The 60948-nt window shown below is 41.6% G+C and overlaps 1 protein-coding gene across 2 annotated transcripts; it reads right to left on the reverse strand.

The window, feature by feature from the left end:
* Nucleotides 1-17233: 17233 nt before the first annotated feature.
* LACC1 (laccase domain containing 1) lies at nucleotides 17234-58477 on the reverse strand. 2 transcript variants are annotated; one of them, XM_056560453.1, is made up of 6 exons: nucleotides 58445-58477; nucleotides 52521-53131; nucleotides 39152-39333; nucleotides 38199-38364; nucleotides 33588-33813; nucleotides 17234-17465 (listed from the first exon to the last, which is right to left on the reverse strand). In XM_056560453.1, exons 2-6 carry the CDS (start codon nucleotides 53113-53115, stop codon nucleotides 17294-17296), a joined length of 1341 nt encoding a protein of 446 aa, XP_056416428.1. In that variant the 5' UTR covers nucleotides 53116-53131; nucleotides 58445-58477; the 3' UTR covers nucleotides 17234-17293. The 2 variants fall into 2 exon arrangements, with proteins under 2 accessions (XP_056416428.1, XP_056416429.1); XM_056560454.1 differs by lacking the exon at nucleotides 58445-58477 and adding an exon at nucleotides 56710-56751.
* Nucleotides 58478-60948: the final 2471 nt, after the last annotated feature.

Raw genomic sequence — 60948 nt, forward strand, 5'->3', positions numbered from 1 at the left:
CTCCTCTCTCCTCTGGTCCTCTGCAATCTGTTCCTGTGCTTCCCGCCGCGGAGGCTATGCAAGTTGACCGGTCTTGCTTGACACCTCAAGAGAGGACACGACGCCGCATGGAGAATCTTTGCCTGTACTATGCCGGTACCGAACACTTCCTGAAGGATTGTCCTATCCGTCCTCCCCGCCTGGAAAGACGTACGCTGACTCCGCACAAAGGTGACACAGTTCTTGATGTCAACTCTGCTTCTCCACGCCTTACTGTGCCTGTGCGGATATCTGCCTCTACCTTCTCCTTCTCTACTATGCTCTTCTTGGATTCCGGATCTGCAGGAAAAATTTTTTTGGCCTCTCTCATCAACAGGTTCTACGTTCCTGTGACCAGTCTCGCCAGACCCCTCTACATCTATTGTTTTTACAATAAAAGATTGGACTGTCTCGTACGTTTCCACACAGAACCCCTCCTAATTTGCATCGGACCTCATCACGGAAAAATTGAGTTTTTTTTCCTCAGGTTCTTTGGCCCCAAGAAGAGGGGGAGACCCAAGGGGGGGGGTACTGTTACGCCTAGCGCTCCGGGTCCCCGCTCCTCCCCGGAGCGCTCACGGCGTCTTTCTTCCTGCAGCTCCCCGGTCACTCCCGCTGACCGGGAGCGCTGCTCTGTCATGGCCGTTGGGGATGCGATTCGCACAGCGGGACGCACCCGCTCGCGAATCGCATCCCAGGTCTCTTACCTGACTCGCTCTCCCTCGGTCCTGTCCCGGCGCGCGCGGCCCCGCTCCCTAGGGCGCGCGCGCGCCGGGTCTCTGCGATTTAAAGGGCCAGTGCACCAATGATGGTGCCTGGCCCAATCTTCCCAATTAGCTTAATTGGCTCCCACCTGTGCACTCCCCTATATCTAGTCACTTCCCCTGCACTCCCTGGCCGGATCTTGTTGCACTTGTGCCTAGTGAAAGCGTTCCCTTGCCTGTTCCTAGTCCGTGTTCCTGACCTCCTGCCGTTGCCCCTGACTACGATCCTTGCCGCCTGCCCCCGACCTTCTGCTACGTCCGACCTTGCTTCTGCCTACTCCCTTGTACCGCGCCTATCTTCAGCATCTTCAGCAGCCAGAGAGGTGAGCCGTTGCTAGTGGATACGACCTGGTCACTACCGCCGCAGCAAGACCATCCCGCTTTGCGGCGGGCTCTGGTGAAAACCTGTAGTGGCTTAGAACCGGTCCACTAGCGCGGTCCTCTCCATCCCTCTCTGGCACAGAGGATCCACTACCTGCCAGCCGGCATCGTGACATCAACACTATTCTTGCATCACAAACTTTATTCCAGTCCCACCACAATTAAATGCACGCCATCACCCCAGTTAGCCACCACACTATGCTCTAAGCCTTTCTTCACTTAAATTATGCTGACTCCTCTTATTGATTGTCTGACAGGGCTTGCCTGCCTGCAGTGGCCCTAACTAGTTGACCCGTACATGCCCCGCCAATGTGTATTATGATGCAGGAGCGGTGAGTCTGAACCTCTTTAACTCACTGTGTGTACATTGTAATAGCTAGACACAAACAGTGGTGTAGTTGCCCATAGCAACAGATTGCTTCTTTCCTTTTTCACAGGTTTCTTTAAAAATGAAGTCTTTCTCTACTCAGGTTTTGATAAATCTCCCCAATGACCCTTAATGAACTGTCTCCCTGCGTATACTCACTTGTCCCTGCTCCTCTGGCCAGATTATTCGTGCCCACATCAAACAATACAATCTGAGTGGCAGGACAAGGAGCCAAGGACCTTATAAGAATGCTGATACAATTGATTAATTGATATGAGATATATAGGCAAGCTTCTGCCAACCATTTTCCTAATCTACCTGCCCTATTAACAGCTGATTTAGGAGAACATAGGGGGAAATTTATCAAAACCTGTGCAGAGAAAAAGTTGACCAGTTGCCCATAACAAACAATCAGATTGATTCTTTCATTTTTCAGATGCCTTTTTAAAAAATGAAAGAAGCGATCTGATTGGTTGCTGCGTGCAACTTGTCAACTTTTCCTTTGCTCAGGTTTTGATAAATCTTCCCCATAGACTGCAGGTTTAGCGTTGCCTGTGGACTTCCCTACCTTGGGGTCCTGGTAACAATTGCGACCCCGATTGTTATACCAATGTTAAAAAAAACATCTAATTCTCTTTCGCTGGTTCTGGCTTCAAAAACTGCAAGAAAACTTATGTTCTTGCAGTTTTTTATATTCAAAAACTTTTATGGAGCATTATTGACACGACTTCTGCCACGTGATGTATTTTTGAGTATAAATCTTCTCTGCTGACTTTGTTTGTCTGAAATGCAAAACCACTAATAAAAACATCCACATCACAGTGATTCAGCAGTCTATATTGCTGTGAACTCAAGGATTACTTTACTACAAAAGTATATCTGTGACCATAGATGATATCGCATAGAACTCCAGAGAAATAGGGAAAAAAAGTTATTCAATGCCAAAAGTGAATTGTTAGAAATAATCAAATTCAAAGTCAGATGATGTCTAGTCTAAACAAGCAGCCATAATAACAATTTCACTAACAAAGCATAAAAACTATTTTTTGCACCACTTATGTTTTCTTGTGTAACATAGGGAAGTGGGCTTTTTGACCCTAAAAAAAAAAAAAAAGAAATTTAAAAATAAAAATGTATTCAACAATTAGTACAGTCATTAAACAAACTTTAATTAAATTATTCAGCCCCAGCTTTGTCAGGTTACATAATGACTGACGGTGAAAGCACATGGGTGGCAGGCCACATATGGCCAAAATTCAGTAGCCAATGATCTCATCATTTTGCTGGAAAATCATTTAACCTTCGGTTGCAAAATGTAGTCCTCCTGTGGTGCCCCTCGAGTGGCTTTACCCTTAGTGGACAGCTATCCTCCACTCCGGCCTTTAATTCTTACATCTTGTTGGGTTTATGGTTAGTCAGAACTCAAGTCATACAGTTGTTTTGCAGAATACAGCAGATTTCCCACCAAGATTCCCTGTAATTTGCTGCATACAATTTACTATTTACGGTAGCTGTACAAACCTTACAGGGATGGCTGTAATATCTTCCTGACATTATGGTGCTGCTGATCACCATCACTACCTTTGGGGTGTTCTAATTTTTTGGTGAGTGCTTTTAGTCTATAAAAAAAACAATGTTTATTGTATACTGGAAATGTAATTTTTTTTTTGCTTCAATAAACTCTTTTTCTTAAATGGTTTCAGTTTCTATTTGCCACTTTTCCTAAAAGCTGTAAAGGAGAAGTGCAAGCACCACAGTCAGTCATAGGTAATTTTACCTGGCACAGGTCTTTTAACCATCTCTATTAGTAGTTTGCTTGCATAGTGATCCATGGAACATTTAGTAGCTTTACATTTTTTTCAGTCCATCCTTAAATGGGTACTCCGTCACGAGATATCTTATCCCCTAAACAAAGGATAGAGGATAAGATGTCTGATCACGGGGTGCCCATCTCTGGGGACCCCCGCGATCTCCCTGCTGCACCTGGCATTCGTTTAGAGCGTCAGGTGCAGCGCCAGAGGCTCGTAATGTCATGGCCAACCCCCGCTCGTGATGTCACAGCCACAGTCCTTCAATGCAAATCTATGGGAGGGGGCGTGGCCATGACATCATGAGTGGGGCATGGCTGTGACGTCACGAGCCCCCACCCTGCATCGGTAGTCATCCGGCAGTCATTAGTAACTAGAGCTTTTAGATGAAAGAGTATTTCTACATTTATTTCTTAGAATACCTAGACTACACATGATATGGCTCTTTTCACATGTTATCAATGGGAACATTGGAAGGATGTATTTGGACATCACAGGATTTTATGGGACAAACTTGACTTTTATTGCAAAACAAAATATATTAGTTTTTTGGCATATCTTCAACTTGTAACCATCTAGTATATTCTGTTTTGCAATTAAAGTAATTAAAGTTGCATATGTATTTACATACATGTTAATAGAACAAAACATATTTCTCAACTGCATGGCCATAAATGTGGTATGAAAGGGACCTTATCTGTATTAGATCAATAAGATAATTTTTTTACCTATCTATTGCAATGATGATTTAGGTGTGTCATAGTAAAGAGGTAATCATTACAAACTCAGTTAGTGTTTCAATAACTTGATAAATGCCGATGACATTGACATTAAACATTCCTTGTCTGTTCATGAGTCAATGTTGTTATATCATTACACATGAAAAAGTCCAAGTGGGGAAAAAAAGCAAAAAAGTAACCTAAATGGTGAGGTTGAAAAAGACCTTTAAGTTCAACCGATTTTCGTGTAGAAGAAATCAGAATATAACACAGTAAAACAGTAAAGCATATGAAGCTTATTGCCTTACTGACTACAAATATTGAAACCAAAATAAATCCTTGAATCAATATCCCATTTCTAGTAATCTAATACATAGAAGTCGTAATATTTTTTCTTTCATGAAGATCATCCGGGCCTCTTAAATGTTTTTAGATAAATTAACTAAAGTTGTTATTCAACAATGTTTCTTTGTTTGTTTTAAATGTTTTGTTTGTTATGTTAGGGGGAAATAGAGGTTTCAACAGTCACCAGATTCCCAATGATCACCATTTCCTAAACCCAAGAAAATGCCTGCCAGCCAATCACTGGCTAGGGCGGGTGACCACTGTGGCCAATGATTGGCTGTGTGGGCTTTTCTATTGGGGGTTGAAACAGGAAGAGGAATTGGTGATCTAGGCGGCCCAATGAGCAGTGAAATGAAGCTGCTGGGGATTGGGAGTTTGTTTTTAAAAAGATTTCCAAAAATATATATACTGAACAATCCCTTTAACCATGACAACTTCTTCAAGCAGTAAAACAGACAATTAAAAAGGAAGACATTTTCTCCAAAGCCAGGCGCTTCTCCCAATAAAAAGTTATTTTTATTCCGTCAGGAAAGACATAAAAAAGTTGGTATAAAAAGCACTTTCAACGCGTTTCCACCTCGGACTGAGCTCTTTATCAAGACGTGCACGTCTTGATAAAGAGCTCAGTCCGAGCTAGAAACGCGTTGAAAGTGCTTTTTATCCCAACTTTTTATGTCTTTCCTGACGGAATAAAGATACCTTTTTATTGGGAGAAGCGCCTGGCTTTGGAGAAAATGTCTTCCTTTTTAATTGTCTGTTTTACTACTGCCTGCCGACCTCCTTGGATGATCAGGTTCTCGTGGGCTGCTGACCCACTATTGATGCCCTGTTGTAGATGATATGCTCTGAGCATAACCAACTCTGGTGAGCACATATGTGTTGAACACTTTGCTTTTAATGTTTTTGATAATACACTAGGATCGCGCTCCTCTGTTCTTTTTGTCTCTTCAGTAAACTTCTTCAAGGTTCATTCTGCTCTGGCAGTAAAGAATTCCCTATCTATGATGACAATGATGTCATATCTTCTCTAAATAGTGAACTCCCCATGTTACTGCATGTTAATAGACCAACCTATGAAAAGATCATTGCACAGATTTGTATGGTGTAAACTGATATATTTACATATAGTTATTAGATTGTCCAGAGACACCCTTATATGTATTAATAATGTTTATAGACAATGTATGTCATGTTTCATATTTAAATACAAATATAACAGAAATGATCAATATTTATCCTTCTACAGAACGGCATCAATATGGAAACAAGAATTCCAGGAGTAACTTTGAAATTAGGTTAGTACAGTAATCCACATAGACGGCCCATACACTAGAAATCTCCTTGTTATCTGATATGCCTGGCAGTGTGGTACCTGCTCTGTTAACATCGGTTATAATGTTACTAAGTAATCCACCCTCTTTTATTGCTCCATTTAACAAAGGTTATTTTGCTGTGCTTACGTGCTGTCTGGAATGTAGTAAGGACTGCTTTATGATGCATTAAGTAAAACTAGAACAATAAAGGATAAGGTAAAATGTGCCAACAAACCGTTCATCTCTATAACCACAATCAGTGATACATAGGGAAGACAATTGGCAGATGTCTGTAACACAACATTTGCACAAGATAAAAGGTTCCTTCCATACTAAGATGTTCTAATTCCAATAGCGCCACCTAAGGGTTGATAAAACATTATTTTGTAAACACATCTATAATAAATGTTCTTTATTCATTCTTTTCTTTTCTGCAAGAAAATGAAAACTTTTATGCATCAAACAACCATAATAGAAAAAAATATAGTTGAGGAGATAAGGCAGAGGGAAGAAAGAAAGAGTGGTTGAGAAAAGATCAAAGGTTGCAAGATCCAACATTGTCAAATCCTCTCAAATACAAGGTAAGTTAGGCTAAGTTCACACCACCATTCAGCTTTGTGCAGGGGAGCTCCGTCATAGGGACACAAGCGGGTCCCCCTGGATTCCATTGACTTGAATAAGGTCCCTCTGGTTTTCTACTGGTTGTTCATTGTTTTTGAGGAGGTGAAAGGAGAAATAAACAGACTCGTTGAGACTGAGTTGAGAGAGTGATACATCAAGCTGAATATCTCCCCTTGTGGGAAACTTCTGCCCAGCCAAGTCCTCCAGGAGAGATCACAGGGGTACTTTGGAAAGGGGGATAAGATGTCTAGGGGCGGAGTACCCTTTTAAGGGATACACACATAGGTACAGAGAGAGCAAGGAAATAGTCACAGACAAGTCTAAGCATCAGAACCAATATCTAATTCAAGGAATATTGCAAACAAAAATCTGTGGAGATCAACATAGACCGGAAACCTTACCGAGGATACTATGATATATATATATAAGGAAATTTAAGGCAATTAGCAAGAAACCCCACCAATAAGGGAGTGGTTCTGAAGGTGGTGACCACAGACTACTTCTCAGTTCCTATGCTTCCAAGCTGATGTTTTGGTCACTTTTGAATGCTGGCGGTGCTTTCACTCTAGTGGCCGCATGAGATGGAGTCAACAACCAACACAAGTGGCTCCGGTAGTGCAGCTCATCCAGGATGGCACATCAATGCAAACTGTGGCAAGAAGGTTTTCTGTGTCTGTCAGCGTAGTGTCCAGAGCATGGAGGTGCTACCAGGAGACAGGCCAGTACATCAGGACTAGAAAAAACAATGGAGACATGGAGAAGGCCATATGAGGGCAACAACCCAGCAGCAGGACCGCTACCACCGCCTTTGTGCAAGGAGGAACAGGAGGAGCACTGCAAGAGTGGACAGAGTGGACACTGTGCATGTGTCCACTCAGAGGTCAGAAACAGACTCCATGAGGGTAGTGTGAGGGCCTGACATTGCAGGATGTAAAGCATTTGCCAGAAAACACCAAGATAAAATAACACCAAGGCAAATTCCCCACTGGCGCACTGTGCTCTTCACAGATGAAAGCAGGTTCACCGGGAGCACATGTGACAGAGTCTGGAAACGCTGTGGAGAACGTTCTGTTGCCTGCAACATCCTCCAGAATGACCGATTTGGTGGTGGGTCAGTAATGGTGTGGGGTGGCATTTCTTTGGGGGGCCGCACAGCTTTCTATGTGCTTGCCAGGTGTGCTAAATTCTGGTGCACGACCCAACAAAACATGTCAGGTTTACAAAAGTAAATCAGGGCAATATATTTTGTAATAGCGTTGCTTCCTTCAGAATATATATGACTTATATATTATGTATCCTATAGGTAAAATAGTTTAGATTTATTCCTGTGGTAGATGGAGAGAAGATACTGGTCCTGATTTACTATTGTAAACCTGACCTGTTTAGTCGGGTTGTGCACCAGAATTTGTGTCTGCACCAGAATGTGTGCCACAATTTCTGTCTGAGCCAGAATTTGCGGCAAAAAGTAAAAAAACCTGACCAACTCTCTATTTTACTGAGAAAACCCGAAAAAGGAGGCATATCCCCAACATTTTCAAAAAACCCAACATATTTACTAAAATTTTCACAGAAAATGTGGTGGATTTGATCTGGAAAACCCCACAGCTCAGAGCAAGTGTAAAAAAAGCAAAAAGTAGGAAAAAGTGCAAAATGTAAGGAAACATTAGTAAAAACCATGGTAAAATATCTATTGGGTATAAAAACCCTAGAAAGAAATCTATAGGGGGGGGCCATTTATATGGATACACCTTAATAAAATGGGAATGGTTGGCGATATTAACTTCCTGTTTGTGGCACATTAGTATATGTGAGGGGGGAAACTTTTCAAGATGGATGGTGACCATGGCGGCCATTTTGAAGTCGGACATTTTTAATCCAACTTTTGTTTTTTCAATAGGAAGAGGGTCATGTGATGGTGCACCACCACATTATGGGTGTCAAGTCCGAGCATTCCTAGATGAACAGTTTCCTGGAAAGTGGATTAGTCGTCATGGGCCAGTTGAATAGCCCCCAAGGTCTCCCGATCTGACCCCCTTAGACTTTTATCTTTGGGGTCATCTGAAGGCAATTGTCTATGCTGTGAAGATACAAGATGTGCTGCACCTGAAACTACGGATACTAGAAGCCTGTGCTAGCATTTCTCCTGCGGTGTTGCTATCAGTGTGTGAAGAGTGGGAGAAGAGGGTTGCATTGACATTCCAACACAATGGGCAGCACATTGAACACATTTTATAAGTGGACAGAAACTTGTAAATAACTCATGAAAGAATAAAGTTACATTAAAACTAAGCACATCATTGTTTTTCTTGTGAAATTCCCAATAAGTTTGATGTGTCACATGACCCTCTTCCTATTGAAAAAACAAAAGTTGGGTTCAAAATGGCCGACTTCAAAATGGCTGCCATGGTCACCACCCATCTTGAAAAGTTTCCCCCCTCACATATACTAATGTGCCACAAACAGGAAGTTATTATCACCAACCATTCCCATTTTATTAAGGTGTATCCATATAAATGGCCCACCCTGTACACTCCACTCTTAGTAAATCAGGGCCACTCTGTATCATGGGAAAGGGAACACAGTCTTTCATACGGTTGTTGGTTCCTGCAGAATAAAGCTGGATAGAATGCTGTGTATCATAAAATAATGTCTGCTTTAGGATCGTTGACTCCTGAAAAATTAGTGCTATGCACTACTCATCCAGCGTCCGCTCGCTAGCAGACTTGAACATTAGCGGCTGGCTCACGCTCTATCAACTGTGCTTGGTAAATGCCTGCTAGCATGCCAGTTACATAGGAGAGCTATGGAAGAGGTGTGACTGGGTTCTGGTGAGATCCGTGTAAGCCTTGATGAGCACGTCCTTTTGCTGACTTGCCGACTCTAATGGTACACGAAAGACAATATATGTGAGGACTTCATTGGCACTCTGCAGATGGCTTGGGTAAAATGGGGGTATTCTCGATGCATTTCGAGGAACCTGGTCCGGTTTCAATAGCAGAGAAATAAAATGAATCCAAGTTAAAGCCATAAGAATTCAAAATCAAAGTGACACACTCTAGCAAAACCTCTCCTTTACATGCATCTTGGTGACTCTTTTACCAGAGGTCAGTTGAGAGTGAGAACTGTTTGTACTGTTTACCTGCTGCCACTCATGAAGTAAAACCTGTTGCACCTTCTCCTTGTGTCAGGTTTTCTCCACTTACACTATTTTGGGACCCCATCTTCTATCTGCCAGTACAGTAGTGGACCTAGGTCACCATACCACCAATACCATACCACACTCCCCCTCCCCCCCCCCCCCCCCCCCCCCCCGTTTTTCTGGACTTGATTTATTGTGAGCAGCATATAAAAGAGAATTCTAAGAGAAATAAAGGGCGCATACTCATAAAAATTATATGTACATGATCAGGATGAAGTGCTGAGCAACATTTGAGCAGTTTTAATTTTTTTGGAGATCTGGCAGGTACGCTTTAAGGTGAAAAGGGATTTGTAAATAACTTCCAATAAAAAAATCTTAATCCTTCCAGTACTTATTATCTGCTGAATGCTACAGGGGAAATTCTTTTCTTTTTGGAACACAGAGCTCTCTGCTGACATCACAAGCACAGTGCTCTCTGCTGACATCTCTGTCCATTTTAACAAATGTCCAGAGTAGGAGAAGATCCCAATAGCAAACATATGCTGCTCTGGTCAGTTCCTAAAATGGTGTCAGCAGAGAGCACTGTGCTTGTGATGTCAGCAGAGAGCACTGTGTTCCAAAAAGAAAATAATTTCCTCTGTAGCATTCAGCAGCTAATAAGTACTGGAAGGATTAAGATTTTTTTAATAGAAGTCATTTACAAATCTGTTTAACTTTCTGGTATCAGTTGATTAAAAAAACAAAAGTTTCCCACCGGAGTACTTAACCCCTTAACCCCTTAACCACGCAGGGTTTTTCCGTTTTTGCATTTTAATTTCTTCCTCATCACCTTCTAAAAATCATAACGCTTTCAATTTTGCACATAAAATTCCATATGACAGCTTATTTTTTGCGGTACCAATTCTACTTTGCAGTGACATTAGTCATTTTACCCAAAAATCCATGGTAAAACAAAAAAAATAATCATTGTGTGACAAAAGTGAAGAAAAAATGTCATTTTGTAACTTTTGGGGGCTTCCGCTTCTACGCAGTGTATTTTTCGGTAAAAATATCACCTTATCTTTATTCTGTAGGTCCATACGATTAAAATGATACCCTACTTATATAGGTTGGATATTGTCGTACTTTGGAAAACAATCATAACTACATGCAGGAAAATTTATATGTTAAAAATTCTCATCTTCTAACCCCTATAACTTTTTTATTTTTCTGCGTACAGGCCGGTATGAGGAATGATTTTTTGCGCCGTGTTTTGAAGTTTATATCGGTACCATTTTTGTATTGATCGGACTTTTTGATTGCTTTTTATTAATTTTTTCATGATATAAAAAGTAACCAAAAATACGCTATTTTGGACTTTGGAATTTTTTTGCGTGTACGCCATTGACCGTGCGATTTAATTAACAATATATTTTTATAGTTCGGACATTTCCGCATGCGGCAATACCACATATGTTTACTTTTATTTACACTGTTTTTTTATGGGAAAAGGGGGGTGGATTCAAACTTGTATTAGGGAAGGGGTTAAATGACCTTTGTTAACTTTTTTTTAACTTTTTAGCTTTGCATGGATCAGCGATATAGGGGCTCGATTGCTCAAGCCTGTAGCTCAGGCTTGGAGCAATCAAACCCAGATCGGACCCGGCGGAGACAGGTAACCTCGGCTCGCGTCCTACCTTATGGGGACATCGCGATTTTATCGCAATGTCCCAATCAGCCCGACTGAGCTGCCGGGAAGTGTTTACTTTCACTTTCAGACACGGCGGTCAACATTGATCGTCATGTCTGAAGGGTTAATAGCGTGCGGCACAACGATCGGTGCCGCGCACTGTTAGCCCAGGGTCCCGGCTATGAATAGCAGCCGTGACTGACCCGGTGTGATGCGGGGTCATGGTGTGTACCTGTACGTCCTACGCCCTTAAGAGGTTAAGGATGCAGGGTTTTTCAGTTTTTGCATTATAATTTTTTCCTTATCACCTTCTAAAAATCATAACGCTCTCAATTTTGCACATAAAATTCAATATGATGGCTTATTTTTTGTGCCACCAATTCTACTTTGCATTGACAGTAATTTTACCAAAAAATCCACGGCAAAACGGAAAAAAATTCATTGTGCGACAAAATTGCAGTCCATTTTTCGGTAAAAATGACACCTTATCTTTATTCTGTAGGTCCATACGATTAAAATGATATCCTACTTACATAGGTTTGATTTTGTCGTACTTCTGAAAAAAATCATAACTACATGCAGGAAAATTTATACGTTAAAAATTGTCATCTTCTGACACCTATAACAATATATTTTTATAATTCAGACATTTCCACACGCAGCGATACCACATATGTTTATTAAAAATTTTATTTACACTGTTTGCTTTTTTTAAATGGGAAAAGGGGGGGGTGATTCAAACTTTTATTAGGGAAGGGGTTAAATGACCTTTATTTAAAAAAAATCCACTTTTTTTTGCAGTGTTATAGCTCCGTAGGGGGCTATAACACTGCACACACTGATCTTTTACACTGATCCCGGCAAATCCATAGCTTTCCATTGATCAGTGTTAAAGGCGATCGATTGCTCAGGCCTGAATATCAGGCTTGAAGCAATCAATCGCCGATTGGATGCGACGGAGGCAGGTAAGGGGACCTTCGCTCATGTCCTAGCTGATCGGGACATTGCGATTTTATCGCAATGATTCCGATCAGCCCGACTGAGCTGCCAGGAAGCTTTCACTTTCATTTTAGACGCGGCGATCAACTTTGATCGCTGCATGTAAAGGGTTAATGGTGCGGCACAACGATCGGTGCCACACGCTTTTAGCCCAGGGTTCCAGCTATCATTAGCCACCGTGACCGACCCGTTATGACGTGGGATCACGACGTGACCCTGCGTTATATACCGGGATCGGGCGCAAGGCGTACATGTACGCCCTGAATCCTTAAGAGGTTAATGGAGGGGACCTACCTACTCTTCTCCAAACCACTTATCTACCAAACAAGGGGATATTATTACTGTATGGAACACTATAGGTGCTGAAAAGTGTGAAACCCTAATTGTTTTTCTGGCAGGTTCTGTGGAGACGAGTTGTGGCTGAAAGAAATCATCATGATGGTCTGGATGGAGAAGAAAAAGAACAACACTGATCAGAGAAGATGTCACCTGTAACTTTATGCAATCACTTATATGGTCTGCAGAGCTGGTGTAGAGCCAGGTCACCACTATATGGGCACTGTATGAGGGGAGTATTTCCTCCTTGTATACTGGTATTATGGGTAAAATTGGTCTCATTAAACAGGATTTGGTCAGTAACAGTATGATGGTAATATGTTTAGTGATAATGTTTCTCCTTGTATACTGGTTTTATTGGTAATATTGGTCTCAGTATACAGGATTTGGTCAGTAACAGTATGATGGTAATGTATATGGTGATAATATTTCCTCCTTAAATCCTTGTGTTATTTGGTAACTATGGGGGAGATTTATCAAAATCTGTGTAAAGGAAAAGTTGCCCAGTTGCCCATAGCAACCAATCAGATTGCTTCTTTCATTTTTCAGAGGCCTTTTAAAAACAAAAGAAGCAATCTGATTGGTTTCCATGGGCAACTGGTCAATTTTTCCTCTGCACTGGTTTTGATCAATTTCCCCCACTGGACAGTGTGCAGTGATGGTGCTCCCGAGCGATCATGTCTGTCTGCATGAAAGGAATACTGCTTTCAGCGGCAGTGCTGTGCTCCTCCAAGGCAGACAGCCTTGATCACTAAGGTCCTGTGGCCACTGCCTCATGACATCACAACTGCGTCACCGCCCCTCCATCACTAGTGCGTCACCCCAGTAGTATGCTAATTACATGAGGAGGGGGGCTTGTTACAGTGTGTCACCTTAGCAGTAAGGTGGGGCATGTCAAAGGTTAGGCCAATGGGCGGAGATAAAGGGGGCGGCAAAATTAGCTTTTGCCTAGGGTAGCAAAATTCCTTGCACCAGCCCTGCTGATACGTATATAGTAGATAGAAGTTGGTCACCCCACCAGCAACAGAAATGAAGAATGGCCAAAAGGGGGGGGGGGGGGGAGAGGGTAACTATAAAAATACAGTTTGTTTCTTTGTTAACATTTACAATTCTGTTTTTTGTTTGTATTATACAGTTTGCTTGGCAATGAAAGAAAAGCAGAAATGGAAAAAACTGCACAATTACTGTCTATAAAGCTGCATTGTGCTGTCCTATGTTTTATTAGCTTACACCTTTTGTTTTCATATGATGTGTGTATTACATGCTTATAATACAGTGCAAAAACTACAGGTTGTATAGCATAATCATAATAAGACATTTAAAATGTTCCATGTTATTTCCTTAGAATCGTCACAAAAAGTGTGTCAAAGCATGGTGTGGGCATTAACATTACTATAAAGACATTTTAAATGTGTCTGCAGAATAGTTGTTCTTCAAGCAATCACAATCATTACTTCATTGTTTAGTAATAATAAAGTTTTAGGTACTTACGTGGCACATTCAATTATCGATTCTTATACACTGCTCAAAAAATCTTAAACAACACAATGTAACTCCAGGTCAATGACACTTCTGTGAAATAACACTGTCCACTCAGGAAGCAACACTGATTGACAATCAATTTCACATGCTGTTGTGCAAATGGAACAGACAACAGGTGAAAATTATAGGCAATTAGCAAGACACCCCCAATAAAGGAGTGGTTCTGCATATGGTGACCACAGACCACTTCTCAGTTCCTATGCTTCCTGGCTGATGTTTTGGTCACTTTTGAATGCTGCCGGTGCTTTCACTCTAGTGGTAGCATAAGACGAAGTCTACAACCCACACAAGTGGCTCAGGTATTGCAGCCCATACAGGATGGCATATCAATGCGAGCTGTGGCAAGAAGGTTTGCTGTGTATGTCAGCATAGTGTCCAGAGCATGGAGGCACTACCAGCAGACAGGCCAGTACATCTGGAGACAAGGAGGAGGCCGGAGGAGGGCAACAATCCAGGAGCAGGACCACTACCTCCGCCTTTGTGCAAGGAGGAGCACTGCCAGAGCCCTGCAAAATGACCTCCAGAAGGCCACAAATGTACATGTGTCCACTCAAACGGTCAGAAACAGACTCCATGAGGATGATATGAGGGCCGACGTCCACAGGTGGGGGTTGTGCTTACAGCCCAACACCATGCAGGATGTTTGGCATTTGCTAGAGAACACCAAGATTTGGCAAATTCGCCACTGGCGCCCTGTGCTCTTCACAGATGAAAGCAGGTACACACAGAGCACATGTGACAGATGTGACCGAGTATGGAGATGCCTTGGAGAACGTTCTGTTGCCTTCAACATCCTCCAGCATGACAGGTTTGGCGGTGGGTCAGTAATGGTGCGGGGTGGCCTTTCTTTGGGGGGCCGCACAGCCATCCATGTGCTTGCCAGAGGTAGCCTGACTGCCATTAGGTACCGAGATGAGATCCTCAGACCCCTTCTGAGACCTGGTGTGGTTGGCCCTGGGTTCCTCCTACTGCAAGACAATGCTAGACCTCATGTGGTTGGAGTGTGTCAGCAGTTCCTGCAGGAGAAAGGCATTGATGCTATGGACTGGCCCACCCATTCCCCAGACTTGAATCCGATTGAGCACATCTGGGACATCATGGCTGCCCGGGCTTGCTGGGAGTTGTAGTTTTGAAACCTCCGGAGGTCCGCAGGTTGAAGACCACTGCGGCCTTCGACATCATCCAGCCCCCTCTCACCCCCTTTAGTTCTGAGTACTCACCTCCGCTCGGCGCTGGTCCGGTCCTGCAGGGCTGTCCGGAGAGGAGGTGGTCCGGTGGGATAGTGGTTTCGGGCTGCTATCTTCACCAGGGGCGCCTCTTCTCCGCGCTTCCGGCCCGGAATAGAGGCGTTGCCTTGACAATGACGCAGAAGTACGTTGGCAATGAACGCACCTCTGCATCGTTGTCAAGGCAACGTGACTATTCTGAGGCCGGGCCCGAAGCGCTTAGAAGAGGCCTCCCCGGTGAAGATAGCAGCCCGGAACCACTATCCCACCGGACGACCTCCTCACCGGACAGACCTGCAGGACCGGACCAACGCCGAGCGGAGCTAAGTACTGTATAGAACTAAAGGGGGGTGAGAGGGGGCTGGATGATGTCGAAGGCCGCAGTGGTCTTCAACCTGCGGACCTCCGGAGGTTGAAGACCACTGCGGGTGGGGGAGTTCACTCGAGTATAAGCCGAGGGGGGTGTTTTCAGCACGAAAAATCGTGCTGAAAAACTCGGCTTATACTCGAGTATATACGGCATGTGGTGCAGAACTGAGTTTACACAGAAATGCTATTAAAATCGCTATTACAATTGTATTTGTGACATTGAGGTTACATGGGGTAAGGTCACTAAATGTAGGATTCACCTCTCTCCTGCCATCAGTGAATTATAATTTACTACCATCTGGGGAGATCTAGCAACTAATGTATTCACAGTAACAAGGTTTTATCTTAAGACAACAATGGATGTTCTGAGGAAGGGCGTCGTGGACTGTACATACTGCAGTAATAAACTGGTTCCTGTGAGCGCATTTATGTTTTGTGGATTGTTTTTGAAGTCATAACACTATTGCCGAGCCCAAAAAATGTAAGTAAGTAAAAAGAAGATGCACAAAGAATCATACAGAAATTTCTTTATTTTAAATAATATTTTTTATTGTTATTTTTTTCTATAGCGCCGTCAGCTTCCATAGTAAACATAGCAAAATATTTATTGAAAATATTGTCAATTACTAAAGACCATGTGGCACAAACTAGTGAACAAATGTATATTAGATACATAGATAGGAACCCTGCCCATACAGGATTACAATTTAGAATGAATAGGAGATAGGCCTGAGAATGAACTAAGCAGCTCTAGAAATGTCAGGTGGAGTAGATAGTGGAATAAAAGTTGGAGCCTGTGGGCCAGATTATATGCTTGTGAGAAGTATATAAGAGAGAATTCCAGAAGAGAAGGGAGGCACACGTGAAGTTTTATATCTGTAAGGGTCTATTCACACTGCGGAATTTCCGTCAGTGGAATCCGCCGGCGGAATTCCGCCTGAAATGAAAGCCCAATACTCTTCTATGGGATTCCACACTCCAGTTGACACTTCAGAAATCCCTCTTGTGGAATAGAAGTGTATTGAGCTTTCATTTCAGGCAGAATTCCGCAGTGTGAATAGACCCTAAGACTACGAATACACACAACTTTTTTTTCCATCTATGATACAGGGTTTTTTTCCCCCTAAAAAATAGTGTGTATTAGTATACTGTAGGTGTTCTTCATTTGCTGTTTTATCTCCTGTATTTTCTTATTACAAGTTGTGATTTTTTCATCATGTGAATCAAGAATTGGTGAAAAAATATCACAAAAGACAGTAGCATACATGGACACATGGCATTTTTTCTAGTGTTCTTTCCACCTGTATCAACACTATAGAAACACTACTAAAGGGTAAAAAAGATATGTAGAAATGGCACTTCATATTTCCATATTCTAATAGCTAATATCTGGCTGTAGCCTGAATGGAAAATTGTGATTAGAATTGTGTTGAAATTAAAAATGTCAACATTGGTTAGCTTATATGCAATCAATTTAACTATATATATATATATATATATATATATATATACATATATATACATACATACACATATATATATATATATAGAGAGAGAGAGAGAGAGAGAGAGAGAGAGAGAGAGAGAGAGAGAGAGAGAGAGAGGCATTGAGCTTACAATAGTATTTGAAAGCATTTTTTAAGTCCCTGAGACAGTGCATGTTTATTTTAAAGCTTATTACTTAATAGATATAAAACATATTTGTGTACCAAAATTGTTCCCATCCCGGACATGAGAAAAAAATTTGTCAGGGTGGCAGGAGGTACATAGTGTAATATTTTGACTCTTGTCCATTGTGGTATTATCTTGAATATTCTGTGGCAAAATGCCACCACGTTCCAGAAGAATCCTTTAAAAAGAGAGAGCAAACTACATCAGAAGACCATGATCATTCAAAGCAAAACTCATAGAAAATCAGTATCAGTGCTCTGTATGCATTGTGAAGACTGCACATACAACCCTATACATATTACTGATTTAGAGATTTTATGAGGATCACCAGATCTAGCAGATGTGTTTTGACTCATTAAAGTTGGTCTCCTAGAGTCAGATTTCTATTTTCTGATTAGACATTTTTTATTACATGTTTTTTGTACATTATTATAATTGTAGCCATACTGTGGGGATCAAAGTTTGGGCACCCCAGGTAAAATTTTGTATCAATGTGCAGAAAGAAGCCAAGGAAAGATTGAAAAATCTCCAAAAGGCATCAAATTACAGATTAATCTAAAATAAGGAGAAAAAAGAGGCGCGCTCCTAGTGTAATATTGTCGGTGTGCAAGCGATCAAGCGCAGGTTATTGCACCTTACCGTTGTGTGTTGCGCTGAGGGCACAACACCTTTGTGGGCTTGTCAGATCGCTTGGCGGCGGTGGAATCCGAATGGTAGATTCTCAGATTGGTGGTGCAAGGTAGCTGCCCCTACATCCTTTACAGAGACTGGCAGGTCCCGTGAATAACAGGAGTAATAGAGATAAAAAGTCGGACGAGGACGGTGCCTTCATTTGGATAAAAACTAAATCAAAACTAGCCCAGGTTTGGATTAAAAGCATAAAAATTCAGTTTTTATGGTTTTAATCCAAACCTTGTCTAGTTTTCATTTCGATTTTATCCGAAGGAAGGCGCCGTCCTCGTCCGACTTTTGATCTCTATTACTCAAATTACAGATTAAACATTCTTATATATCAACAAAAGTGAGATTTTATTTCCAATCATTTACATTTTCAAAAGAACAGAAAACAAAAAAATGGCATCTGCAAAAGTTTGGGTACCCTGCAGAGTTAATATCTTGTACTGTCCCCTTTGGCAAGTATCACAGCTTGTAAACACTTTTTATAGCCAGCCAAGAGTCTTTCAATTCTTGTTTGAGGTATCTTTGCCCATTCTTCCTTATAAAAGTCTTCCAGTTCTTTGAGATTTCTGAGCTGTCTGTCACGCACTGCTCTTTTAAGGTCTATCTATAGATTTTCCATTATGTTGAGGTCAGGAGATTGTGAAGGCCATGGCAAAACCTTCAGTTTACGCCTCTTGATGTAATCCCCTGTGGATTTCGAGGTGTATTTAGGATCATTATCCATTTGTAGAAGCCATCCTCTCTTTAACTTCGGCTTTTTCACAGATGGCATCAAGTTAGCATCCAAAATTTGCTGAAATTGTATTGAATACATTTTTCCTTCTACTCGTGAGATGTTCCCTGTGCCACTGGCTGCAATACAACCCCAAAGCATGATTGATCCACCCCATGCTTAACAGTTGGACAGAGGTTCTTTTCATTAAATTCTGTTCCCCTTCTTCTCCAATCGTGCCTTTGCTCATTCCGGCCAAAAAGTTAAATTTTAACCTTATCGGTCCACAGAACTTGTTTCCAAAATGCATCAGGCTTGTCTATATGTTCATTTGCAAAGTTCAAACGCTGATTTTTGTGGTGAGGACGTAGAAGAGGTTTTCTTCTGATGACTCTTCCATGAAGACCATATTTGTACAAATATCTCTTTATAATGGAATAGTGTACCACAACTCCAGTGTCCGCCAGATCTTTTTGGAGGGATTGTGCAGTCAAACGTGGGTTTTGAATTGTTTTTCTCACAATCCTGTGAGCTGTTCTGTCTGATATTTTTCTTGGTCTTCCAGATCTTGCTTTAACTTCCACTGTTCCTGATGACTGCCATTTCTTAATTACATTGCGAACAGAGGATATTGACATCTGAAAACGTTTTGCTATCTTCTTATTGCCTTCTCCAGCTTTGTGAGCGTCAACTATTTTCAGTTTCAGATTTCTAGACAACTGCTTAGAAGAACCCATGGTGCTGATTGTTGGGGCAAGGTCAGATGAGTCTGGGCATTTAAAACCTTTGAGATTGACATCACCTGGTCTTCCCAGATGATGATGGAGAACAATCCATGACACTGGCAGGTCTCAGCTTTGGGAGCAGTGCATGCCATAAATTCTGCAGGGTGCCCAAACTTTTGCAGATGCCATTTTTTGTTTTCTGTTATTTTGAAAGTGTAAATGATGGAAATAAAATCTAACTTTTGTTGACATATTATAAGACTGTCTAACCTGTAATTTGATGCCTTTTGGAGATTTTTCCATCTTTCCTTGGCTTCTTTTTTTCAAATTTTGCTTAAATGGTTTTTGGGGGGCATGTCGCACTTAGGAAGCCCCCATGGTGCCAGAACAGCAAAAGAAAACACATGACACACAATTTGGCAAAGTACACCCCTGAAGGAACGTAACAAAGGGTATAGTGAGCCTCAACACCCTACAGGTGATTGATGGACTTTCGTTAAAGTTGGACATGAAAATGAAAAATGTTATTTTTTTTCAATAAAATGCTGGTGTTTCCCCAAAATGTTTCATTTTCACAAGGAGTAATAGGTAAAAATGTCCCCCAAAATTTGTAACCCTATTTCTCTTGAGTAAGGAAATACCTCAAATGTGGATGTAAAGTGATCTGTGGGTGCATTAGAGGGCTCAGAAGGGAAGGAGTGACATTGGGCTTTTGGAGAGCGAATTTTGTTGAAATGGTTTTTGGGGGGCATGTCTCATTTAGGAAGCCACTATGGTGCCAGAACAGCAAAAAAAAAAAAACATGGGAAACTACACCTCAAGGAATGTAACAAGGGGTACAGTGAGCCTTTACACCCCACAGGTGTTTGATAAATTTGACAATAGTTTGTAACCCCATGGAGTATGGAAATACCCCATATGTGGATGTAAAGTGCTCTGCAGGTGCACTACAAGGTTCAGAAGGGAAAGAACACCATTGGGCTTTTGGATAGAGAATTTGGTTGGAATAGAAGTCGGGGGCCATGTGCATTTACAAAGCCCCTGTGCTGCTTGAACAGAGGACCCCCCCTCCACATGTGACCCCATTTGGAAACTACACCCCTCACGGAATGTAATAAGGGGTGCAGTAAGCATTTACACCCTACTGGCGTTTGACAGATCTTTGGAACAGTGGGCTGTGCAAATGGAAATTTTAATTTTTTTATTTTCACGCACCACTTTTCAAAAAATCTGTCAGACACCTATGGGGTGAAAATGCTCACTGCAGCCCTTATAACATTCCGTGAGGGGTGTAGTTTCCAAAATGGGGTCACATGTGGGGGGATCCTCTGTTCTGGCACCACAGGGGGCTTTGTAAACGCACATGGCCATCAATTCCAGTCAAATTCTCTCTCCAAAAGCCCAATGGCGCTCCTTCCCTTCTGAGCCCTGTAGTTCGCCCACAGAGCACTTTACATCCACATATGGGGTATTTCCATACTCAGAAGAAATGTGTTACAAATTTTGGGTGGCTTATTCTCCTATTACCCCTTGTGAAAATGAAAACTTTGGGGTAACACCAGCATTTTAGTGAAAAAAAATCTAATTTTTCATTTTCACGTCCAACTTTAACAAAAATTTGTCAAACACCTGTGGGGTGTTAAGGCTCACTATACCCCTTGTTACATTCTGTGAGGGGTGTAGCTTCCAAAATGGGGTCAAATGTGTTTTTTTTGCGTTTATGTCACAACCGCTCTAACTATCAGCCACCCTTGTACATGGTGCGCTCTCACTCGCCCTTTACATCCACATATGGGGCATTTCCGTACGAGAAATTGCATTGCAAATTTTTGGGGTCTTTTTTTCCTTTTACCTCTTGTGAAAATGAAAATTATGGGGCAACACCAGCATGTTAGTGTAAAAATTTTATTTTTTTATACTAACATGCTGGTGTAAACCCCAACTTTACCTTTTCATAAAGGGTAAAAGGAGAAAAAGTCCCCCAAAATTTGTAACACAATTTCTCCCGAGTATGGAAATACCTCATTTGTGGCCCTAAACTATTGCCTTGAAATACGACAGGGCTCCGAAGTGAGCGAGCGCCATGTGTATTTGAGGCCTAAATTCGGGATTTGCATAGGGACGGACACGGCAGTGTTCCTCAAACAGGGTGCCTCCAGCTGTTACAGCCCTTTGGCTCTGCATAATGGGAGTTGTTGCTAAGCAAAAGCAGGAGGCACACAGGCCTCAACTCCTGCTGCTGCTGGATCCCGCCACCACCGCCGCTCCGGCATCCTGGTCTGATCACCTTGTCCAGAGACATGGTGATCAAGGAATGAGGTGCCGTAAATGTATGGCGCTGTGCGCTAAGTACCTCTTAGCAGCACCATGAATTTACGGTGCTCGTCCTTAAGGGGTTAAGTGTGCAGAGAGGGGAGAGGGTGAGGATAAATAACCTGATCAAGTCTTATCTATACACTGCTATCAACTTTTCCTGTGGTAATATGATAAGTAGGACACTGGTGAAAAGTTTTCTCTACAGAACAGGAAGTGTCAGTTTATTATTAGGCTTGGTGGCCAGTCTAAAAAACTGCAAGATACCAGGATTTTAGGTAATAGATAGTAAAATGAAAAATTATGGATTTTTTTTTAACATATATTTAATATGTTTAATGTGTTACCACCCATAACATAGCTAATATATTTACAATATAGATATACACAATTACTCATCGTTGTGTTACCTGAAATAGTAAATTGGATACATACATTTGTCAGAAGCTGTAGTGCATGAAACAGGCGCCTATTCTAGAGAGTTGGGGTAAATACTGTTATTGTTTAAAAAGACTTTGTCACCTAGTAACAGGGACACTAAGTAAAATAAAAGTGTTTTTCTTTTTCTTTGTAGATGCCAAAAAATTTATAAAATTCCTGTTAAACACTGCAGACTATTTAGAGAGTATACATGAGTAGATTCCCTTTTAATATATTTTGAAATACTTTTTTAAAAACTACAAAGCCCTGTGCACATGGTATAGGATGTCAGCTACTGTAAGCCAATGAGAACAGATCTGTCACACTTGACATGGTTCTCTGAAAGTTTTTTTTTGGATAGACCATCAATATTTCATCACTGGGGGTCCAAATAGTGGTGCCTCTGCCCATGAGCACAATGAAGGGTGCCACATCACCTTTACCATTACAAAGGCAGTTTGTCTGTAATGCAGAATATTTTATCCACAGCTGGTCATCCTGTAGTGGACACAGTGGAACTAGATGAAAAATTTATAAACCACTTAAAAAAAAATTCAGAAATAACTTCATAGACAAAGTAAACAGTGCAGCAATAGACACACTAATGTAAAACATGAACATAGTAACATAGTTCATAAGGTTGATAAAAGACCAGAGTCCATCAAGTTCAACCTATAACCCTAATGAGTCCCTACTGAGTTGATCCAGAGGAAGCCTAAAAAAAAACTCATACTAGAGGTAAAAATTTCTAAATATGGCATCCGAATAAATCCCTGGATCAACGTTCTGTCCCTATAGATCTAGAATCCATAACCTGTAATGTTATTATTCTCCAAAAATGCATCCAGACCCCTTTTAAATTCTTTTACAGAGTTCACCATGACCACCTCCTCAGGCAGAGAATTCCACAGTCTCACTGCTCTTACAGTAAAGAACCCCATGGTGTAGAAACTTTCTTTCCTCTAGACGTAGAGGATGCCCCCTTGTTATAGATACAGTCCTGGGTTTAAATAGATCATGGGAGAGAGCTCTGTATGGTCCCCTGATATATCAATACATAGTTATCAGGTCTCCCCTAAGCCTCCTTTTTTCTAAACTAAATAACCCTAATTCTGATAATCTTTCTGGGTACTGTAATCCTCCAATTCCCTTTATTACCATGGTTGCCTGTCTTTGAACCCTCTCCAGCTCCACTATATCTTTCTTGTACGCTGGTGCCCAGTACTGTACACAGTATTCCATGTATGGTCTGACTAATGATTTGTACAGCGGTAGAAATATTTCCTTGTCGTGGGCATCTATGCCCCTATTGATGCATCCCATGATTTTATTTGCTTTGGAAGCAGCTGCCCGACACTGGTCACTACAGCTAAATTTACTATTAACAAAGACTCCAAAGTCCTTTTCTATGTTAGTCGTCCCAAGTGTTCTCCCATTTAATACATAATTCCAGCCCGGATTTTTACTCCCCATGTGCATTACCTTACATTTATCAGTGTTGAACCTCATCTGACTCTTCTCAGCCCAAACCTCCAACCTATCCAGATCCATTTGTAACAGTTCGCTGTCTTCTATTGTGTTTACCGCTTTACAGAGTTTAGTATCATCTGCAAAGATTGCTACTTTACTATTCAACCCCTCTACAAGGTCATTAATAAATATATTAAATAGAACAGGACCCAAGACTGACCCCTGTAATACCCCACTAGTAACAGTCATCCTATCAGAATAAGTACCATTAATAACCACCCTTTGTTTCCTATCACTGAGCCAGTTATACCCACTTGCACACATATTTCCCCAGCCCCATCCTTCTCATTTTATGCACCAACCTTTTATGTGGCACAGTATCAAATGATTTGGAAAAATCCAGATATACGACATCCAGCTATTCCCCCTGGTCCAGTCTGGAGGTCACCTCCTCTTAAAAGCTGATCAGGTTAGTTTGACAGGACCGATCCCTCAGAAAGCCATGCTGATATGGGGTCATACATTTATTTTTATCAAGATATTCCAAAATAGAATCCCTTAGAAAACCCTCAAACAATTTATCTACAACGGAGGTTAAACTAACAGGCCTATAATTCCCGGGGTCACCTTTTGACCCCTTTTTAAATATTTGCACCACATTTGCCATGCGCCAGTCCTGGTGAACAGACCCTGTCACTATAGAGTTCTTGAATATTAAAAATAGGGGTCTGTCTATTACATTATTTATTTCCTTTAGAACACGGTGAATGCCATCTGGACCTGGTGATTTGTCTATATAGATTTTTTGTGGGAGGCACTGTACTTCTTCCTGGGTTAGACAGGTGACCTGTACTGGGGATCTTGCTGTATTTCACCTGGCATTTCATTTTCCTCGGTGAATACAGTGGAGAAGAATTTAAAAATTAGCTTTTTCCTGATCCCCGTTTATAATTTCTTCCTCATAATTATATAAAGGGCTACACTTTCATTTTTAACCTTTTTGCTATTTATTTAGTTAAAAATATTTTGAGGTTAGTTTTACTCTTTTTGGCAATGAGTCTTTTTGTCTCTATTCTTGTGGCTTTTATTTGTTTTTTTACATATTTAAAATTTTTCTCTATAGCTTTTTAATGCTTCCTCACTGCCATCCTGTTTTAGTAGTTTAAATGCTTTATTTTTGTCATTTATTGCCCCCTTAACATTTTTATTCATCCACATTGTTTTTTTTTTTTTTATTTCTGACCCTTTTATTCCCATAAGGTATATACATCTTACAGTGAGAATTTAAGATATTTTTTAAAGTCTCCCATTTAATGACAGTATTCTTGTTCTTGAGGACATTATCCCATTTTATATTGTTAAGGGCTTCTCTGAGTTGATCAAACTTTGCCTTCCTAAACTTCATTGTTTTTGTGGCCTCTCGAGAGATTCCCTTCTTGCAGAACAAGTTATAATGTATCAGATTATGATCACTATTTCCTAGGTGTCCTTCTACCTGCACATTAGTTACTCTGTCAGGTCTGTTGGTTAATATTAAGTCCAGTAGGGCGCCCCATCTGGTCGGGCCCTGCACCATTTGGGACAAATAATTGTCTTTATCTATAGTCAGAAAACTGTTTTCTTTATGAGATTGACAGGTCTCAGTCTCCCAGTTCATATCAGGATAGTTAAAGTCCCCCATTATTATCACCTCATTCTGATTTTCTGCCTTGTTTCTTTGCCTCAGAAATTGATCATGTGCCTTTTCCATTTTGTTTGGTGGCTTATAGCAAACCCCTATCAGAATTTTTTTTATTTTTATCTCCATATATTTCTACCCATAATGACTCCACAATAGTATTTCCCTCCCATATATCCTCCCGCAGTGCAGCCTTCAGACTGGACTTTACATAAAGACAAACTCCTCCCCCTCCGTTTTGTCCGATCCTTTCTGAATAGACTATAACCCTGTATGTTGACCGCCCAGTCACAGCTATCATACAACCAAGTCTCTGTTATACCCACTATGTCATAATTTTCCTCAAACATCAGCCACTCAAGTTCCTCTGTTTTATTGGTGAGACTTCTGGCATTAGTCAACATGCAATTCAAAGGTGTATGTTTTTCTTCCTATGAAGCCTATCCCTATGAACTATTCTAACCCCTCCCTCCGCTCCACCCCCAGGTACATTAATAAATCCAGTCTCTCTATCTGCACTATCTCCCCCCTCTACGTTGTAGGTTCCCTCACCCAGTCCCTAGTTTAAACACTCCTCCACCCTTCTAGCCATCTTCTCCCCAAGCACAGCTGCAACCTCCCCATTGAGGTGCAGCCCGTCCCTATGGTAGAGCCGGTATCCGACAGTTAAGTCGTCCCACTACTTCATGAACCCAAACCCCTCCTTCCTACACCAGCTTCTGAGCCACTTGTTTATCTCCCTAATCTCCTGCTGCCTCTCTGGTGTGGCTCGTGGTACAGGTGATATTTCAGAAAATAGAAAATTGGAGGTCCTTGACTTAAGCTTGCGGCCTAAGTCCCTGAAATCCCTTTTAACCTCTTAAGGACCCAGGATGTATGGGTACTTCCTGGGTACCGGTCCTGCAATATAACGCGGGGTCACACGGTGACCCCGCATCATATCGCGGCGGGCCCGGCGTCATAGTGAAGCCGGGACCCGCCTCTAATAGCGCGCGGCACTGATCGTGGTGCCGCGTGCTATTAACCCTTTTGCCGCGCGCTCAAAGCTGAGCCGCGTGGCTGAAAACGAAAGTAAAAGTGCCCGGCTAGCTCAGGGAGCTGTTCGGGATCGCCGCGGTATAATCGTGGCATCCCGAACAGTTGTAGCACATGAGGTCTTCTTACCTTTTCCTGCGCTGTCCGATCGCTGAATGAATGCTTCAAGCCTGAGATCCAGGCTTGAGCATTCAATTGCCAAAAACACTGATTGATCCATTCCTATGGAGATAGATCAATCAGTGTAAAAGATCAGTTAATGCAATGTTATAGCCCCCTATAGGAGCATAATAAACATATGTGGTATCGCCGCGTGCGGAAATGTCTGAATTATAAAAATATACCACTTTTTAAACCACACGTTCAATGGCGTATGCTCAAAAAAATTCCAAAGACCAAAATAGCGCATTTTTGATCACATTTTATACCACAAAAAAGTGAATAAAAAGTGATCAAAAAGTCTGATCAGAGCAAAAATGGTACAGCAAAAAATGAGCCCACATAGTGCCCTGAACACAGAAAAATAAAGAAGTTATAGGGTCAGAAGATGACCATTTTAAACGTATACATTTTCCTGCATGTATTCATGATTTTTTTCTGAAGTGATACAAAATCAAATCTATACAAGTAGGGTATCATTTTAACCGTATGGACCTACAGAATAATGATAAGGTATCATTTTTGCCTAAAAATGTACTGCGTAAAAACGGAAGCCCCCAAAACGTACTAAATAGTGTTTTTTCATCAATTTTGTCGCACATTGATTTTTTTTCCCGTTTCACCGTAGATTTTTGGGTAAAATGACTAATGGCATTACAAAGTAGCGTTAGTGATACAAAAAAATAAGCCATCACATAGAATTTTAGGTGAAAATTTTAAAGAGTTATGATTTTTAAAAGTTAAGGAGGAAAAATGTAAAATGAAAAAATGGAAAAAGCCCGGGTCCTTAAGGGGTTAAAGACACTCCACCTACCTCTTACTTTGTCATTGGTGCCAATATGTTCCATGACTGCTGGGTCCTCTCCAGCCCCACCCAGCAACCTGTCAACCCGATCCGCGATGTGCCAAACTCGAGCGCCATGAGGACAACACACTGTTCGGCAATCCCGGTCTTTGTGACAGATTGCCCTGTCTGTCCCCCTAATAATTGAGTCCCCCAGTACCTGTCTGGCCTGCACTGCACTCCTCCCTCTCTCCTTACTAGAGCAGACACCCCCCTGGTTGTCAGAGGCAGAGTCCTGCTGCAGTACTGCTAGCTCTGAAATGGCATCCCCCTCATCTGCCAACCGGGCAAACTTGTTGGGGTGTGCCAGATCAGGACTAGCCTTCCTGCTACTTTTCCCTCTACCCCGTTTTCTAACTTTAACCCAGCTAGCTGCCTGACTGTCCTGCATCTCTGTCCCACTTTCCTCCCCCACCTCTACCCCAGAGAGTACTTGCTCAGTGAGCAGGAGACTCCTGTCCAAGTTGCCAATGCATCTCAGTGTTGCCAGTTGCTCCTCTAGATCCAGGATCTGGGCTTCCAAATGAACAACTCGCACACATCTCGCACAACAATATGCACCCTCAAACTGCTGTTCAAGGATCGCATACATTGTGCAAGATGCACACTGGACTGCATTTTCCAACATGAAGGCCATACTAGATTTGGGGATTGCAAAAATTAACAGTAAAAAATCAAATCAAAAAATCTAATTAAACTCCCTGAATTTTAAGTCCCTCTCACTTTTATACTTACACTCACTTGTATACTTCACACTCTTGTATACAGACAAACAATCACTAGCTCAGACAATCGCTTAGTATACTTTCTTTTATAGTTACCAGACACCACCTCTCTCTTCCACTGCCTAGAAGTGCATGCAAATATTTTTAGCACAAAATGTTCTCCTAGCTAAATAAAACATTTTTCTCTGGCGAATTTGTCATGAATTATTGATACAACCTAACAATATATGGGGACATTTATCATCGTTGCTTTGGTAAGCGAGTTCTGTAGGCATTTTTTTTTTTTTGCTTTCGGTTTTCTTATGTGTGACATATTTATCATGCTATCACAGGGGGTTGATAAATTTGACTCACATAACCAAAAACCAATAAATCACTTTGGAATACCATTTTCTTAGCACACATGTATGCAAAAATGTTTGTGTGTTTATTACATTTTTTTACCACTTTTTTCCCCCTAAATGTACTAACCCATATTTTGTTTGTTTTTATTCTTTTCATTTCAGATCCGTCTGTCCTGTGGGCTACTTCAGATTCAGTGGACTACGATGACCAGCATTTTTTTGTTTAATATTAACAACATTTTGTAAGGAGGGCTTGTGGGGGAGTGTTTTTTGGATAAATAGTTTTTTAAATGTGTTTTTTATTTATTTATTTAATTTACGGGCTTAGTAGTGGAAGTAGTGGAGTTCATTAAGCCGGGGCTTAGCATTAGCCCCAAAAACAGCTAGCGATAACCCCCCAATTATTGCAGGCAGACCCTGGTGTCGGGAAGAGCCGCTACCGACAGGCCCGGAGCATCAAAAATGGCGCCCCTGGGCCTAGGTGGTAACAGGCTGGCTTTGTTTAGGCTGGGGAGGGCCAGTAACAATGGTCCTTGCCCACCCTGGTAACATCAGGCTGTTGCTGTTTGGTTGGTATGTGGCTGAGAATAAAAATACAGGGAACCCTATGCATTTTTCTTTTATTATTTAATTATTTATGAAAAAAAATAATGCATAGGGTTCCCCATATTTTCATTCTCAGCCAAATCCGATACACGAATCTGAAATGAGAAGGAAAAAAAACAAGGAAAATAAGTTAGTACACTTGTTGTAACCCACCCGCACATTTCCCACCCGCACCGCACCGCATGATTATAACTCCCAGCATGCCCTTACAGTAAGGACATAATGGGAGTTGTAGTCATGCAGCAGGGCTGGGGGGGAGATGTGCAAGCGGGTGACAAGCTTGTCACCTGTCCCCACTGAATGACGACAACTCCCAGCATGCCCTTACAGTAGGGACATGCTGGGAGTTGTAGTCATGCTGTGCGGCGGGTGACAAGCTTGTCATCCATCCGCCCATCTAACACTCTCCCCCCGTGCCACACAACTACAATTCCCAGCATGTCTTTACAGTAAGGACATGCTGGGAGTTGTAGTAGTGTTGCGTGGAAGATGTGCAGGCAGGTGACAAGCTTGTCACCCTCATGTACATCTCCTACCCACTCGTCCCACCATGCCTGTGAAAATGAAAGTTAAAAAAAGTCGCTAAAAAAGTCTCTCCGGGACTTTTTGTACGACTTTTTGAAAATGCTGTCATAGGCAAGTTTGTAAGCCAAGTCTGACCTTGCTTACACTTGCGATTTTGTGAAGGGGGTTTGAGACTTTTATTTGCTTACGTGCGACTTTCGCAATGATATATCCTGGACCACTGCAAAGTAAAAACTGAAAATTGCTTAGGTCGGGCAGATAGGTATTTTTTGCTTACCCACAAAAGTCACACAAAAAATTGCTTAGGCGCACGTGCAAATTTTTGTGCAACTTTTGTAAGCAAAAAAAGCTGCTTAAATCCCTTGATAAATCTCCCTAATTTTTTACACTCTGAAATAATCTGTCACAAAATGTGTTTAATCCTGTAGAATGCATATGTGGTGTCCTGGTACCGTATTGCATACCGTACCTGTTACGCCGAGCGCTCCGGGTCTCTGCTCCTCCCCGGGGCGCTCGTGGCGTTCTCCTTTCTGCAGCGCCCCGGTCAGACCCGCTGACCGGGAGCACTGCACTGACATTCACGATGGGGATGCGATTCGCATAACGGGACGCGCCAGCTCGCGAATCGCATCCCAAGCCACTTACCCGTCCCGGTCCCCGGCTGTCATGTTCTGGCGCGCGCGGCTCCGCTCTCTAGGGCGCGCGCGCCAGCTCTCTAAGATTTAAAGGGCCAGTGCACCAGTGATTGGTGCCTGGCCCAATCAGTCTAATTAGCTTCCACCTGCTCCCTGTGTATATAACCTCACTTCCCCTTTCCTTCCTTGCCGGATCTTGTTGCCTTGTGCAAGAGAAAGCGTTTAGTGTTGTCCAAAGCCTGTGTTTCCAGACCTTCTGCTATTGCTATTGACTACGAACCTTGCCGCCCGCCCCGACCTTCTGCTACGTCTGACCTTGCCTCTGCCTAGTCCTTCTGTCCCACGCCTTCTCAGCAGTCAGCGAGGTTGAGCCGTTGCCGGTGGATACGACCTGGTTGCTACCGCCACAGCAAGACCATCCCGCTTTGCGACAGGCTCTGGTGAAAACCAGTAGCAACCTAGAACCGGTCCACCGACACGGTCCACGCCAATCCCTCGCTGACACAGAGGATCCACATCCAGCTAGCCGAATCCTAACAGTACCTAGTGTGGTGGTCCCCAAAGTCAGGGTAACTATGCTCAGGTAGGGTCCCCAGGTGGGACAGCCCCTAGTCGCCTCTTCTCTACTCTAATTCTACAGTCTTAATATATGTATATATTTAATATAATGTATAGTACTTACCTTGTTTAGCGTCGCAGGACCTTTGGTCACGTGACCATGTTAATATTCTCTTTGGCTTGTTGGAGGACCTTTGGAGGTCCTTGGGTCACGTGTTGCCCATAATCCTTTGTAATGGTGATTGACACAAGTATTGGACCAATTAACACTGGTCCAGCCCCTGCCCATATAAGGGAGCTGTAGCCAATTATCGCTCTCTTGGGTTGCTGCTCTCATGGATGCCGGACTAGCAGGACGGATCTGCGCAACTTGCAAAGACAAGCTAGGCCTGAAAACCTACCGGTCCCAGTAGAACTTAAACCGTGAGTTCTAAACTACCCCCGCTAAAGCTAGCATGACTACTGGACCGCAACTAAATCCCCTAAATCCAGTGGAACAGTGCATATTATCCTAAAGACTCTAAACTGCTAAAGTCCCAACCTTTGTCAATCTCCAAAGAAAGCTTGCATGTATAGCAACTGTTCCGGTTATGAAGTTTGCATAAAATCTTCAGTAAAAGTTACAACTGTTTCAGCAAACTCTCCGGTTGTGGACATTCCATTATTATCTACCTCCCTATCGCTCTTCGAAAGGGTGGCGGTAGGACAAGCATTACTGAGGAGCCCCCACCCTGGCATCACGAATAGCAAGGGTTAACAAGCACCCTTAAGTCACTGCACAGCTACACTCCCCATACCCTACTCCCCCAGGCTATCACACATATTGGACATGTTTTATGTATTTCATACTAATGTAGCTATCTGCATCAAACAGGCACAAACCTTTGTGGTGCCCCAGCACAAATGGCTGTACCCTGGTTGAGGACTTACTCGGGTAGCCTGGCTCACTGACGTTCTTTTATAGTATAACTAATGTCTATAATGTAATATAAGATAATATATTTTTCTTAAATTAATTTTCTTGTTATTTTATGTATGTAAGTTTAATGTATCACTGTGCCTTTAAAAATTGTGAGCAGCAACCCCATGTGTCCATGTGCGCCAATGAGACCCCAAAAGCTTTCTCTGTATAGTGAGGTACAGGGGAGGAGTTAGTTAGTTCACTCTAGAGTCTAGTTTCAGCAAGACTCCTGAGCACAGCTAAGCTCAGGTGTGCGGTGTGTTGTGTTTCCTAAACTGAGGCCTACTTTAGTTTGACACCTTGTCATCCTACAAGTGTCACTCGCGGGAGGACTACAGGTCCCTGCAGAATCAGTTACAGTGCCTTGGAAGGACTCTAGCTACCAGAACCTCAAATCCTACAATTCCGTCCGATGAAAAGCCCCACAAGTCTCAAAACGGCAACAAGGCTCGCAAGGGGTATGCTGCACTCTCACGCTAAGGCCAGCTGTTTGTGTTTAACTTCACAAGCTCAGTAAAAGCAGTTAACTGTAACCTTATGTTGGTGTGTTTATTGACTCATCGTGTCTGGCGCAGGAAAACTGCTTCATTCCTTTGGACCGTGGTTTGGCTAAACCGGGCCCTGGCGTCACAAAGTTTTTTAGGTACGTCCTACTAACATCAAACGGCCGCCACACCTTCCCTTTTGTACAAGCACCAGTTAGGTAGGTATCCAAACGCCATTTTGGGCATGGTGACTCAGTGGTTAGCACTGTTGTCTTGTCTCCCACCAAGGGCAACATCTGTAAGGAGTTTGTATGTTCTCCCCATGTTTGTGTGGGATTCCTCCAACACTCCAAAAACATAATGAAAGGGGAATTTTGGAATTTAGATTGTGAGCCCCAATGGGGACAGGGACTAATTTCAGTGCACTGCAGAATATGTTGGTTCTATATTAATAAAGTTTGGCTGTACCTCTCAGTTGTACTTCAAAACACCATCATAGTGTGGCCATATGTGACTATGGTCTGCTTTATACTGTTATTCAAGGAATACTGTTATTATAGAGGGATAAGCATAGTCTCAAGTAGCCTATATTTGGCCTATCAAAGCTTATGGCAAGGCTAGAATTATGCCGCAGTATACCTCAGAATGCCTTTTTTAATGGTATTCTAATATTTACCCAAGATGTACAACCAAAATGTAATGTGAATTTTCTCTTAAAGTATACACAGAAAAAGTAGTGGCTCACCACAAGAATAACCCAAGGTTGATCTTGGGATCAGAAAAATAGAGACTGGTTAAAATTAGCACCATCCTTATTTTGACATTGAAAACACGTGTAAACCTCTATTGGGTGTAAGCTAACATCCACCTTATCAAACAAGGGAGACGAAAGCCTGAGTAGATCACACAGTGCTTCTTTCAAACAAGAGTTAAAAAGGAGGTATTGGAAAGTATGGAAGGATATTATAAGGGCATGAGACAGCACACGTGTTGGGCCCCTATTGTGATCTTGCTATGCTACCTTTCTTTGATGTTCTCATCAATGTGGTTATTTTTACTAATATACACATGATATATTATAACATTTTCACTAATATATGCATTGCTTTAGAACATTTGATGAAGTTTACCTACAGTCATACCTAATAATCTTATATCAAAATCTGAATTATTTCATAAATACATAGTTCACACAGATTTACCTATACATTCATATTTACTTAAGACTTTACCTGGGAAAGTAAAGTAATACATGAAATGCAACTGGCAACATTAGAGACTGTTCTTACATACAAAGAATTGCAACTGTATTTTCCATAACTGCCCCTGTAGGGCCGTTTTTTCCATATACCTCTGATTTCATACCGTGGTATAGAAAAAATATAAATTAAAAGTATAATGCATTCCAACAAGGACTGGCTTACCGTGTTGCTCTTCTGATATCAACATATGGATTAGGGGACTCGAATTGACGGACACACTGTTGGTCGATGTCATAAAAGGCTTTGGCTTCCTCCCGAGTTAATGTGAAGCAGCACGGTCCCACTGATGGGCCCAGGACTACTAGTATGTCCTTCACATCACTACCGTATTCTGATATCATGGCGTTCACTGTGGCCATCGAGATTCCTAGCAAGGTGCCTTTCCAGCCTAATAAAAATATACAGACATTTTGGTTGTAGTTACACAAAGAAAAAATTTAACAATCACTATGCCCTCTACTACATTGTTAATGGGCAAACCTATATAGAAAAGAAACTGTGGCAAGCAATAACGTAAATGCAAATAATGTTTATTGATTAAAATTACAATAAAAGCAGGATTGGCGTCTGACAAACATAAAAACATCTCTCATGTGGAAGCTGCTAGAAATGCCAACATAGCACCTCAAGGTATTAAATATCTATATATAGCAGCCTAACAAAGGTTAAATGCTGGATGCAGATACAGTGCATCATTGTATATACATAAAGTGCTAAAGTACAATACAAGCGCAGGATCACAGAAGCAAGATACCTACATGTGCAAGCAGAAAGTACAACAGAGAGACGTCCACCCCTACGTCCGTTTCGGACTTGCGTCCTTCTTCCGGGAGTGGTCTAATCATGATGGTGGTACATATTTATACTGACTCATACCCAATCACCCTATAGTATTATAATAGCAGATACAGAACAGCTGTGTTACCTGGGGAGTGGCGTGGCGCAGTGTGTTCGTCATCGGGCTGGGCCCGGACATACAGACGCGCGATCTCCGGCGTGTCACGTCGGGAACACGTGACCGCAATATCCGGAACCAGCCAACGAGAAAACACACTGCGTCCATAAACAAGGCTTCCGGTAGGCGCTACGTATGGGAGCGTGGCCATGTGACCAGCCGTCGCCAAGCAACAGCGGCCACATGACCAAGGATCCCATGACGTGCGCCAAAACACACACAACGCCATCTATTGGGCTAATATGCAATAACATGTTAACAATAACAGTACAGTGCTCTAGACTTTGTGAGACAATAAGAATAGTGAAGGAGGGGGAGTGAGGATGTGCACAAAGTGTGATATAGACAAGTGTGAGACACAGTAGATTTAAGCATTATAAATTGATAATATAAATAATTCATCAAAAATACAAGCTAGAAAAATAAAAATAATTATGTGTATATAAATGATTAAATATAAAAATAAAAAAATATGAAAACATAAATAAATATATAAATATGTAAATAAAAAAATATATAAATGAATTGTATTGTAGTATTGCAACTAATAGGGTCTAATAACCCAGACAAGACTTGTTGTTTGTGAAATATACAAAACATGTATATTATGTGTATAATATCTGGTGCTAGATGAATTGAGCAAAGGAAAGTGAAAATGTGTGGAGAATGATCAGATTGTGTAGTCATTGAAATGTGAGGAAAAAAGTACAAAAAAATTTGTATATATATATATATATATATATATATATATATATATATATGGGAATTGATGTTGCTGTGTGAGAGTTTGTGTGATGTAGAAACAACTGTGGTATGTGAATGTGTGAATGAGATGTGTGACATGAAAAGAAATGAAAACGAAAGAAAAAAGAAAAAAGAAGAAAAAAGAAAAGAGTTGTTTCTACATCACACACACTCTCACACAGCAACATCACTTCCCATATATATATATACACATTTTTTTGTACTTTTTTCCTCACATTTTAATGACTACACAATCTGATCATTCTCCACACATTTTCACTTTCCTTTGCTCAATTCATCTAGCACCATATATTATACACATAATATACATGTTTTGTATATTTCACATACAAGTCTTGTCTGGGTTATTAGACCCTATTAGTTGCAATACTACAATACAATTCATTTATATATTTTTTTATTTACATATTTATATATTTATTTATGTTTTCATATTTTTTATTTTTATATTTAATCATTTATATACATATAATTATTTAAATTTTTCTAGCTTGTATTTTTGATGAATTATTTATATTATCAATTTATAATGCTTAAATCTACTGTGTTTCACACTTGTCTATATCACACTTTGTGCACATCCTCACTCCCCCTCCTTCACTATTCTTATTGTCTCACAAAGTCTGTATATATACATGTCATTGGTACCAATAGAGAGCGCTGTACTGTTATTGTTAACATGTTATTGCATATTAGCCCAATAGATGGCGTTGTGTGTGTTTTGGCACACGTCATGGGATCCTTGGTCATGTGGCCGCTGTTGCTTGGCGACGGCTGGTCACATGGCCACGCTCCCATACGTAGCGCCTACCGGAAGCCTTGTTTATGGACGCAGTGTGTTTTCTCTTCGGCTGGTTCCGGATATTGCGGTCACGTGTTCCCGACGTGACACGCCGGGGATCGCGCGTCTGTATGTCCGGGCCCAGCCCGATGACGAACACACTGCGCCACGCCACTCCCCAGGTAACACAGCTGTTCTGTATCTGCTATTATAATACTATAGGGTGATTGGGTATGAGTCAGTATAAATATGTACCACCATCATGATTAGACCACTCCCGGAAGAAGGACGCAAGTCCGAAACGGACGTAGGGGTGGACGTCTCTCTGTTGTACTTTCTGCTTGCACATGTAGGTATCTTGCTTCTGTGATCCTGCGCTTGTATTGTACTTTAGCACTTTATGTATATACAATGATGCACTGTATCTGCATCCAGCATTTAACCTTTGTTAGGCTGCTATATATAGATATTTAATACCTTGAGGTGCTATGTTTGCATTTCTAGCAGCTTCCACATGAGAGATGTTCCATGTTTGTCAGACGCCAATCCTGCTTTTATTGTAATTTTAATCAATAAACATTATTTGCATTTACGTTATTGCTTGCCACAGTTTCTTTTCTATATAGGTTTGTGTATTCGTGTTTCCTGTATTGGCAGCATAGATATGTCCATATACATATAGCCTTAGGAGTACCGTAGGGACGCATTATAGTTCCCCCCTATACTAGGCTGTTTACTGTGCTTTGTTGGTGTACTTACATTGTTAATGGGGTTTATTGGCAATGCCCAACAAATAATTAACACTATAGTTATGTGCTATAGCTAGAAAGCAAAAATTATCTATCTAGCATTGACAGAAGGGAGTAAGTATCATAGTGACAAACCATGTGACATCTATGGGATCCTTGAAAAGAGGGGAACCTTGTTTTGGTTGGTCCAATTCCTTTATTTTTCTATTGGTAAGAAACTGTGCAGAAGTACTCTCTCAAGAAAACTGCAGTGTCAGCAAATTAATAGAGGGGAGAATTAAGCAATAGGTCATGGAAAATAAGATGAAATAAACACCAGACCCTTTTGTTCTGGGGACCAATACATAAAGCTTAAAGTACAGTATAATACACTTTATAAATCAGCTAAGATTGGCCATACACCTAAGAAATTATGGATCATGACATACTGAGCACACGCTACTGTGGGTCTTAATAAAAAAAAAAAAAAAAAAACAATGATTTTCCAGTTTAGTCTGGCATGTTTTTGTCCCAATCATTTGAACTTTTTGTTAAACATAGCTTTTACACTTTTATGGTCAAAAATGATAATAACAAAGTGACTATTTAACAGTAGCTAATGTACAATGGGGATGTAAGCTTCAGGTGCCTAGGCCAACAGGATCAGATAGGCTTTATTGAGATATTTGATAATACAGAACAAAACATTTGCTTCCTACCCCTTCCACCCTCACCTTGTATCCAGCTGGTAAAGAGTATCTATTTGCCAGTTAATTAGATTCCAGCAATGTAAGATCATCTATGTTACCCCTGTGTAACCCCAATCACCTACTATCAGGGTCACAGATAAAACTGTTTGAAAATGTCAGGGTTCTCTTCCTTTCCCTATCCACTAACTGCTTCTCACTACACCTCAGCTGATATTACCGAGCAGCTTCTCATTTCCCTGGTCCCCTTTTGATCATTCAGTCCCTTCACTGCTGGGTCCTGGCTATTTAACCTGTTACATTTCAGACTACCTCTGTCCCTGTCTGCCCTTGCATGGTCTCTGATCTCCAAGCACATTTCTATTATTCCCGATTGTGATTTTGCCTATGACCCTGGCCTGCCTGACATCCACTCTGGTTCTTAAACAAGTTCTGACTTTCTGGCTATTCCTGTCTACCTGCTTTAGCTCCTGATCTGGACTTTGCTATTGTTTGTGCCCAGGTACTATAAAATCCAACATGTTTATGCAATAAGAGACGAAGTTATGGTAAAGCTTCCTAATTTATATCAGGGAAAATAGTACAGAATAGCACAGAGTTGATGAATCTGTTAGCAGCAAGTGATAGCAAACAGTTCACATTTGAGAAGTGTGTATCTACAGCACCATCTACTGTATTACTAGAAAATACACACTTAGAAATACTGAGTATTTTACACCATGTTATGTAGGTTAGCTGTAACATTACTCATCAAAATTTTGGTGGGGTTTTAATCCTTCTTGATTCAGAGTTCATTATTGTTGTAGAATAGCAGGGGAATACAGAAAAGGGGCCTACCAGAATGGGCCGCTCCACAAGCCTTTTTAACTGGATCGCAGAATAGGATTGGTATACAGTCTGCACCAGGGGCAGCTATAGTCACGCCCTTTTGGTTGGTTACAATCCCATCATAGTAGGAAGGCGCTGGTTTTCCCATTATCCAAACATTCTCAGCATGATCAACCTGCAAAAAGAAGTGTAAACTGACAACGTTGTCATACCAGGTGTAATCATTTCCTATTACCTTTATACTTCCAACATATCCTACACTTCAAGGCTCAATTATATGGTGAAAAGTAATATTGCTGCATTTTCTGTTGCCAGCTTTGCAAAAAATGTAATAAAAAATATGAAACGGCTTTCTACTTTCAGATTAAAGTTACTTTGTGGTCATTCATAACCAGTATTGTGAAGGAGGTCTGATTTATGACTCATTAGATAAGGCAGCAGAAGCACATATTCAGTCAAGGGAGACAAAACAGCTGATATACATTATAGAAGTAAGTTGCTTTATTATACATTTTGACACCATTTACAGTTTTTTTTTTTCACTGGACAACACCTTTAAGGCATGTTTACGCAGCCAAAAACCTCATGGTTATTGACACAAAAAACAGTGCTGCCTCAGTTTAACTTAAAAACGATCTCCTGCGTCATATTTTTGCCACACAGAAAAAGAAGTGACATGTTACTTCTTCTATGCTATCCTGCTTTGATCAATGGGAGTTTACATAAAAGCAGCTCTAAAAAAAAAAACAACATGAACAAGCACCAAAATTCACATGGCAGATTCCGCACAGCTTTTGATGTGAATTTTTTTAGCATAGTTTTTGGCTGTCCAGGCATGCTGGGAGTTGTCGTTTTGCAACAGCTGGAGGCACCCCGGTTGGGAAACACTGCCATCTTGTGTCTTATTTACAGAAAGCATAATACAATGTTATAACTGGAACTAAAAACAAAACTGATGTTACCTTTATAGGAAAATATGTCCGAGGATCGAATCCTGCAACATTTCCAAGACGCCGGAAGTTCTCTACAACAACCGCCTTTGGGTCTCTTCTTTTTGAGCTGCAGAAAAGATTTAAGGAGCTGAGGGTGGGTATAGATGATATTCCACCACATCGTGTAGTAAACCCATGAAGAAAGAGATCCTCTGTAAACAGATAAGTATTGTGTGAGAAATTAATCTATAAACAATTATAATGAAGATGCAACAAAAAGTGACATTTTTATGTATTGAAGAAGGTTTTCTTGGTTACTGTAGATAAAGCTCCCTTAATGGATGACAACTGGTGCCAGAAAGTTAAACAGATTAGTAAATGACTTCTATTAAAAAATCTCAATCCTTCCAGTACTTAGCAGATGCTATATTCTCCATAGGAAGTTCTTTTCTTTTTGAATTTCCTTTCTGTCTGACCAGAGTGCTCTCTGCTGAAACCTCTGTCTATTTTAGGAACTGTCCAGAGCAGGAGAGGTTTGCTATGGATTTTCTTGTACTCTGAACAGTTCCTAAAATGGACAGAGGTGTCAGCAGAGAGCATTGTGGTCAGACAGAAAAGAAATTCAAAAATAGCTTTCTCTGTAGTATACAGCAGCTGATAAGTACTGGAAAGATTAAGATTTTTAAATAAAAGTAATTTACAAATCTGTTTAACTTTCTGGCACCAGTTGATTTAAATTTTTTTTTTTTCCAGTGGAGTACCCCTTTAACATATAGTAGACTGTAGGATTCCTAGACAGAGTATCTTGGCAGATTTGCCCTACTTGTGAATGCTACTCTTGATAATGTGCCTCTTAAGACATACTTGATAAAAGGACATTCTCTATGTAACCAGGCCAATTGCCAAAGTAATATTTATTATGGATATAATCATATTCTGCTACTCAGGTAGGACTTTCATTCCTCCAGTATGCTGGATTTCACAGTCATTTGCCATAATTTTATTCGCCGTGTGGATAATATGACCATAAAGAACGATTATTTTAATCACTAAATACAAATATATACTAAACCTTTACAGCTGTATGAACCATGGTCTAGACTCTATAGAAATGTAAAACAGTTAAAATCATCTACAGTTAAACAGCACCATCTACAGGATGCTAAGAAGAATGCCGCTAACAACTCAAAAGCTTAGAACAAATTGGGGAGATAAATAAAAACTATACTTAGTCAGTGCAACCTTAGCCTAGACAAGTGGTTCCCAACTTATATGACTCCAGATGTTGCAAAACTACAACGCCAAGCATGCACGGACAGGCTTCGGCTGTCTGGGCATACTGGGAGTTGTAGCTTTGCAACAGTTTGAGGCACCCTTGTTAAGAAACACTGTCCTAGACAGTGCAATGCACTTGATGTATTACAGTCACTCAGGCTGTTTGAAAATGTGCCACATGTTAAGACTGTCTAGTCTAGGTCTAGACCACCTGAAAGGAGTAGTCTACTGCAGACTATTGCTCCTCCGTTGGGCCCGGGCTGAAAAAATAAATTAAATTAACTTTCACTCACCTTCCTGTGTTCCCCCGGAGCACCACTACAGCTGATCGGTCCTCCGGTCTGGTCTTCTTCCTGTGCACGGATCATCACATGGCGCTTAGCCTATCACCGGCCGCAGCAATGTCCAGCCTCGGCCGTTGATAGGCTAAGCACCACGTGACGATCTGTGCACAATAAGTAGGATGAAGACAGGACCAGAGGACCGATCAGCTGTAGTGGTGCTCCGGGGGAATGTAGGAAGGTGTGTGAAAGTTTATTTTCACTTTTTTATCAGCCCAGGCACAAAGGAGTAAACTACTGCAGTAAACTACTCCTTTAAAGGATTACTTTGCTCCTCTCCGCTCCCCAGCGTCCGGAACATTGAGTTCCTTACGCTGTGTGAGGACTTCGGTGTGCACGCCCTCCCCCTTGTGACGTCACGGCCTGCCCCCTCAATGAAAGTCTATGGGAAGGGGGCGCAATGGGTGTCATGCCCCCTCCCATAGACTTGCATTGAGGGGGCGGGGCGTGATGTCACAGGACGGGGCGTGTAGTCATGAGGGGGCGGGCGTGTACACGGAAGCCCGCACACAGCGTTAGGAAAACAATGTTCCAGACCCTGGGTAGCGGAGTAACCCTTTAAAGGAAACCAATCAGATTTTACGATATTCAACAAATGGCAAAGTGTTCTATATGGTGAAATCTTCATCCTCACCATCCCCAGGGGATGTTCCTGCCCGCAGGGGTGGTGAGGATATGAAGTTTGTAAGTCTCCTCCCCAAAAGTAGTCTTCTGGACAGGGAGCTATACTTACCTAGTCCTGTCTGCTGTGCTGTAATCACGCTCTCTCACTAAGAAGACATAGCAGAGCAATGACACAGGCTGTAAATCACACAAAATGGACATAATCACAGCACAGCCGACGAGACTAGGTAAATACAACTCCCGCCCAGGGAACTACTTATGGTGGTGGTGGCAGAGACTTACAAACTTCATATCCTTACCCTCCTTGTGGGCACGAACGTCCCTCGGGGGAATTTTAAGCCAAAAATGGGTGCACAAAAGTAGTCAATTTCTAGCATATCTAAGCCCTGCCTCCTTTTACCAAAGCCATTCCTACTGTCCACTATCTCATAAGATATCAAGCTAATAAGTCTGAAACACATTGAAAATGTGCACCTTACAGTTTTGTGCCCCACATTTTTGGCACAGGCAGTTTTATTCATATTTAGTCATCCAGGGTTATTTGTATTGAAAGCTGTGGGAAGGAAGGTAGCAGACACAACCAAGCTACTGCGACTGTGGCTCAAAGATTTCACTGTATCGCTATACTACAAAGCTGTATTTGGAAAGTTACATTGAGCACAATATTGCATTAACCACTGTAAGAAAGCAGCTGGTAAAATGGTAGATGGGAGGCATGTATCATTGAGGCTTCTTTCTCCAGTGACGAAAGACTGAAGTTTGGGTCCGGGAGTGACTAAAGGTTCTGGAGATAAAGTCACTCCCATACTCAATATAGTCCTAAAGTCAGTTGTTTTGGTACAGCGTAGCAGTATCCAATGTACCCCCAGACAAGCTGATCTTAGCTTCAGACCAAATCCTTTCCTCTGCTCTTTGGCAGTGCTCACTCACCTCTGAGATCAGGTTCAGGACTGTAGACATTACAGAACTGGAGTATGAGAGTGAATTTATCTTCAAAACTTTTTGTCACTCCCAAAACCCAGACCAAAACTCTAGTGTTATGTCACTGAGGCAAGAAGCCTCCGTGAAACCGATCTCCCATCAACAATTTTACCATTTACTTTCTTACACCATTTAGAAATTAAAGCCATTTTATACACTGTCTTTCCATTTCCACTGGCACAAAAGCAATAGGAAAAACTAAGATAACTATGTTTTCCTGAAGCCTGGAACATTGAGATGTTGGCTGCAGTGTGTTCAGGACATCATCAGCAGAGAAGGGAAAGAGTGTCATCAAGGTAAGTAAAGAGAAGAATTGGACCAGGCAAGTTGAGGAAGTCCTATTTTGTTCTTTTACAACTCTAGCAGGCTGTTAACCCCTTAAGGACACAGACCATTTTGACCTTAAGGACCAGGCCAATTTGATTTAGCGTTTTTGTTTTTTCCTCCGCACCTTCTAAAATCCATACCTCTTATATTTCCAGTCACAGACCCATATAGGGGCTTGATTTTTGTGCTACCAATTGTACTTTGTAATGACATCAATCATTTTACCTTACAATGTATGGTAAACCCAAAAAATTATTTTTTGTGTAAAGAAATTTAAACGAAAATCACAATTTAACAAATTTGGAGGGGGTTTTGTTTTCACGTTGTACACTTTACAGTAAAAATTACATGTTATCTTTATTTTGTGTGTGAATATGATTACAATTATACCTGTGGTTACATACTTTTCTATTACTGTACTGCTTTAAAAAAAATCTCAACCTTTTTTTTTACAAAATCAGTTCGTAGAAAATTGCCCTATTTTGACCACCTCTAACTTTCAAATTTTTTTGTATATGGGGTTGTGTAAGGGCTATTTTTTGCAGCAGCTTTCAGTCAGTGCTTCTTTCAGTGAGGTTCTGTTCATCTTTTAGTCTGTACAGCTTAGTCTGTGCAGTTGCTTTCAGTGAGGCTCTTTGCAGCTGTCAATCAAGCTCAGTGCAGAGAAACACTTCCTTAGATTGATCTCCTGCCATTACAAGCATGGGACCAAAATCTGAGATTTTGACCAGACAGAATGGCCCTGATTTACTAAAAGTGGAGTGTAGGTTTCTTTGTGGGTTTTAATTTCCTACAATTTATTTTCCATGGTATTTACTAAGGTTTCCCTACATTTTCCACTTTCCCTACATTTTGCTTTTTTTACACATGTTCTGATCTGTCAGGTTTTCCTCAGCTCAAATCCACCACATTTTCTGTGGAAACCTTAGTAAATATGTTGGGTTTTTGCGAAAATGTCAGGAACACGCCCCTTTTTGGAGACCACGCCCTTTCCCTGGCGGCCACTCCCCTTTTTGGGTTTTCTTAGCAAAATGGAGAGTTAGTCAGAGTTTTTTTCAATTCTGGTGCAAATTATGGTGCAACATCTGGCGCAGACAGAATTTCTGGCACAATGCGACAGAGTCTGGCGCACAACCCGACAAAACATGTTGGGTTTGCAATAGTAAATGAGGGCCAATGTGTTCTGGCCAAGAAGGGAGACCCCTGGTGGCCAGAAGTATACAGCAGAAAAAATAAAATAAAAGTTTTGTTTTTGTTTTTTTAATGGAAGCCATTTACAAAAGTTATTTATTTGGCATAAGGAATAAAATATTAAAAATCATTTTTACTGACAGTGCCCATTTAACATTATATTTTTCTAGTACAGACATTTATGCACATGGCAATACCAAATATGTTTATTATTTAATTTAAAAAAAAGGGGTAACAAATCTTTATTTGAGGAGGGGACTTTTTTTTACTTTTAATTGACATTTTTTTTTGTCTCCGAATGGGACTATTAATAGCAATTATCAGATTGCTAATACTGTATAGGCATAGCACTGCATAGGCATAGCACTGATCAGTATTATCGGCAATCTTCTGCTCTGGTCTGCTGGAAGGCAGATCATTACAGAAGACCCCGGGAGAGTGGACCTCCCTCCCTCATCTTGGCTGATTTGATCCTCGCCATTTAAAGTGCCACACTGCTGAGGGGTAAATGGCTGCTGACAGCCTCCAGGACCCGCCGTGCATGAAGCGAGCGCAGCTGTGCACAAAGTTACTTGCTGCAGTGCCGTACATTTACAGCGCATGTCTTTAAGGGGTTAATTGTTTCAGAGTACAGTTCATGGAAATATATACTCCAACTTAGACATGATTAGGGTCTCCCAGATCAACCCTACACCAAGATAAATGTTGGTTACAGAGTTCCCATTGTGTAGAAATGGAAAACCAATCGACTTTTTTTCCTCTTAAATCACAAGTCTTTTGTCTCCAATATTTCAACACACAACTCCCCAGATGCTCTACATAACTATTCAGGTTAGGATGTATTCTTCACACATATTAGCCATAAGACATTAAATATTATCATTAAGAGTACCAGAAATTCCCTTATGAGTGATTAACCATATGATTCAGAACTTCAAGCTATCAGATTGATGTTCATCTGGAACTCTATTAGCCAAATAAAAGAATTCAACCATTTAATTTCCTTTACAGATTTCCGATACAGATTTGTCAATTCTTGCAACGTTTAAGGCCAACAATCACCCACCGCCAAATCTCTTTTTTGAGTTGTTCTTTCTCAATGTCTCCAAAAGGTATACAATTGTAGAGAAAACTAAAAACTTGGCGTTTTCTTTGATGATAAATCTTGGAAGTGCTTTCATAGCTCCTAAGAAATGCTTAAAAGGGTACTCAGCTGGTCAAGTGAAGTTAAGGCTGTGTTGTACTGCTGTGGGAATGTCTTACCTTTACACTAGCGTGTGGTTTGGCCTTTGCTGGCTTCTTTTGTGTTGTTTGGATGCAGAGTGGTGCATGTTGTGTTTGCCTTTGGATTTTTCAGTTTTGGGTTTTGTTCAAACTACATTTCCCAGCAGTTCTTTTCAGTCTTTTTTCCCCTTTTCTTCCATCCACCTTTTTTCCCCATGTACCTAGCTTGTGTGTTTCCGCCCCTTACTCGGCCTCTTTCATTTAGTATTCTGCCCTTTACCGCCCCTCTTTCATTTAGTATTCCATCCCTTCTCTATGTTCTGTTCTGCTTTTCTTAGCTGTTTTGGTTTAGTTTCTGTCCTGTCATATGGATGTGTAGCCTACATTGCTGGCGCTTGGTTTGTGTGCACGTTGTTCAATCACGCTGCTGTTCTGCTGTGTTCTAATGCTCATGGAAACTTCACTACAGTTACTGGCATGTGTGAAAGGCGGAAGCTGATAGAGCTGGGGGCAAACAACAGCCAATGGAAGCGTGACCAGCTGATGCACACACCCAACATGGTGTCTCCCATCCCAGAGAGTACCATATTTAACAAGTGGGAGTGCCTAGCAGCAGGCAGGAGAAGGCACAACTATGGATGTCACCGGCAAGTAAAGTGACACACACCATAAAGTGATAAAGTAAAATGTGTCCGCCAGTCCCTGGCACACAGTGAAACAACCAGAGGAGAGGAGAGCTTCCAGAGGAGAGCACACAGCCCACAAATGTCTACAAAGACCATCCGCAGAAAGGAATCACTGAGCAGGTAAACACTACACACGGAAAGGCACAATTGAGCCAAAAGCAAGATAGCAAAGGAGTAAACCTTTAACTCACCCCGAAATATGCTGAATTTTTTTTATACAAATGATATGTTACACCACTCCATATAAGAAAGTAAAGAAAATACAGCTCACCCTCATAGAGTCCAACAATAAAGAAAGAAGACAAAATGATCCAGCACTTGACGAAATCAAAAGCTTTATTCAATCCTCCATAAAAAAAGCATGGCAACACACAAATCACATACCTTGTGATTTGTGTGTTGCCATGCTGTTTTTATGGAGGATTGAATAAAGCCCTGGATTTCGTCAAGTGCTGGATCGTATTGTCTTCTTTCTACACACTCCCTATATCTCATATATACCCAAATGTCTCCAACTTATGTTAGAGGTGTAATAATGCTGTTGGTGATGTAAAACATATTTTGGGAGTTGTGAGGTACTAAATAAATTATTATTATTATTATTATTATTATTATTATTATTATAAAGACACTCCTTTAAATGTGCACTCTCATTAAAATAAATTTTTGCTATTGCACTCCTTATGGTAAATAAAAATATTTCTAATATACTTTGCTTAAAAAAATGAAGTTTTCTATGTTTTATTTGTGCTTAAAAAAGCTCAAGAGCAAATTTTCCCCCATCTCATACACAGACTTTGGACCTAAGCCCAAACAAAGGAAGTGCAGCCTGGAGTGCAGAGGGGGATGTGTCCAACTAACAGCATATGGCAGTTAAGTCTGAGAGAAGCTATGATTGGATGAGGCTGGACACACCCCCCTCAGCACTCCAGGCTGCACTTCCTGTGTTTGGACTTCGGTGCAAAATCTGTGTATAAGATGGGGGAAAATGTGCTCTTGAGCTTTTTTAAGCACAAATAAAATATAGAACTAATTTTAACAAATTATATTAGAAATATTTTTTATTTACCATAAGGAGTGCAATAGCAAAAATTTGTTTTAATGAGAGTTACCCTTTAAGTCTTCAATTGTGGGTTATACTTGCTCTTGGTCCATAGTTCTATGTTTGTTACATTTAGGCTTGGAAGATATTTTTCATACCGGCGAACAATAATCTTTCATATCCTTATGACTGCAGCCTGGCCACAGACACTTTGGAACAGTGATCAGCGGTGGCTGCTGCGGGCTAGGGCATGAGTTTTAGAAGCGCGTGTTATACGCCGATAAATACAGTATAGCTTTTGTAGAGATAGTTGTTATTGTATGATATTGTATGCCTTGGAATGAATAATCTCCCATAAATCTTACTTTCTTAAAACAGTACATTGATCTTAGGATATAGTAACATCACAGAGGACTGGAGATTTCTATTTTTATGGACATTTTGCATTATGTATTGATCTCTATTTAGAAAAATGAGAAGAAAATGGTTCATTCAATGTACTCTTGTAAATATCTCACTTTCATATATAAATAGCATTTCATATTTTTTTACATTAAATTGCAAATTCCATTTTTTGATGAACAATCTTTACTCATTAAACAACTGCTTAAAATTAAATCAGAGAGCCCCTTTAACAAAAAAATGAAGTATGCCTTACACCCTGCTTCATGTTATTATGCAGATGATATTTAAGTGTCACAAAGATAAAATATTTTGTTTTTCAGTTTAACTCTTGTCTCAGGGCTCTTTTAATTACTGAAAACAATCTCGGACACCTGTGATAACTAGATTACCATTATTAAGCAGAGCACCATTTTCCAGCAATATGGGGAAGAAAAAGGATCTCTCTGCTGCTGAAAGGAGTGAAATAGTTCAATACATTGGAAGAGGTATGAAAACATTAGATATTTCACAAAAACTTAAGCGTGGTCATCGCACTATTAAGAGATCTGTGGCTGATTCAGTGCACAGAGGGGTTCGTGCAGATAAAGGCAAATTGAGGAAAGTTTCCACTAGATCCATGCATCGGATCAAGAGGGCAGCTGCTAAAATACCATTACATAGCAGCAAACAGATATTTGAAACTGCTGGTGCCTCTGGAGTCCCATGGACATCAAGGTGTAGAGTCCAGTGTTTTGCAGCTTTGCATACAACTTTGGCCACCACTAACCAATGCTCACAAGCAAAAATGGCTGCATTGGGCAAAAAAAATACATGAAGACTAATTTTCAAACAGTCCTGTTCACTGATGTGCCGTGCCACCCCGGATGGTCCAGATGGATGGACGGATGGAGTAGTGAATGGGTTAGTGAATGGCCACCCTGTTCCAACAAGGCTGCGACTTAAGCAATCTGTTGAAATAAAAAAGAAGACCGATACCAGCGCCTCGTGTATTACCCTAGGAGTATCGAGCGATGGGTCAAATTCGTGACCCACGAACCATGTGGATGGTCGCTCAACTTAAACAAGAATAATGCAAGCCTCTCACCGCAGAGATAAAGGGATACTAAAGGTTGGAGTCACTGCTCAGCATTCTGGGTCGCAGGAATAAGCCGACTGCTGTCCTGGAGTGAAGATATGGAGAAACTGGAGCAGAACAGATGATGATGCGTTTCGGGAGGAGCCCTCCCTTCCTCAGATCAGAATGCAACATAAGGGACAGTAGCCCACATAAATAGTGTCAAAAAAGGCGGGAAGTACAAAAAGGGGGCGTGGCTAACATGACATCATAAAATTCAAAACATTCACATATTTGGTTACAATCATTTCCAGACAAAACTGGTACAATTACAAAAGCAATAGAGCAGGGTATATAGTTGTATATGCTTGCAATATAACAGTCCATAAAATACATTATATTCCATTTGAAACAGTTGTTTATTAGGCGCAGGACCGGAGGCGCCCACGGGCCGGTATCACACAGTAGCGGGGATTCACAGTGTGTGCCGGAAATAGGTTGCCAGGGATGCATTACTATCAGCAGGGAGTCACATGACCACACCCTGGCCAATAGCGCAAGGCATAGAATGGCACGGGGTAAACAGAAGACTCTGTGTCAGCGGCTTAGTGCAGCACTGACAACTGCTGTCTAGGATCCCTGTAATAGAAAACTATGCAGGCACAAGGTGCGCTATAGTAGAGAAATATGCAGAGAAAATGCGGGTGTAATAACCCCCAATTTGCATAATAGAGGGTAGGTATCAGATGAGATCTGACCTAGGAACTGTAAAATGCAGGGTTAAATGAGCATAATGCACTTCGTCAGACCACCTCTGAAGGGGTCTGACGAAGTGCATTATGGGCACGAAACGGCTGTTTGAATCCACTGCTCCATAACCTCCCTTGCTATACCATAACTTTCTTTATGTACCTGAAATAAAGAAGTCATCTACCGTATATGCCGGCGTATAAGACGACTGGGCGTATAAGACGACCCCCAACTTTTACAGTTAAAATATAGAGTTTGGGATATACTTGCCGTATAAGACTACCCCTCCTACCGCTATGTACAGTACCTTATAGTTCCCCCACATTAGGTCGGCAGCATGTTCCCTCCCATTAGGTCGGCAGCATGTTCCCCCACATTAGGTCGGCAGCATGTTCCCCCACATTAGGTCGGCAGCATGTTCCCCCACATTAGGTCGGCAGCATGTTCCCTCACATAAGGTCGGCAGCATGTTCCCCCACATTAGGTCGGCAGCATGTTCCCCCACATTAGGTCGGCAGCTCCCCCGCATTAGGTCGGCAGTTCCCCCACATTAGGTCGGCAGCTCCCCCACATTAGGTCGGCAGCTCCCCCACATTAGGTCGGCAGCTCCCCCACATTAGGTCGGCAGCTCCCCCACATTAGGTCGGCAGCTCCCCCACATTAGGTCGGCAGCTCACCCCCCCCCCCCCCACATTAGGTCGGCAGCTCCCCCCCCCCCACATTAGGTCGGCAGCTCCCCCCCCCCACATTAGGTCGGCAGCTCCCCCCCCCCACATTAGGTCGGCAGCTCCCTCCCCCCCCCCCCCACATTAGGTCGGCAGCTCCCCCCCCACCCCCCACCCCCCACAATAGTAGGCAGCTCCCCCCACAGACATACAACTTCCAGCCATATAGAGTGTATCGCTGGAGGCTTTATGTCTGTGTACTGCCCCCCACAGTGTTCCGGTCACCGCTCCTCCGGCCCGGGGTCACAATCTACTGCTATGGCCTATGGACCATAGCAGCAGTCCCGGGACCAGAGGAGCGGTGATCGGAACACTGTAGATGACGCGCCGCCGGTCACTCACCAGGCCCCGGCCGGTCCTCCTGCGCCTCTATGGTTATACGCACGGGACGTCACTGATGTCCCGTGCGTACAACCATAGAGCGGTGGAGAAGCGCAGAAGGACCGGAGGAAGACCGCAGGAGGACCGGAGGAGGACGCGCGGCGGGCGGGGAATGGTAAGTGACCTGCGGACATCCTTATGTCCCGAAAAGATTTTTCGGGACACAGGGATGCCCGGCATAGGAATACTTACGATTATCGTGCCAGCTCCTGTGTGCGGCTGCAGGCGGGGGCCGGCCAGAGCATGTAAAAACTAATTCATGAATACTAAAAACCAGGGTGCCTCCAGCTGTTGTGAAACCACAACTACCAGCATGCCCGGACAGCCTTTGCCGGTCCGGACATGCTGGGAGTTGTAGTTTCACAACAGCTGGAGGCACCCTGGTTTTTAAGTATACAGTTATTAGTTCGTACATGCTCTGGCCGGCCCCCGCATGCAGCCGCACACAGCAGCCGGCACGATAATCATAAGTATTCCTATGCCGGACCCCAATACCCGGCGTATAAGACGACCCCCGACTTTTCAGAAGAAAATTTGGGGTTAAAAAGTCGTCTTATACGCCGGGATATACGGTACTTGGATCCAGCAGACCTGAGATGCCATGTCTTTGCTTCTCTACATTGGAGATTTGTTGCAGTTTCTTTCCTTTTTTGTTCCTGGACGCTGAGCACCTGGTAAGGATCCTAATGAGGCATAGTTTCCACTTCCACTTGGTTTTTTTCTGCCAGTTTTTGGATATCTGCCACTGCAGTTTTTGAGCCAAAGCCAGAAGTGTATTCAAAAGGAATAGGACATATAAATGAAGAACTTACACTTATTCTCACTTATGGATTCACTTCTGACTTTGGCTCAAAAACTGCAGTGGCAGTTTTCCAAAAACTGCCAGAAAAAAGTCCAAGTGGAAACTTAGCCTGACTGTAGTCACACGGCACCCCATGCGATTCACTGCATCAGAGGATATGTGAGGAAAGAGCAGTGCTCGGCTTTTATCGCATACTTTCTTTGATTACATGAGAATTATACTGACTGTTAGTTACATCATTTATTTAGGTAAATGAGAAAAATATCATTTGCACAATAATTTGGAAGAGGGTGTAGATCAGGAACCCTTCAATTTATCTGTCTTACTGTTCTCTTCCCATCTGTCTGGAACATGTTTAAGGGGTTATCCAGGAATAGAAAAAGTGAGCTAATTTCTTTCAAAAACCACTTCCCGTCTGTCTCCAGGTTGGGTGTGGTCTGCAACTCAGTTCCATTGAAGTAAATGGAGCCAAGTTGTAATACTCCACACAACCTGGGGACAGACGTGGAGCTGTTTTCAAAAGAAATTAACTCTGTTTGCAAAGGCTGTGCTGTGTACAGCTGATTGGGTCATACTGTGATGTAGTTCAAATGTATTCCAGCATAATATAACCTGTAAAAAGTGTAAAAAAATTAAATAAAAAGTTCTTAAATAAAAGTATGAAGCGGAAATTATTATAATTTATTTTTTTTAAAGCCCCTTTCCCAATAAAATTTTTACCCGATTGCCCCTCATTTACTATTGGATTTCCATGTATATTTTGGACAAAAAAAAAGGGGAAATGCATTTCTCTTTATTTATTTATTTATTTATCATGCTCCAAACATGCACCAAAGTTTTACTATTTTTCTGAACATTCTGAACAATTGTGGGCATTTTTTTTGTGTTTTTCAAAATCCTTGTTTTAGGCTTCTTTTCAGGTTGTGATTTTTCAATAGGAAGATTAAAAACATTGATGCATCACTGATGCACCAATGTTTTATAGACACATGGAAATATCGCTAAATGGATAAAAATCATTTAGTTACACCTATTGTAACATATCTTTTGGACGAAATTATTATTTTTTTTTTGTGCCAGTAAAGACCTTTGTCAGATAATTCAGCAAGATAGGCTGGGCATGGTGTCTAATTTCAATACAGGGGTTCATAGGGGATGCTCTTCATAATTTTTTTTCCACTCATATTTATTTTGCTAATTTTCTTTCGTTTTCTGAATATATCTTGCCTGGGTTCCCCACTGTTTGTAGTATAATGTTCATGTGCAGCATTCTAGATGTTGCAGGAACAGTATAATATCTATAGAAAAAAATGATACTTGCAATGCCCATGCGAGTGGATGCCTGCCAATAATTCTTGGTTTACTTACAAGAAGAGCTATGTGGCCAAATAAACCAGTTCTGTAATGAATTACTAAACTCTGTTACCTTCCAGTAAGACAGACAAAAACATTTCCCAGATGACATAATCAGTCTGAAAAACACAATGACTCGTCTTTAACTCCATTCCTGTATCTTCTTCAACTAACCCATGCATCTATGCCCACATATATGAACAACATATAACTTCTATAGTGTATGAACCATATTTACCTGGAATTCTCTGTGATTTTAGAATGATCAGCTCCCCCTTTAAACTTGGGAGCCCTTGTACACAGGACTTGATGTTTCTTCTTGCAAGTTCTTCGGAGTCCTCATCAGCCAACCCTTCCTTTGTTGGTTCTGTGCTACATAGTTGTAAAATGTTCTCCTTCTCATGATGTACATTAAAACATTCCAATGTGAATTTGTACACAGCCGTAAAAAGTTGTTCTATGTATACGCCCATTTCGTTTTTCCTCTGCTGGGGCAGAATAATAAGTGCAGTGCTTTTGTCCAGTTCATCTATTTCTTGTTTGATGGTGTAAAGTATAGCAGCCATATTTGTGTCCTTCACAATCTTATATCCATTTACTAAACTAACAAGGTATATTTCTGGTATATCGCACACTTTATCTGAATGATGTTCCTCATGTATAGGATCCTGGTAGCACATGAAGTAAGTGAATGGTATATTGGGGCCACAGTGTTTATGAGTAATATTCCAGATGTGATGTAAAGCTTTGTCTTTGTTGAGGCCTTTACTTTTAAGGCAAAAGTCAAAAAGGTCGATCAGTACTACATCTTCTTCGCAAGTTTTTTTAACCATGTTTGTCTTGTAATTTCTGAAATACAAAAATAGTACATTTAGGAAATGAAGTCCAGACAAGAAAAAGAAGCTCTGCTTTATAAAACATCTTATACCAAGAGCCAAGTGAAGAAAATGCATAGTGGACCTGCATAGTGAAGCAAGGTCTTGTTACCAGTGGGGCACCTCAGGGATCTGTACTGGGACCAATTTAGTTTAATATCTTCATTAGTGATATTGCAAAAGGTCTCGATGGTAAGGTATGTCTTTTTGCTGATGACACAAAGATATGTAACAGGGTTGATGTTCCTGGAGGAATACGCCAAATAGAAAAGGATTTAGGAAAACTAGAAGAATGGTCAGAACTCTGGCAACTGAAATTTAATGTGGATAAGTGCAACATAATGCACTTGCGGCGTAAAAACCCTCAGGCAAAATATAGATTATTTGACACAGTCCTGACCTCAGTATCTGAAGAAAGGGATTTAGGAATAATTATTTCAGAAGACATAAAGGTAGGAAGACAATGTAATAAAGTAGCAGGAAACGCTAGCAGAATGCTTGGATGTATAGGGAGAGGTATAGGCAGTAGAGAGAAGTGCTCATGCCGCTGAACAGAACACTGGTGAGGCCTCACTTGGAGTATTGTGCGCAGTACTGGATACAATATCTCCAAAAAGATATACAAGAGGTGAAGATCCCCGGGGCTCCGGTTCACGTAAAAAAAGGTGTGTTCGAGCGCTCACTCCTGTAGAATAGCTTGGCTGGGATCGTGGCAGTAAGAAGTAGCCGGACACGGTTAAAGATATAATAACCGGATTTTATTTGTATAGATCACAGATCATAGATCTGTGATCTATACAAATAAAATCCGGTTATTATATCTTTAACCGTGTCCGGCTACTTCTTACTGCCACGATCCCAGCCAAGCTATTCTACAGGAGTGAGCGCTCGAACACACCTTTTTTTACGTGAACCGGAGCCCCGGGGATCTTCACCTCTTGCATTCTCCAGACGTCCAGGAATCCCAGGACGCCACGGTGTGAGCTGCACCCCCTGATTTCACTATTCCCTTTGCAACGGGATACAAGCGCGATATGGTGTTGTGCCCACTGCACAACACCAGAAGGTGAGCAAGTTTTTTTCACCTCTTTTTCTTTGTTATATCTGAAAACGTTTACGGCACATTGTTGCGCTTCCCTTTTGTGTTTCCAATTTTTTCTGCATATCGAGCATCCAAAAAGATATAGATACCCTAGAGAGAGTTCAGAGAAGAGCTACTAAACTAGTACATGGATTGCAGGATAAAACTTACCGGGAAAGATTAAAGGACCTTAACACGTATAGCTTGGAAGAAAGAAGAGACAGAAAAGATATGATAGAGACTTTTAAATACTTAAAGCAAATCAACATGGTAAAGGAGGAGAGCATATTTAAAAGAGGAGGACATAGTTTTAAATTAGAGGGGCAAAGGTTTAAAGTAATAAAAGCCTTCCTGCAGAAGTGGTTGCTGCAAATACAGTGAAGGAGTTTAAACATGCATGGGATAAGCATAAGGCTATCCTTCATATAAGATAGGGATAGGCATAAGGATATCCTTCATATAAGATAGGGCCAGGGACCATTGATAGGATTCAGATTATTGGGCAAACTGGATGGGCCAAATGGTTCTTACCTGCCAACACATTCTATGTTTCAATGGCTATGCTTTCTGAGCTTGAGCCATTTATCTTAAAGGGGTTATCCTGAATTAGAAAAACAGAGCAGATTATTTTTCTTCAAAAACTTGTCCTCAGGTTGTATGTGGTATTGTAGCTTAGTTCCATTGAAGTGAATAGGGCCAAGACCTAATACCACACAATACTTGGACAGGTGTGGTGATGTTATTGGAAGAAATTATCTAAGCAGTAATAAGCTTAGAAGTTATCTAAGCAGTAATAAACAATGGCTGTCTAAGTGCTGCCTATGGCTATGTTCGCACATACTATTTTTTTTAGCTAAAACAATGAGTGGAACTGTAACACAGAAAAATTATATTGGGAATATGTGCACCTCTTCTTTTTGGACCCACTTCTGGTTTTGGCTAAAAATACTTATCAAAATATTATGTGTGAACATAGCCTGCAGCTGCCCATACACATTAGATTAAAGTAAATTTTTACTGGATCAAAGTCGATTTTAATTGGATCAATGGCACATGACAAGGGAGAGAACAAATGGGCAGGTTTGATAACAACTGTGATACCAACTTTGCCTAATTATTGTTTGTTGTAAATGTAATGATGATATATGTAAGTGTTTGCATTTGTTGGGGAAAACTGTAGAATAAAAAGGGGTAAATAATACCCTTTTGGACCACTTCTAGCCTGGATACCAGATGAAATATGCTTGGGAATGAAGAAATACAGACAGGTGCTGTATTGAATTCTGGGGCTCATTTTGCTCACAGATGTTGCAGTTGGGCCTGTAGATTCTGCCCACTTATAGATAGCCAAAGCTGTCCCACGATAAATGCTTAAATGGAGATAAATATGGTAGCTGGGCAGATCAAGGAATTGTTACAATCTGGAAGAGACATTCCTAGGAAAACTTGCATTATTCTGCTGGATAATGCCAGTTGGCAGCCCTGCCTTGAGAGGTAACACGTGGCTGCAGGATGTCCTGCACATATAGCTGAGATGTTATTGTCCCTTGTATCACTACTAGGGATGATCCACTGTTGTATTCAATGGCTCCCCAGATCATCCCACCAGCAGTTGGGGCAGTGTGTCACTCTACGGCATGGGCAGGATTGTAGCACTTAACATGAGGTATCCGTACTTAAACCAGACAATTGTTGGATACCAAACACCACCTGACTTTGTCACTAAAGATGATATGGTTCCAATAAAGAAGCTGTATGAGCTACTAGTCCTTTTTGGTCCCCTCTAATGATCCTCTCTACTGTTGGTCTGTCTGGGCCATTTAGAGCCTGTCTGTTGTGTCTGTGCCCTCACACAACCACTGCTCCCAGCACCTCCTAACAGCTTGGTTAGAAAGGTATAGATGGCTGGCAATTGGTCAAATGTACCACCCACTCTTAGTCCAATGATGTGCCCCCTGTCAAAGTCTGTCAACTGGGCAAAATGTCTTCAAGTGTGCCATAGAATCATGTTTAACAGCCAACAATTTCACACCAAGAGGTACACATGGGGGAAGAGTTTTATACCATCTTGTGTCAAGACCAGCTCTAATCAGATCACACTCGTCATCATTTACCTATCTGCCTAGGATATAACTGCATGGTGAGTTTTGTAGTAATCCACATTTATATTTGGGTGCATTATGTTTTTTTTTACAATATAGTTAGGGCAGGCACAATTTAAAGTGTGTACAAGAGGTGCAGGTACACATGAAAAAGAAAGGACCAACAACACAAGATAAAAGTTTAATGTACAAAAAGGACTGCACATCCCAGTAATTAATTATCATCAAAGCAATGTAACACAATATGATGCATGGTATCAGGGAAACCCATGGGTCCCTATAAACAGCTTAGGTTGGAAATGACAAACACATACAATTGTTTATAATAAAAAAAACACTTAATAAAAGTAACAATAAAGGTATACATACATTCGTGTCTGGTCCTGTATACAAGATCAAGACTCAACGGTCAAAGTCTGTAATATAACAATTGGTGAAATCCTATAAACAGTCAATACCATATCTAAATATGGAGAAAAAATAAATAACACCACAACAGGGACATTATCTGTCTCAACATTGAGCGTATATGACAGCTTTTCTTGAGAACTCTTTTTACACATGCATGGTTAGCTGAGCAGAGCATACATTTTTTTAATAGGAAGAGAATAAAAGGAAGCTGCCAGATACTTCCGAAGGTGACTAAACTATCATAAGGTTGAGTTGAAATCCAACATACCTCGTTCCTTTTTTGCCCCAGTATCTTCCCTTGAAAGGAAAACTGTCAGTAAATAAGCTGCTAACTGGCACGGGCGGGGTTACAAGGCTCCTTCTGGCACTCTGACGTCAGCGCCGCTCGTCTGCAGCGTCGCCTGGCTTCTCAATATTCATCCCCTCCCTTTGACTGTTCCTCCCCTCCCTGTACCGGACTCCACTGAGGAGGGAGGTGAACGCTGTTCGCCCATTAGCATATTCAAGATAACAGGAGAATGACGGGGCGGATCCGGGCATTGTAGGCAGGAAATTGATCAGTGTCCCCCGCACTACCAGCCAGTACCTCTGGTTAGTGTGGGGGGAGTTAACTTTCCTTGAAGGACATCACCACATACTTCAAATGGTGGCCCAGTCCTGATAACGTAAGCATGGCTAAACGTTCATGTGTTGTCTATGAAAAGGACACGGTGTAAGCCGTGGACAAACTCTTCTGGCAGTGGCTTATCTCTCCAAGAACAGAAGGGTAAGGCAGAAAATAATAATTTAACACTCTTAACCCTTCTCTGCACAGACATGATCTGTCAATAGAGAGTCTGGAGGCCTCCATACACATCAGACACTGGGCTGATCATGCCGAAGCCAAGGGTTTTGCTAAAGTGCTAATATGGTAGATAATCTACTGCCCAACATATTTGCCAGTGTTTATCTCCTAGGAGAACAAAAGAGTTTTTATGAAATTTCCTTGTTGAATTGAATGAAATCCAACACAGAGTCCTAATCTGTATCACAAATTCTGCTGAAGGAGGAAAGTCAGGCTGTCCCCATACACATATAGGGAGCTGTGACTGGGGGGGGGGCAGGGGGGAGCACTAATGTGCCAATTTGTCAGTGTACAATATAGATGAAGATCTGAATAATGACTAGGTCAGCATTGGCAAAGAAACTGTCAGCCGCTTGAAAATTCCCCACACTCTTATTAATGTATTCCTATTTCAGACAGACAGTACATTATTTATATATTTGACACAGTTCCTGCAAAATAATGTATGCATGTTAGATGGTTAAAAATCCTTTATGAGTGCATTGCTAATGATGGTTGCTCCTGATTACTTTATGCAGTAAAGTATAGAGTATGTCAGTACCGTAGGGGCTGCGACACAGTGAAGCTCACCTGCTGTACCAATAGTAATGCATTATTCAAATGCCTTCCCTGCAGCAAAGCTTCACTTAATCAGCATATCCCACCACAACAGGAGAGCTAACACAATATGAAGAATTTTGTCTACACATAGTAACTGCATTACTTCCAAGCTGCATACTCAATGCACTGTGTACTCTCACATGCTACGCAATTACAATCAAATACCTGCATTATTCCACCTTATTTAACTGTTTGGTTTCTCTTATAGTGGAGCAAATAAATAATGGATGAAAAAGCTGTGCAACTTACTAATCTTTGACATGCAGGTCCTCGGCTTTTAGTTAGTGCAGTATTTACTTCCTTTAAGTACAAGAGTTCTTACTGACACAGTGCACACGTAGAATACAGTCTCCTCCTATTTTTCCCACAATAGCCCAGGCTGCATGAGTTGTTTGCATAAGATACATTGAAGCAGTGCTAAAAGAGTTTACTTCCTCAAGTCAAGAAAGTAATGTTAAAATCTGGGAAATATTTCAGCTCTATTAGATTGGGTTCACACACAGTATTTTAGGTATTAAATAGGTATTAAAGTTGCTTTTGGGACTATAATATATGCCCTATTCATTGGTGGTTTCCAGTCCAAGTAAAGTTTCATTGTTGCAGTATCAATGTTACGTCACCTCTGCCTTTGGTTCTGCTTAGCAAACTGTACTTTTCTTTTTACTTTGGAATTTCCTAAGTGCATATGGCGGTATCATATTTCAACACTTTAGATGTCTTTGACTGTGAACATACCCTGCAATAGCATAGCATTATGCAGTACCAACAATCTAACGATAGAATAAGTGAAAATAAAATTTAAAGAAAATTTATATAAAAAATGTTGTTACATCCCAGAAAAAAAAGGGATAAAAATATACCATGGTGCCGATAAAAACTACAGACCACAGAACAAAAACAGAGCACTCATACACCTTCATATATGAAAAAATAAAAAGGGTCAGAATAGGGCAATATTAACCTGTTCAGGACCCCGGGCGTACCGCTGCGTCCTGACACCCAGGGTCTTAAGGACCCAGGACGTACATGTACGTCTGTGGGAATTTCGTTCCCCGTCGTGCGCACGGCGGGAACCGGACCGGGGTGACTGATGAAATCGATGAGCAGGCACCCCACGCAAATGTCCAGGGGGGTCATCAGACCCCCCCCCCCCATGTCGGTGATCGGCACAAATCACAAGTGAATTCCCACTTACGATTTGCACCTATTCCAGGTCATACGGGTCTATGGTGACCCGGAATATAGGGGGGTTGTCCAAGACACCTACGATCCCCCTGAAGGGATAGGAGTGAGGTGGCAGGGGTGCCACCCCTCCTATCCCTGCTATTGGTCATTAAAAGCAACGACCAATAGCAGATCGGGGGCGGCGGGGTTAACTTTAGTTTTCCTCATTCTGCCCACCCACAAAAGTGGGGCAGGACGGGAAAACCGACAGGGACCGGGCACCGAAATCCACTTACCCATCGGTGGAGGCTGCGGGACACGATCGGCTGCAGTGATCGGCGGGGGCGGCATGTCGTGCGGCAGAAGAGGACGGCTCCCTGGATCCTACGGAAGCCGGTGAGTTGCCTAGCAACATCTGGAGGGCTACAGTCTGAGACCATTATACAGTGGTCTCTGCACTGTAGCCCTCCAGCTGTTGCAAAACTACAACTCCCAGCATGCCCAGTCTGTCAGTATATGCTGGGAGTTGTAGTTTTGAAACAGCTGGAGGTTTCCCCCCCATGTGAACGTACAGGGTACATTCACACGGACAGGTTTACAGTAAGTTTCCTACTTCAAGTATGTGCTGCGGCAAATATTTCACCGCGGCGCAAATTTCTATGGCAGTGTTTCCAAACGGAGCCTCCAGCTGTTGCAAACCAACAACTCCCAGCATTTCCGGAGAGCCACTGACTGTCCAGGCATGCTGGGAGTTTAGCAACAGCTGGAGGCACCCTGTTTGGGAGTCACTGTCGTAGAATACCCCTATGTCCACACATATGCAATCCCTAATTTAGTCCTCAAATGCGCATGGTGCTCTCTCATTTTGGAGCCCTGTCCTAATTCAAGGAAACTGTTTAGGGCCACATATGGGGTATTTCTGTACTCGGGAGAAATTGCACTGCAAATTTTGGGGGGCTTTTTCTCCTTTTACCCCTTATGAAAAGGAAAAGTTGGGGGCTACACCAGCCTGTTAGTGTAAAAAAAAAAAAAATGTTACACTAACATGCTGGTGTTGCCCCATACTTTTTATTTTCACTAGTGTTAAAAGGGAAAAAATACCCCCAAAATTTGTAACGCAATTTCTCCTGAGTACGGAAATACCCCATATGTGGGCGTAAAATGCTCTGCGGGTGCACAACAAGGCTTAGGAGTGAGAGCGCACCATGTACATTTGAGGCCTAAATTGGTGTTTTGCACAACGGTGGCTGATTTTACAGCGGTTCTGACATAAACGCAAAAAAAGAAATACCCAAATGTGACCCCATTTTGGTAACTACACCCCTCACAGAACGTAACAAGGGGTATAGTGAGCCTGAACACCCCACAGGTGTTTAATGAAAATTCTTCAAAGTTGGATGGAAAAATGAAAAAAAAAAATGTTTTCACTAAAACTACTACACCCTGTTGCGTTCCTTAAGGGGTGTAGTTTCCAAAATAGTATGCCATGTGGCTTTTTTTTTGTTGCTGTCCTTGCACCATAGGGGCTTCCTAAATGGGACATGCCCTCCAAAAACCATTTCAGCAAAATTTGCTTTTCAAAAGCCAAA

The sequence above is a fragment of the Hyla sarda genome, chromosome 2 (assembly GCF_029499605.1).
Source record: "Hyla sarda isolate aHylSar1 chromosome 2, aHylSar1.hap1, whole genome shotgun sequence".
In the NCBI taxonomy this organism is placed as follows: Eukaryota; Metazoa; Chordata; class Amphibia; order Anura; family Hylidae; genus Hyla; species Hyla sarda.

Bases quoted from the DNA above. Each gene is read 5' to 3' on its own strand.
- LACC1 (XM_056560453.1), bottom strand. From the start codon at position 53,115: ATGGTTAAAAAAACTTGCGAAGAAGATGTAGTACTGATCGACCTTTTT. The intron at 39,334-52,520 runs GTAAATATGGTT...ATCTGTTTACAG, and splicing joins AAAATCACAGAGAATTCCAG to AGGATCTCTTTCTTCATGGG. The intron at 38,365-39,151 runs GTAACATCAGTT...TTCTTTTTGCAG, and splicing joins GGACATATTTTCCTATAAAG to GTTGATCATGCTGAGAATGT.